We start from the raw sequence: 72,089 nt of genomic DNA, 5'->3' as shown, positions 1-72,089 counted from the left end.
TAGTATAAAGGATTACAAAAAAAATAATTCCCTTATTCTGAATGGTGGTTTTCTCTTCCTCATTTATCAACACATCAAAACCCTACCCTTCCCTTGTCTAGGGTTCTTGAGGATTTGAGCGATTCTAAGGAAGGGGACCATATTAGTATTTCTCATGACAAAGAATAATGGAACACAGATTTGGAAGGTTCAGATTCTAATTCTAGGTCTTCTTCGAAGAGTGGCCACCAAGCAAAATGTGGTAGAACATCCCTTGTGTCCACTTCACATCCTGACTCTCTTCCTTATCACCAGTCACTCCTAGATAAATCTGTCCAAGTACTGAAATGGATGTATAGACCCCCCTTCTTGAAGGTGGCCAATGCTAATTCTCCTTTCCTCAACATGGAAAGGGAGAATCTTGATGATGTTTTGGCTTAAGCCTGTGATGTGGCTATTGACAACTTTAGGATGTTTAAATGAGCCTTTCATGAAAATAAAGATATCAATGTGAAAATGAGGGCTATTAGCAGTAAACAAGAATGCCAAACTAATGAACATTGGACAATGGACCAGAGAAAGGCAATTGTAGATTCAATGCAAAAGATTGTGGGAATGGTTAGTGATATGAAGAAAGATTATGACTACAAGATTTCTCAGTTGGAGGAAAAAATCAAGAAATAATTTGAAGGTAGACTAAGTAAGATGGAGAATAAATTCCAAAAAAATAATTTGAAAACCTTATATCTCTAGTTACCTTGAGTCACAATGTGGTTAAGAACTCGGCTGAGAGTATAAATACCATGGTTGGAAATCTTGAAGCCACCCACTAGGAAGGAGCTAAATTGGATGTGGAGGCACTAGATAAAAATATAGATGATACGGTAGGATTGTGCAAGAGAATCACGGCTAATCTGAAGAAGAAAACTACTAATCAGGACATTCAAGAGTTGAAGAAGATTTATTTAAATATGACAGCTAGAAATTGAGTTAGTTGAGGCACTTAAAACCTTGCACTACTTTTTTTATTTTTTGTTTTCCCTTTCCTTGTTATCGGTTTTTTACTGTCTTTGGGTTGTCATGGAATTGTTTATCTTAATGGAGCTTTTTGGTGTAGTTCTTTGTTAAAGGTTTTCAGGTCCCTTCAATACCTATTTGTTTTGTTATTGAAAACAATGTTCCAAAAAAATAGTAACAGATGTAAGTAAGCAATAAGGTTACAAAAACCAACTAAAAAACTAAATGGTGTTGATACATGAAACTAAATACAATGTCATGGCTATATTAGCTTGAAAATAAAAAACAACTAAACATAGTAATCCTCTTACAACTCAAGATCTTAACAAACTCTTAAATATAGAATTTTAAGAATTTGTTGTAGCTAATTTAAACATAGAATTCCAACTCTATGAATTTGTAGCAACTATAATTTTATCCTATCAAAGTGATTGTTGATCTAGCCATGTTCTTTATGTCTTTCTTGCAGCTGAGAACACCAAAAAGTAATCAAAAAAATAATGTTAGAGTAAAACCTTGTTATTTCAACTTCATGATGAATCTTATATTTTGAAACGACATACATCTACTTTTCCAAATGTTAAACAGAATAATATGTGTCATAAAGTTAGCAACAATGTTCTTTGGAATATATAAGCCCATGGCTGCTTCTTTCCAACAAAGGATATGATCAAAGATGGCAAGGATAAATTTAAAAATAACATTTCACTTTTTTTTAGCCCAAAACAGTTCTAAAAAAATTGTTTGATATTTTATTTTTGATGATAAAATAAGCACTTATCTAGTTGGATCATCATACATCTCAACCTGTCCCCCATGAGGAGTTTGAAATGTAAGATCTTCTAGGTTAAAATTTGAGCATTATCTTTGACTTTAGACCATCGGATTTGTGCACTTAACTTTCACCAAATTTTCTCTTCAAATTTACATTTCCATTTTTTACTCAGTTTGAGTTTTAAATGTAAGACATGCAGAAGCCTTAGATATATTTCTTTTAATGTGCAGAAGGCAATATGATGCTTTTACAACCACCACCAATTCATGAAAATTTTACATTTCAAAGGGTGCAAAGCTTCATGACAAAATCAACAGGGACGAAGGATATTAGAAAGATAATAAATCCTTTTAGACTATTACTTAAACAAAACTTCATCTTAGATTTGTCCAATTATCCCATTCCATAGTAGCAAAGCCCCACATATCTCCAAACTAATAGACTCCTTTCTTAAATAAAAGGTAAGCTTTCTTTTTAAAAGAAATAGAAAGAGGTTGATTTTGATAGTAGACCAATCTATTCCACTAGATAGAAGAGGAGCTAAAACTAAAACCATGTTGAAGTGAATAATTTTTCCAATTCAAGTATTTGCACACTTTTTGCCATGTCTTCTGAATAGACTGTAAAGAAGGTGAAGCTCTAATATGAAAGAAATGAGCCATCAAGATTTTGTCTTCCCACTATTAGCATTTGGCATTATAATAGACAATGGGAGATTGTTGGCATTTCAATAAGGATATTGAGAAGGTTGTTGATGATTATGGATATAACTGATTAAGGATGTTTACTGTCTTGATATTATTATTTTGTCATTGATGTCAAGAAATTGATTTTCTAATTCAGTATGATGTTGCCATATCTTGAGAATTATGATTTAAAGAGTATAAAGATGTCGGTAAAAGACACAGAAAGAATATGATGAGTAAGGGGATGAATAAGGTATTCAATGGGCAACTATTACCGAGTAAGAAAATGATGAGAAGATTGTTTTAACATCATACATATGTTGTAAATTGTAAGGTTAGTACTATACTATGTTACCGAGCAAAGAACCTAGTTGGTAAACCCTAAGGAACCTAGTCAGTAAACCCTAAGGTTATCGCTATTGGTTAATGAAGGCAGAATGTCTACCAATTGAAGCTTAGTATTCACCAAGTTATTACCGAGTTGTAACTGAGCTGTAACAGAATACATTAAATGGTTACATACGTTATTTAATGAAGGAAGCTGATGAGCTGGAACTAATTAGATTATTGGTATGCCATGCATGAAGTTTGTTAATGAATCTATGGTGAAGGAAAATTGGCATGAAGATCTATAGCTCAGATTGAACTGCAATACCCTAGCACAAGTTTCAAGAAATATATGCAAATTCCAAGGTGGGGTAAAACATTTTTAGATCAAAGGATACATTGAACCTAGTCAAAGTTTGAAGATCTGATGGCTATGATTGATCATGGGAAATGTGATCAAGGATATTAAGCGGTTAGCTAATTGTTTATAAATAGGGAACTATTGATAAACAATGCATGCGGGCAAATGTATGCACAGGGATGCTACATAGTGATTACTGAGCACAGAAGCTTGAAGACCTGTTTGAATAATAGAGTATAGAAGCCTAGCAGATGGACAAGATTAGTTCTATGTCTAGATTGAATTGAGCTAATAAGAATTTGCTTAGCATTTTAGATGTGAAGTTGCAGATAGATTTTTATTACTGTTATTTTGTGAAGTGATAGAAAATCTCTTAACCGAGTGGACTTAATAGTCTTATTTGTAAAACCCTCTAGCAAGATGACATTCTGATTGAGTGTTTGAAATCCTTAAACAAGGTCACTTCTAACAAGGTGAAGATCCTAACAGATCTGAGGGAAATCCCTTAACCGGGTCACATCTAGCAATGTGGTTTATAATCTTTAACAGGTTTTTCTTTTAACCGAGCATACTCTAGAAGAGTATATTTCTTAGTGGGTCCGAAATCCCATAGTGGTTTTTCCCTATTTGGGTTTCCACATTAAATCTGGTGTTATGAGGTTTATGATGTTTATATGCTTTTGAGTTTGCATGTTTAGCAGTTTTGGTTATATTACTGAAGTATATGTTACCAAGGTTCAATTTTATGTTTTTATGGAAGATTAAGCTGGTATGATTCACCCCCCCCCCCTCTCTTCTTGTTGGATGTTGGATTTGTACTTACATTAAGTATCGGAACTATCAATTGGTATTAGAGCTTTGGACTCCGGAAGAAAAGTTTAAAGGTACTTGAGGCAAAGATCTGAAGATGTATAAGAGGGATGCACCGAAGTTGAACAAGTCAAGTTTCTCTACATGGCAGAAAAGGATGAAGTTGCACCTATCAGGAGCTGGAGAATATGTTGTATATTATCTGGAGAATGATTTCATCACACCAAGCACCTATCCATTGAAAATGGAAGAGATAAAGGCAAAGCAAGAACATATCCAAGCAATGATTGAAATAACATCTGCATTGACCGACTTAGAGTTTAATGATCTAGAAGGTTGCAATGATGCAAAGGCTATGTGGGATAAGCTCATATCAGTATATGGAGGAGATGAACATGTGCAAAGAGAAAAAGTAGATAGTCTAAGAGGACAACTTGAATCTATGAGGATGAATGAAGGTGAGAACATAACTCAATACAGTACAAGACTAAAGGAGATTGTCAATCAAATCAAAGGAGTAGGTGGAAGTATTGAAGAAAAGGATATAACAAGTAAGTTGTTAAGAACCCTTCTACCGGCTTATGCAATCCGAGTCTCTGCAAACAATGAATTGAGGTTTATACCTAATATGTCAGTTTCTTTAGATGCTACTATTGGTAAGCTACATGCATTTGAGTTAAGTAACTTTGATAACAGTGGATCTTCGGTAAATAAAGTTGAATCTGCATTTAGTTCTTTTCATCTTGATGAATCTAATGATTACAATGAAAGAAAGTGCAAGTACTCTAAAGGAGATCATAGTGGAGCAAGTGAAAGATTTCATCAGAACATGGAAGAAGTACACAAACTGTATGAGGAAATCAGAAAGCAGGAAGAGCTTGAAGCACTATTAGCCAGAAGGTTACCGAGAGGCAAAGGTAAGTATAAAGGAAAATTACCTCTGAAATGTTTCAATTCTGATAAGATAGGACATATGGCTTCTAACTGTCCTGACAAAGATTCTATTGAAAAGAGAGATTACCGAGATGATAGACAGAAAGACAATCATCATAGAGGACACCGAGACTTCAGAAGAAGAGATAGAAAGACATGCTTAATAGCTGATGAGGAATCCAATGATGATAAATCAGATGAAACTGATATAGAGGAAGTAGTTTATGTGGCTATCAAAGATGGTTCAGATGAAGAAATGTATGAAGAAAAAGCCCTAATATCTCACATAAACACTAATGATTCTTGGATCATAGATAGTGGATGCTCACATCATATGACAGGTGATAAACACAAGTTTGTCATGTTAGAAGATTATAATGAAGGCTATGTTAGATTTGGTAATGATGCACCATGTCTGGTGAAAGGTAAAGGATCTATAACACTTCTTGACAATGCAAGATACAATGATGTTTATTGGGTTGAAGGTTTGAAATACAATTTGCTGAGTGTAGCATAGCTAAACAATACAGGTTACCGAATAGAATTTCAGAAAGGAATTGTCAAAGTTCATGACAAGAATGGAAAGTTAGCTGCAACCGGGACACAAACAAAAGGTAACACATTTCACCTTGACTCAACTCGGAACAAGTGTCTGTATGCAAAGATAGATGATACCTGGTTATGGCATAAAAGATTTTGTCATGTAAACTTTGATAATCTAATCAAAATAAGTAAGAAGCACTGAGTAAGAGGTCTACCAAGTCTTGAAAAACCTAAGAATGCTATGTGTCGAGGATGCCAGATGGGTAAGATGACAAGATCAAGCTTTACAAGTAAGTCTTACACTTCTAAGGGAATTTTAGATCTTGTGCACACTGACCTTTGTGGTCCTATTAAAGTTCAAATTTATTATGGTGATAAATATTTCATATTATTTGTGGATGACTATTCAAGGATGATATCAGTTATGTTTTTAAAAGATAAATCAGAAGCTTTTCAAATGTTTAAATGGTACAAGGCAAGAGTTGAAAATGAAATAGGAAGACAACTGAAATGTCTTAGATCAGATAGAGGAGGAGAGTTCACATCAGATGAGTTCAAATTATTTTCCAATGATCACGGTATTAAAAGACAAGTCTTTGCACCAAGAACTCCACAGCATAATGGAATAGCTAAGAGAAGAAACAAATCTATTGTGGATTGTGCTAGAACCCTGATGATTGAAAAGAAAGCGCCACAAACATTTTGGAGATAAGCAATAAGCACAACAGTTTACACCATGAACCAAGTACAACTGAAGAAAGGTACTTTGAAGACACCATATGAAATCTGGTATGATAAGAAACCTAATGTAAATTATTTTAAAATCTTTGGAAGTAGATGCTATGTACACAAAGATGATAGAAATGGCAAGTTTGATCAGAAAAGTGAAGAAGGAACATTTCTAGGTTATTCTTCTAGAAGGAAAGCATTTAAATGTCTGATCGAATCATCTAACAAAATAGTAGAAAGTACAAATGTGAAAATTGATGAATTTGCAGAAAGAAATGATGAAGGAAATTCCAAAGAACCAAAAGATTATGATGAATTTGTCTATGTTCAACCAACAAGTTTTACCGAGAAAACTGTTGAAGAAAATGAAGAGAATATCCAATTACTGAGTGATGAAGAAGATCATACAGAGCCTACCGAGCTTGTATTAACCAAGTATGCCAGAAGACATCATGCACCAAGTCAGATTATAGGAGATAAGGATGATCTAGTGATGACAAGGAACAAACTGAGACAGAACACATGTCTGATATCTGAATTTGAACCGAGAATAGTGAAAGAGGCATTTAATAGTAAAGATTGGATAAATGCTATGACAAAAGAGATTGATCAAATCAAGAAGAATGACACATGGACACTGGTCCCAAGACCGAAGGACAAAAATGTAATTGATACAAAGTGGATTCTCAGAAACAAGCTAAATGAAAAAGGTGAGGTCATTCAAAATAAATTAAGACTAGTTTACAAAGGTTATGCCCAAGAAGAAGGAATTGATTATGGTGAGACTTTTGCACCTGTAGAAAGACTTGAAGGAGTAAGAACATTGTTGGCATATGCTGCTTACAAAAATTTCAAGGTACATCAAATGGATGTCAAAACTGCATTTCTAAATGGAGTATTAGAAGAAGAAGTTTTTATTGAACAACCTAAAGGATTTGTTGAAGACAATAATGAAGATCAGGTATGTAAATTGAATAAAGCATTATATGGTCTGAAACAAGCACCTAGAGCATGGTATGAAAGATTGCACTCTTATTTGATTAAGATTGGTTTTATAAGGACAAGTGAGAATAGCAATATGTACATGAAGAATGATGAAAATGGAATACTGATCTCAACCATATTTGCTGATGATATTATATTTTGTGGAAATGACTCTCTATGTAAGAACTTTGGAAATGAAATGAGAAAAGAATTTGAGATGTCATTAATCGGTGAGATAGAGTATTTTATAGGTTTACAGATACTGCAAATGAAAAATGAGATTTTCATTACTCAATCCAAGTACATAAAGGAAATCTTGAAGAAATTTGGAATGGAGGATTCAAAACCAGTAAGTACTCCTATGACTACCAACTGTAAACTATCAAAGAATGATGAATCTGCATCTGTTGATGAGACACTTTACCGATCCATGATTGGAAAGCTACAATATGTTGTTCACAGCAGACCGGACATAGCACATGCAGTAGGTATAGTTCCAAGATTCTCTGCAGATTCTAAGGAAACACACATGATAGCAATCAAAAGAATTTTTAGATACTTGAAAGGCACAGAGGATTATGGCTTAGTATATCAGAAAGGAAATGATTTTGATTTAAAATTTAATATTGATGCTGATTGGGCAGGCAACATTGATGACAAAAAAAGCACAAGTGGAGGAGCTTTCTTCTTAGGAGAAAGACTAGTGAGTTGGCTTAGCAAGAAACAAGGATGTGTTTCACAATCAATAGCAGAAGCTGAATACGTTGCTGCAGCATTGAATTGTACCAGCATAGCATGGATCAAACAACTATTGGAAGGTATAAATGAGAAAGTTACCGAGCCAGTAACTATATTCTATGACAATACTAGTGCCATTAACATTTCAAAGAATCCTATTATGCACTCTAAGACAAAGCACATCTCTATCATATATCATTATCTTAGAGAAGAAGCTCAAGAGAAGAAAGTGGTGTTGGAGTATGTTAGCACAAAGGAACAAATAGCAGATATCTTCACCAAGCCACTACCAAGGGACACTTTTGAATATCTCAGAAGTAAGTTAGGGGTCCTACCTCTATCCTCTACTCACTGACCGAGTTCAGTGAACGCATCAATTCGATGACTCTACAGAATATCTTATTAGGAGTTGATGGTGATTTACACACTTTAGGATATTTTCTAAAGGTGTGCAGGAAACAATACAAGAAATAATACAAGGAATAGGAATTGAAGACATAAATTCTCTGGCCGAGACTAAGTTGACACATAATAGCAGGAAATCACTTCATACAAGAAGAAATTATGTTTTAGCTCTTTACTTTTTGGCATTGTTGTCAAAGGGGGAGAAGACTAATATAAGGGAGAGAAGATTGATTGAAAAGACTAAAACTGATGATTAAAAAAAAGGAGGGAGAAGACTGAAGAAAATAGGAGAAGTCTAATGTATGGGGGAGAAGTCTATTGACAGCAAGAGAGCATTTCAGCATTTCAGAATCATAGCAATCCGAATCTTTTTAAGGTCAAATCAATTGGTTTTACCATCAATGCCAAAGGGGGAGATTGTTAGCATTCGGCATTATAACAGACAATGGGAAATTGTTGGCATTTCACATTGAGAAGGTTGTTGATAATTATGGATATAACTGATTAAGGATGTTTATTGTCTTGATATTATTATTTTGTCATTGATGTCAAGAAATTAATTTTCTAATTCAGTATGATGTTGCCATATCTTGAGATGTATGATTTAAAGAGTATAAAGATGTCGGTAAAAGGCACATAAAGAATATGATGAATAATGAGATGAATAAGGTATTCAATGGGCAACTATTACCGAGTTAGACAATGATGAGATCATGATGTTTAGATTGTTTTAACATCATACATATGTTGTAAATTGTAAGGTTAATACTATACTATGTTACCGAGCAAAGAACCTAATTGGTAAACCCTAAGGTTATCGCTATCAGTTAATGAAGGCAGAATGTCTATCGAGTGAAGTTTAGTATTCACCGAGTCATTACCGAGTTGTAACTGAGTTGTAACAGAATACATTAAATGGTTACATGCGTTATTTAATTGAGGAAGCTGATGAGCTAGAACTGATTAGATGATTGTTATGTCGTGCATGAAGTTTGTTAATGAATCTATGGAAAAGGAAAATCGGCATTAAGATCTACAACTCAGATTGAACCGCAATACCCTAGCATAGGTTCCAAGAAATGTATGCAAGTTCCAAGGTGGGGTAAAACATTTTTCAGATCGAAGGATACATTGAACCTAGTCAAAGTTTGAAGATCCGATGGCTATGTTTGATCATGGGAAATGTGATCAAGGAGATTAAGCGGTTAGCTAATTGTTTATAAATAGGGAACTATTTATAAACAATGCATGTGGGGAAATGTATGCACAGGGATGCTACATAGTGATTATCGAGCACAGAAGCTTGAAGACTTGTTTGAATAATAGAGTATAGAAGCCTAGCAGATGGACAAGACTAGTTCTATGTCTAGATTGAATTGAGCTAATAAGAATCTGCATTAGCATTTTAGATGTGAAGTTGCAGATAGATTTTTATTACTGTTATTTTGTGGTGACAGAAAATCTCTTAACCGAGTGGACTCAACAGTCTTATTTGTAAAACCCTCTAGCAAGGTGACATTCTAATTGAGTGTTTGAAATCCTTTTACAAGGTCACTTCTAACAAGGTGAAGATCCTAACAGATCTGAGGGAAATCCCTTAACCGGGTCACATCTAGCAATGTGGTTTATAATCTTTAACAGGATTTGCTTTTAACCGAGCATACTCTAGAAGAGTATATTTCTTAGTGGGTCCGAAATCCCATAGTGGTATTTCCCTATTTGGGTTTCCACGTTAAATCTGGTGTTATGAGGTTTATGATGTTTATATGCTTTTGAGTTTGCATGTTTGATAGTTTTGGTTATATTACTGAAGTATATGTTACCGAGGTTGAATCTGATGTTTTTATGGAAGATTAAGTTTGTATGATTTACCCCTCCGCCCCTCTCATCTTGTTGGATATTGGATCTGTACTTACATTAAGTATCAGAACTATCACCCACATGATAGTTTTCCATTTTCTTTTAAGCAAGGCTTGGGTAATATGAAAAAAAAACAATATTTTCTATGGTTCATCCCAAACAATAGCCCAAACTATCCATTTTGCTGCTAGACAAACTTGGGTGTTTTGGGATCCAATACGCCTAACCAACCCTTAGCTTTTGGTTTAATGCAATGTATCCATGAGGTGTATTTGAAACCAACAATACAACTCCATTTTGACTAAAAGAAAGGTGTACAAGTTTTATAAGTACATCATAACCATTTTTAAAGGGAATCCGACAAGATGAATAGTACACATGTGAGGCCAAGAAAATCCGATTGACCCCTTGAATCTTGTCAGGTAAGGACAGAAACTTGTTTTCCCAGGAACACAAATTAATTTTTAGTTTATTAAGGAAGTATTTCCACATCTCAAAAAGAGATACACCCAAACTAAAGGGAATGCCTAGGTAATGAGAGATTTGACCATTTTTAATTGTCTTCCATTCTAAGGGGATCTAAGAAGGAGCTTTATCAATTTGTGTCATAAAAAACTCAGTTTTATGATTTGATAATTTAGACCCTGTAACTGAGCAATAAAGATTAATAACATCGACAACATTCCAAATCTCTTCTTTATAATTTTGAAGAAAAACTATTTTGTCATAAGAAAAATGTGGATTCATGACCACTACATTACAAGGAAGAGAGATACCGTTGATCAAACCCATCTGATTGTATTTTTACAACAAATAACGAAGTGCATTAGTAGCTAAGCCATAAAGAAAAGGGGATAAGGGACAACCTTGTCTAATTGAGCATTGAAGCGGGGAGGTGTTGGATATCTCATTATTAACTAATAGTTGAGAATTTTCCCTACGTTTATATCACCACAGACATAATATAATATAATATTTTTTCAATATAACTATTTTACATTCAATCTTATAATATTTGAATTTTCTAAAATTTGATATCAAGATTTGATGTTCAATTTTATAGTATTTGAATTTTCTAAAATTGAATTTTATTATTAAACTTTGTATGTATTATTATTTTTTTAATTTTTTTTCATTAAAATAATCTTAAGTACATTATTAATATGTAATGAAAATCATATAGAAGAAATAATTTGAGAATAATATTGTTTTTTAATTTTTATTTTGTAGGTATAATTAATTTGTATTTTAATATTGTAAATTAAAATGTTAGAAAATGGTATATATTTAAAGTTAATTTAATTATTATAATTAAATCAAAAAACAATATTTTTTATGTTAAAAATTATTATAAAAATGATTTAACATTTTTTTGTTTAAAATAAATATTAAGTAATGTACAAATATTTTAAGTTGTGAAAATATATAGTAATCTATTTTTTTTAAGTGCAATTATTTTATGCTCATTTTTACATTTTTCAATTGCCTTAAATAAACTGGAAGAAATTTAGTTTTTATTTAAGAAGTAATTTATTCAAAAAAATTGTTTTAAACCTTTTAAACTTATATTTTAGCATTTATTTTAATCATAACATTATATTTATAGATATTTTATTATATATTTAGAAATTTTACAATTATCTTATCTTTGTTTCTCTATCTTTTCCCTTGGATCCATCTTGTACCTATTTAATTACCTCTCCCTACTATTTATCTTTGTCACCTTATTCCTCTCTCAATCTTGCCCCCTCTATCTATAAACTAACCAAATTTTGTTTTGTTTTCTCCTCTAAACTAACCACACTATTGGCGGGAACTTGACACATTGCGTCTATTGTTTTGAAAGGACTTAGGCAAGAAGAATTATGTAAATATTTTTAAGAGGTCATCATAGAGCATACTAATTACATCATTAACCTCTATCATAACCTTGGAGATATCTCGCACTTCTCTAATTTCTTCAATCTTGATTCGCAATCATTTAATTAGTATTCCTGTATCTAATTTTTTAAATGGTGAATCCTCCTCACAAATTTTTACTTGTTTTGTTTCTAAACATTTTCCTCCCATCCTCTTCCTACATATTAAAATTTATTAACGTACCTATCCATCTCTATCCCTGATCACTCCCCTTGATAGCGAATTGTACCTAACCTATACTAGGCTGAACCTATTCTAGCTCCAAAACAGACCTTCCATACAGCGTGTTAGTGACAGGTTAGTCAATTGGAAAATCGATGGTGTAAAATGCAGGACTAACACGCGTGTTAGTCACTCCGTACTGTCTTTTTAGAACCAGAATAAACACATCCCCTATACTACCACCATACCTACTTCGACCTTGAATTTATAGTTATTCTCCCCTCTTAGCTCCACAGAGTCCATTCATAACTTCTTACACCGCTATCTCGTAGGCAAGATGTTTTCCCAGCACAAATATTCCACCTTGTCCAGTTTCGCGACCATGAAAGTGGCAGTCAAATTTGTCATCTCGCGATATTATCGAGACATTTGTAAGGAAGAATCACTTAACGTGTATGGACTATAGACAAAAGTGTCCTTCGCTCTGGAAAAAACACTACTTAGTCAAGGGTGGACAACGAAGGGAAGGGTGGGTACTTTTTCATGTGATTGTGAGGGAGTTTACGTGCACTGGCATGCGCTGAAGAAATACAAGGGAGCAAGAGACGCGTTACAGTAGTTTCGATGCGACTTGAGTGGACAACGAAGGAAGAGTAGGTACAATTCAACTCCATTATTGCTGCCTGGCTCATAGTAAAAATAAGTTTTCGTAGCGAATTCCTTGTTCTTAGTACAAATTGTCTTCCTTCCACATTCACCTCCTATCGTGTTGTGGGCTCTTCAATATATATATATATTCTCTCACTTTTTATTCTTTATTTTATTTAATTATTAAATTATAATATTTTATTAATATATTATTTCAGAAATAAATATAAGGTAAACACTTTTTTTTTTTATAAAAACTATACTAGTTAATATATTTAGTCTAATTTAAACAATAAAGTAATTAATAATAATTGTTCTAATCTAATATTGAATTGATATAGATTAATAGGAGATTAGAAGTGTTGTTTAATTCATTTTGTTTACATGGAAGATGTGGTGTAGATGTGATTAAGAATTATATTTATAATTTTATTATCAAATTCATACTATAAACTATGTCACCAACCAATCCTTACCTTTTTCTTTATATCAAGGCATGATCATGTATTGTCCATTCTAGCGGGGGATAATTATGTCCATGTGACAATAATTCTACTATAGTTGTTAAATACTTTGATAACCTATGAGTATATAAATGATATCTACTTTGGTACTAAGTGGTGTTGAACATCATGTTTTTGGGATAAAAATTAATAGATTTGAATTATGAGGCATCCTTACCTCTAAGTATGTATGTATGTATGTATGTATGTATGAGGTAGGAATTAGGCATAGGAGTCATAACACACATTAACCCAACCACAAAGGCTAAATGCTATGAATTAACCCCTAACACAATCAATAAAGGCATGAAGACAAGATACTAAAATTAAAATGCAAACCAACACAATGTATCACCTTCATTGTTCCTCCATTGTTCTTCTTTCTTCTTCAAATTGTGTCGATCTCACTTACAAATGCAAATCAAAAAATTGATTGACAACAACGAGAAGAAACCATCGGTTTAGTGAGAATGAAAATTGGAGATTGCATGCAAAAGATAGAAGTTGTACAAGATGAAAAACAACATGACTAGTGTAACAAGGAGAGGGTGCACATCCATCTAGACACCTCGAAAGGCTATAAAAGGAGGCACGGGGGGTGAAAATGGCTCACTTTTACCTTCCAATTTCATAAATTTGGAGCTCTGGAGCTAAGGAGACTGAAGTAAGATGGTGAAAATTCTAGTGGAGAAGCACCTCAGGGAATGCATATGCAGTTTCAAACAACCGAAGGGCATAGGACCATGGGTAAGTGACAAAAAAATCCACAAATTTTAATTTCGATTGATTATAAATTATTCTAGGACATTGGGGTACCTTTTTTTGTGAGGAGGGACAATTACCCAAGTGTGTCCAAATTGCATAGGTGTTGGGGTACTTTTGTGCTGGTATAGTGGGGAAACTATGTAGGTGTTTTGATTAGGTGATTTGGAAACTTGGTTAAGGAATATACTCACCGGTGGGGCCGAGAAAGGTCCTAGAGCCTAGGGGGACCAAATAGGATAGGGTAGGCTAGAAATACACCCCATTTGCGACCAAAAAAGTGAAATGCAAACATTAGGAACAAACCATAAAACTGACAAATTAAGGCCCCACTTTAGATGTTGATGTGTCAGCATCCATTGCAGACATGGGAGAGAAAACCGAATTGCTTATAGCTATGACATTGTTTGAGGACCCATGAGAGAGATACCCTTTTGGCTCTAGGATTGCATTACATCACATTGATGCCCTAGATCTGAGGCAACACTGGGCTTATCACTGCATTAGCAGAGCGGTGGCATTTAGAGATGTCATTGTTCCATCTCCTGACCAGCGAGGCGATAGTCACACTAGAGAATGTATGGAGCATCCTTTGGATTCTGATACATGGGGAGAGATATATATAATTCTATATCAAGGAGTGATTCTCTATGCAGACTATTTGAGTGCAATCCTGATGACCTAGAGATTGTAGATTATTAGATTCAGTGGGATACTTTGGCAAATAACTATGAGAGGTTATAAGTCATGATGTTTGTGGTGATAGAAAAACTACTAGCTTTGGAAAGACAAGGACATGGACTTCTTATTAGATAGGGTAGAGTTATCGAGTGCATGGCTACAAAATATATAGTGTTTGCATGGGGACCATGCATGCTCTAGATGTTATACTTCCAATTACACTATAGTGCATACCCAGGTGCATAGACACTCAATTTCAAGCTCACATTACTCTAGGTATGGGCATTTGAGCATATTGTAGTATTCAAACCCATTCCAAATAGGTAGGTCATTTCAGATATGCCATATGTGTATTGCTATAGAGGGGCATAGACACGGGGTCCATATGGGTATACATTGTACTAGCACCATGAGTTAGATAGGCTTAGATATTTTACTTTGAGACCATACATAAATTTTCCTAGATGGCCAGAGGAAAGAGAGCATTTGCCATATTATCAATAAGAGAGGTAGTTGATAGGTCTGATGATGAATTGGTAGAGAGTGATTGAGATATAGTTGTCAAATAGGGAAATATGACAGTTCGAAGAGCAACAGGACATGCCCACAACTACAATATACTTTTCTTAGTTGAGTAGAGAGGTCAAAAAGTGGGGTAGACTAGTGCAACCTCATGTTGCCTATTCAAAGTTTGCTTAGTTACAACCCAAACAGTGGGGATGGGATTCAAATTTCAAAGATGTAGGTATGACAATAGAGTATGACAGATGGTTTTCTCAGCATCGTTTGGTACCATTGATAGATCTAGAGGTTTTGGTTCCTAGATCATAGGAGAAGTTCCTAATGGAGGAGGAGATGAATGATGAGGATGAGGATGAGGATTATGAGGATGAGTATGAGGAGGAGGAGGATGAGGATGAGGAGGATAATGGGGATGAGGACAAGGATGATGGGGATGATAGAGATAATGGGGATTATGAAGATGATGGGGATGAGAAGGTCAAAAGTCCTATACATATGTATATTGATTCTCTAGAGGATGAGTCATTGTAGGATGTACCCATTCGAGATGATATAGACCAAATCAAAGATCTCGAGAGATACAAGGCCATAGTGAGGAGTAAGGAAGAGTGCATTATAGAGGTACAATGATCGATATCTAACCTTCAAATAGAAAGTGATCAATTTGGGACTGAGTGGGATCAGTTGGTAGAAAACATGGATAGATATATATATACAGCTAAGAGGGATAGGAATAAAACAAAGATAGCTAGTCTGATAGCTTCTCAAGACACAATAATATCCCATACTCAAAGGATAGACGAGGCCATGCGAGAGTTCATGAGCTCTATCAGGGACACCAGTGTATGGGAATTGGATTTGCATGCTATGTGAATTAGGAGAGTAGGCACAATACTAGAGGATGTTGTATTAGGGCGTAGTTCCACCAAAGCAAAGAGAACCATCTTATTAGTCATGATCTAGGATAGAGACAAGATCACACTCCCAAAGGACACAAAGCAACATGGGAGTGATTGAGCCAGGCCAACCATAATAGATAGGACCAAGGATACAAGGGGCTTCCTCCTCAAGATAGGATAGAGGTTAGAAGGACACAGAGAGCACCCAGTGATAGGAACATATGTTCTTAGTTGATATAGACACTTTTTGTTATTATTCCTATGACCCATTCTCAAAATAGTTACTTTGATTTTGTACTCTGATACTTTTGATATATATATATATATATATATATATATATATATATATATATATTGTAAGGTAGAAAAATTTTGGGTTTCCCCCATTAATGGGAGAAAACCACTAAATTCTACACTTAGGTACCATTACATTCAAAACAGGAAGGAAATCCTCTAGATTCAATCACAAACCAGATAAGGACTAAATACTAAATGGATTAAATTAATTTTGATTTCCTATTTTGTAAATTGAGTTGCTGAAATTAGGTAAAGTGATGAAAAATGAAGGTAAACCTGAGAAAATGGTGAGCTACAAATGTGCGATTTTTGCATGCACCTAGATCTAAGCAATATATGTAGATTTAGTTTTGATCCTCGAAACATCTCCGAAACTATTAGGACTGTGGTGGTGGGCACCCTGGTCCTCCTACTTTTTTGCATGTTGAAAAGGTTCATTCATCTTTATAAATAATGCTTATTTTGAAGATTATAAATAATGGTCCTCCTACTTATTTCCTGCACACATAAAAGAAAAGGAGACATAGGTTGGGAATAGTGGCTTGGCTTAGGTCAAACCCTTATTTTGGAATTAGCTATGAAATTAAAATAAATGTAATTGAAATTACTGTAATGAAAGATCCTCCTTTTGAGGCAGATGCTTAATTATGATTGAAAATTGAATGATGATACCTCCTTGTGATGTTATGCTTTCCTCCACATGAAAATATGCATATATATGCATATAATTTTCCTCATCCCAAAAATAAAGGAAACCACCATGGAAGAACGGCACATGTGTCTTTTGATTCAACATGGGAGAGACCAAAATGGTGTAGGGACACCAAGTTCATCAAATTTTACAAACATGGTCTAGTAAGGTCTTTCGATAAATTTTGGCATGTTAAGTCTTTTGTTAAGAAAATAAGGTCAATGTAGACCATTTGTATTATTTAATTCATCTAGAGAATCAATTTGAGTTCTTATTATCATATTTTACGAAATTGTCAAAAACGTTGTCATGAAAAGATGTAAAATTGCAAAAGTTAAAAATGGGAAGTCAAAGAGACAAAGTTGTTAAGGGGTAGTTGGAGAAGTTAGAAATGGTCTATAAAGTTAGAAATAGGCTCCTTGTGAATCATTTATATGTGGTTAAATATAGAGCAAGGTGGTGAGGATGATTTTGAAGATGGAATGAATAAAGAACTTCATTTTCTTTATTTTTTCATGCATTTGTTGTTGCTCTTTCATTTTGTACGACCATATATAGAATTTTATAGATATACAACTCACATGGTTGGAAAGATAATTTAATTTCAGACATTATTTATTCTTACTAGGTCAAAATAAAAGGTCGTTTAAGTTGTCTAATGTTCAAGTCTTTCCAGTTACCCAGTAGAGAAACTTTGTTTTTCCAACGTAGCAATCCATTTTGGAGGGTTATGTTCAAATAAAACCTTGTGATATTTTGAGATATATTGTATAGCTTCAAAATTCGTATCGAAAAGTGGTTTTATATTTATATTATGAATCCTATAGTGAAAGTTATACCAAAAAAAACCAATTTGTTGTTGTAATTAGGCCTAAGGAGAAGATTACCAGTCCATTTTTTATTGATGTGTTTCAAAAAAATCATAGAAAACTTTTTGATATTTTTTTTAATCCTCAAAAGCATATCTAAATATGTAATAATTTTGTGGAGATTTTTTCGACATAAAAAATTATGCCCTATTTTGTCATTTGTGAGGGCTAGTAGAAATCAATGTAGTTCAAATGGAAAGCATACAAGTTGGAATAACTAGTGGGTTTGAGGGTTGTTAAGGGTTGGAACATATCATTTTTACTTGTTCTAAACTGTTCCCATGGATAGTGGAGTCCTGTGAACTATTGAGCCCTTGATTGGTGTTTGTAGCCTATGAGGCATAGTGACCTTGTGAAGGGGAGATGGGAAAGTGTTGATTGGGAATCCATTCTATGATGAATCAATATCCATTTTAAAACTTGAAGTGCCAAGGAACTGTCCTTGGGAGAGAAATTTTCTAATATAGGTTCTTGTTTTGAGAATGCGACAAAAAATATTAGCCCATTGTTGTGAAATATGTCTACATGTTGTTGAGTGGAACCCTACCCTATAGCATCCCAAAAGAAACCTCAATGCTTTGTATCATCCTCAAGTAGACAACACTAGGGACAACAAATAGAAGAATTGAGAGATAAATAGATGAAGGTCACAAACAAGTAATAGAGGAGAGAGAGAATCTATGGTGCTAATGAACTAATCATTCTTGTCATCCATCCCCCGATCTTGCTCATCATTATTTTGGGAAGGTGGACAACCTGCAAGAGGAGAAACATTGAGCACAGTAGATGGAGCTATAAAAATTCAAAACAGGGACCATGCTCTAATGATGAGACACTTTGCATGTTACTTGGAGCTAGGATTAATGCTTTTGAAAATTGTTGAGATAAATCAAATTTTTAACATCAACATATTCATATTCATCATCTAAAATATTAGGATCAACATTTTCATCATTCACAATATTCTCACCTATTTCTTCATCAAGATTAAAAAAAATAGGAGCTCTAATAAGAATAGAACTTGAACAATCAATTATCTTAAACATTTTTCATCTTGGAGATTTAGTTTGAACATCTTGGTTAAGAGAAGGTTGAACAAATAAAATTATCTCAACAATTGGTATCTTTGGAGAAGAAAGAGTTTGAGAAGCAAGTTCACGAGCTCTAGCATAATGCCTCTAGCGACATTCTGTCAAACAATGGTTTAATTTAGTTTTAATTGAAGGTTATGAGGGTTTAGTTCATCAAGTATAGGCTTCTTTTCCTATTTAAAGGAATGATGCATAGGGGAAGGTTTTATAGATTGGACAATAGGAGAGGTCTATCGCTTCCCTTATAGGATGTAGGAGGCAGAACCACACCATATAACAGAGGAATGGGAGGTGTAGGAAAGAGACTAGGTCCATCATGAGGAGGATGAATAAGTCCATCCTTAGGAGAAATATGTTTATCCTTAGAAGGAGGAATAGATTCATGCTTAAGGGGAAGAGCTATTTCCACCATTAGAGGGAGAAAACCACTAAATTATTACTTAGGGACCATTACATTCAAAAGAGGAATGGAATCCACTAGATTTAGTCACAAATCATATAAGGACTGAATACTAAATGGATTGAATTAATTTTGATTACCTCTTTTGTAAATTAAATTAGTGAAATTAGGTAAGTACTAAAAAATGAAGGTAAGACTAAGAAAATGGTGAGCTACAAACACAGGAGTTTTGCCATGTACTTGGACCTCATGAGTATTATATGTAGATTCAGATTTGATCCTCCAAAAAGCTACAAAAATTTTGAGACCATGGTGGTGGGTGCCCTAGTCCTCCTACTTTTTTGCAGGCCAAAAAGGGTTGATTCATTTCTACAAATAATGCTTATTCTGAAGATCACAACTTTGTACATGTTTCTTGCACACAGAAAAAAAGGGGAAAGAGGTTGGGAATAGGGGCTTGTCTTAGGTCAAACCCTTGTTTTGGAATTAACGATGAAATTGAAATAAATGTAATTGAAATAATTGTAATGCAAGATTCTCCTTTTGAGGGAGATGTTGAATTATGATTAAAAATTGAATGATGATACCTCTTTGTGAAGTTTTACTTGCCTCCACACAGAAATAGGGTTTATGGAGTCTTCAATAAAGTAGGATGAACAATGTCATCTTCAATGCTTGAATCTTGACTTTTTTCCTGCTCTAAGAATTCAAGGAAAACTGATAAATGCTCAATTTTTGTTGAATACTTGAGTGCTTGAATGTATGTGTGCATTTTATTCTTGTGCATTATTAAATGAGAGGGAAAAACATATTTATATATATGCCAATCGAGAAATTTGACTAATTTTCCAAGATGATCTGACATGGAGAGGGGAATCTCACTCAATTTTGAAATGCCAAAATGGGTTTAAAGGGGGCCCAATTTAGCGAGGGTCATGGCTTCGATTGATTTATTCCCCTTTCTATTGTCTAGGGCCATTTACATGAGCACATCAACTTCATCATTCTTGTCTCATGTTGCTACTACTTGCGGAGGAGATGGTGATTTTGGACTATGGTTCCTAAAATTGGGGAATGGTTTTCCCCTTACCATAATTATTACCCTTTCTTGCGTAAGAAATTATTTTTCTTGCATACTCCTTCCCCTATATCTCTTATAGAGGTGGAGGCAGATCCTTTTTCAAGGGTAGGGTTTTTTGTTGTTAGTATCACCTAGCTCTTCATTAAGGCTTCTACTATTCATTAGGATATTAATGAGCCTAATGTGGTGACTTCGAATGCAGGGTTTGAAGTGAGGCCTTTGGAATTGGTGGTGCTTCACCCTAGCCTTTAACCAAATTGATGTTATGGCCTCCAATGTTCTTACTTTGTATTTTGACTCCTATGCAGGGCTCCCTATTGCCTTTAATTTAACTTGTGTGGTTTTTGATGGTGTTCTCACGGTTCTTTTCCTCTATGAGTGCTACACCTACTTCTAGTAGTTGTTGTTGTTTGTTGCTTTCTATCTTCTATTCTTTAGTTCATTTGGAGTATATTTGGTGGTCTTTCCTTCTATTTTCTTTCCAGCATCTCAATCTAGTACTAATGGTATTTTTTTATATATTAAATCAATCAGTTGAATAAAATACATAAAAAGGAAGGAAACTATTAGTTGCCAGAAATAAACCAGCAAGAATAATAGACAACACTATTCCAAAAATGGTAGATTAGAAATCCAGGGTTGGCTAGGTGTGGTGGAGTGACAAGGGACAAAATGGTAGGTTGTTGGGAATGGTGGTAGTCCCCTTGGGATGTCAAACAAACCAACTTATTGAGGTTGTTGCTACCTATCATGGGTTATTGTTGGTGAAAAAAATTAATGCTAAGTTATTATGGTTGGACGGGGATGCTAATAACATTATGCAATGTGTATTTGATAAGCATAAACCCTCATGGAATATAAAATGTTGGATTGAGAAAGATAGGGATTTATTTAAAACTTTCCCAAACCATAATGTTTTTCATGCCTACTGGGAAGCCAATAGGTTGGCCAATCACTTTTCTAACCTTGGAGTTTGTAGCAATGATGAAAAAGTCTGGAGACTAGGAGATAATGTATCAGCCAAAATAAAGGCTTTAATTGTATATGATTTATCTCAGGGTAGATAGGTTTTAAATGATTACATAATGCCTTATTTTGATGGCTATCATTCCAATCATTAAATGTGTCATTTTGGCATTACTTCTAGTTGGGCCACACACTTTCTGGGTTCTTTGTAGCTTTCTCTAGAATTATCCAAACCTGCTCAATACCACCATTGCAGATCCCATTGGTGGAGAAAAGAAGAGGGTGGAGTCCTTGAACTGTGAAGAGCTCAAGAAAAATAAAACAATTTGGAGTATTCTAGATTAGGGACGGTTCATTGCCTTAATCGAAATATTACATGTTGCCCATGCAAATGTGACTAAGAAATTTTCTACTTGGGTTTGAAGGCTGGAAAAATTAAAATTGAAGGCAAAATAGTGGAAATTGATGAGAAACTTGTTGCTGAACTCACAAGACTATCAATGGAAGGGGTTGAAGTTCTATAGGCACGTGAAAATGGCTAACACTGCAGTTAAGAAATTCCCTAGAAATGAGAAGGTGAGGGAAAAGCTCAAAAAAATTGACAAAAGTAGCTATGATACAAGTAACATTATATATATATGGCTCTCTATTCTTGTGGTTTTGATGAAGCATGTTACCCTTGAGGGCAGATTTACTAGGGTCCATAGGCATCATTTTTTTTTGATCAATCATTTTAGGCATAAAGAGAAAATATATTTCCCCTTCTTTTTGATGGCTTCAATTAATGCTATTATAAAGGACCACAAAAAAAAGAATTCCCCTTTTCTGATTGGTGGTTTTCTATTCTGCACTCATCAACACATCAAAACCCTACCCTATCCCTCATCTAGGGGTCTTGAGGCTTTGAACAATTCTAAGGAAGGGGACCATATTAGTCTTTCTTGAGGGGAAGAAGAATGGAACACAAATTTGGAAGGATTGGATTATGAGTTTGGGTCTTCTTTGAAGAGTGGATATCAAGCAAAATATAGTAGAACATCCCCTGTGTCCACTTCAAATTTTGACTCTCTTCCTTATCACCAGTCACTCCTAGATAAATTTATCTAGGTACTGAACCGGAGTGATAGAACACCCATTTAGAAGGAGCTTAATGCAAATTCTCCTTCTCTCAACATGGAAAGGGAGAATCCTGATGATGTTCTAGCTTTAGCCCATGATGCAACTATTGACAGTTTGAGGATGTTTAAATGGACCTTTCATGAAATTAAAGATATCAATGTGAAAATGAGGGCTATTAGCAGTAAACAAGAATCTCAAACTAATGAACATTGGATGATGGATTAGAGAAAGGCAATTGTGGATTCAATGCAAAAGACTATGGGAACAGTTTGTGATATGAAGAAAGATTATGACTAGAATATTTCTCAGTTGGAGGAAAAAATCAAGAAAGACTTTGCAGGTAGACTGTGTAAGATGGAGAATAAATTCCAACAAAATAATGAAACCCTGATATCTCTAGTCACCTTCAGTCACAATGTGGTTAAGAACTCAGTTGAGAGTATAAGTACCATGATTGGAACACTTGAAGCCACCCACTAAGGAAGGAGCTATAGTGGATGTGGAGGCACTAGATAAAAAGATAGAGGATACTGTACGACCATGCAAGAGAACCGCTGTTAATCTAAAGAAGAAACTACTAATCGAGACATTTGGGAGTTGAAGAAGATTGCTTTAAATATGAGTCAGCTAGAAAATGAGGTCATTTAAGTGCTTAAAAACTTGTACTACTTTTTACATTTTTTGTTGTCTATTTCCTTGTTTTTGGATTTGTGTTGGTTTTTATTGTCTTTGGGTTATAGTGGAATTGTTTATCTCTATGGATCTTTTTGATGTAGTTCTCTATTAAAGGTTTTCGGGTCGCTTCAAAACCTATTTGTTCTGTAATAAAAAACACTCTTCCAATAAAACAGTAAGAACTGTAAGTAAGAAATAAGCTTACAAAAACCAACTACAAAACTAAATGGTGTTGATACATGAAACTAAATACAATATCATGGCTATATTAGCCTGAAAATACAAAACAACTGAACATAGTAAGCCTCTTACAACTCAAGATCTTAACAAAATCTTAAATATAAAATTTTAAGCATTTGTTGTAGCTGATTTAAACATAGAATGTTGACTCTATGAAGTTGTAGCAACTATAATTTTATCTTATCAAAGTGATTGTTGATCTAGCCATGATCTTTATGTCTTTCCTATAGCTGAGAACACAAAAACATAATAAAAAAATAATGTTAGAGTAAAACCTTAGTATTTCACCTTCACGATGAATATCATAGTTTGTAAAGACAGTCATACATCTAAATTTTCAAATGTTAAACAAATTAATATGTGTCATAGAGTTAGCAACAATGCTCTTCTACAGATGTAAGCCCATGGCTACTTCTTTCCAACAAAGAGTATGATCAAAGATAGCAAGGATATATTTAAAAATAGCATTCCATTTTTTTTTGGCCCAAACATTGTTTCATATTTTATTTTTTATGATAAACTATGCACTTATCTAGCTCGATCATCATACATCTCAACCTATCACCAACGAGGAGTTTGAAATTTAAGATCTTTCAGGCTAAAATTTGAGCATTAGTTTTCACTTTAGACCACCGGATTTGTGCAGTTAACTTTCACCAAGTTTTCTCTTGAAATTTACATTTCCATTTATTCTGTTTGAGTTTTAAATGTAAGACATATAGAAGCCTTAGATATATTTCTTTTAATGGGAAGAAGGCAAAATGATGCTTTGACAACCACCACCAATTTGTGAAAAAACACATTTCAAAGGAGTGCAAAGCTTCATGAAAAAATCAATGGGGATGAAGGATATCAGAAAGATAATAAATCCTTTCAGCCTATTACTTAAAAATAACTTCCTCTATAGATTTGGCCAATTATCCCATTCCATAGTAGCGAAGCCCCACGTATCTCCAAACTAATAGACTCCTTTCTGAAATAAAAGGTAAGCTTACCTTTTAAAAGAAACAGAAAGAGGTTGATCCTGATACTAGACCAATCCATTCCACCAGATAGAAGAGGAGATAAAACTAAAACCATGTTGAAGTGAACAATTTTTCCAATTCAAGTATTTGCACACTTGTTGCCATGTCTTCCTAATAGACTATAAAGAAGGTGAAGCTCTAATATGCAAGAAATGAGCCATTAATATTTTGTCCTCTGACATGATGGTTTTCCATTTTCTTTTAACCAAGGCTTGGTTAATATGAGAAAAAACCAAGATTTTCCATGCTTCATCCCAAACAATATCTCAAACTATCCATTTTGCTGCTAGAGAAACTTGGGTGTTTTGGGATCCAATACGCCTAACCAACCCTTAGCTTTTGCTTGAATGCAATGCATCCATGAGGTGTATTTGAAACCAACAATACCACTCCATTTTGACTAAAAGAAATGGTGTACAAGTTTGATAAGTTCATCATAACCGTTTTTAAAGGGAATCAGACAAGATGAATAGTACACATGTGAGGCCAAGAAAATTCGATTGACCACTTGAATCTTGTCAACTAAGGATGGAAACTTGTTTTCCCAAGAACACAACTTAATTTTTAGTTTATTAAGGAACTATTTCCACATCTCAAAAAGAGATACACCCAAACTAAAGGGAATGCCTAGGTAATGAGAGATTTCACCATTTTTAATTCTCTTCCATTCTAAGGGGATCTAAGAAGGAGATTTATCAATTTGTGTCATGAGAAATGCAGTTTTATGATTTGCTAATTTAGACCCTGTAACTGAGCAATAAAGATTAATAACATCGACAACATTCCAAATCTCTTCGTTATAATTTTGAAGAAAAAGTATTTTGTCATAAGAAAAATGTGGATTCATGACCACTACATTACAAGGAAGAGAGATACCCTTGATCAAACCCATCTGATTGTATTTTTACAACAAATAACGAAGTGCATTAGTAGCTAAGCCATAAAGAAAAGGGGATAAGGGACAACCTTGTCTAATTGAGCATTGAAGTGGGGAGGTGTTGGATATCTCATTATTAACTATTAGTTGAGAATTTTCCCTACATTTATATCACCACAGACATAATATAATATAATATAATATTTTATTTTTTCAATATAACTATTTTATATTCAATCTTATAATATTTGAATTTTCTAAAATTCGATATAAAGATTTGATGTTCAATTTTATAGTATTTGAATTTTCTAAAATTGAATTTTATTATTAAATTTTTTATGTATTATTATTTTTTAAAAAAAATTTCATTAAAATAATCTTAAGTACATTATTAATATGTAATGAAAATCATATAGAAGAAATAATTTGAGAATAATATTGTTTTTTAATTTTTATTTTGTAGGTATAATTAATTTGTATTTTAATATTGTAGATTACAATGTTAGAAAATGGTATATATTTAAAGTTAATTTAATTATTATAATTAAATCAAAAAATTATATTTTTTATGTTAAAAATTATTATAAAAATGATTTAACATTTTTTTGTTTAAAATAAATATTAAGTAATGTATAATTATTTTAAGTTGTGAAAATATATAGTAATCTATTTTTGTTCAGTGCAATTATTTTATGCTCATTTTTACATTTTTCAATTGCCTTAAATAACCTAGAAGAAATTTAGTTTTTATTTAAGAAATAATTTACTCAAAAAAATTGTTTTAAACCTTTTAAACTTACATTTTAGCATTTATTTTAATCATAACATTATATTTATAGATATTTTATTATATATTTAGAAATTTTACAATTATCTTATCTTTGTTTCTCTATCTTTTCCCTTGGATCCATCTTGTACCTATTTAATTACCTCTCCCTACTATTTATCTTTGTCACCTTATTCCTCTCTCACTCTTGCCCCCTCTATCTATAAACTAACCAAATTTTGTTTTGTTTTCTCCTCTAAACTAACCACACTATTGGCAGGAACTTGACGCATTGCGTCTATTGTTTTGAAAGGACTTAGGCAAGAAGAATTATGTAAATATTTTTAAGAGGTCATCATAGAGCATACTAATTACATTGTTAACCTCTATCATAACCTTGGAGATATCTCGCACTTCTCTAATTTCTTCAATCTTGATTCGCAATCATTTAATTAGTATTCCTGTATCTAATTTTTTAAATGGTGAATCCTCCTCACAAATTTTTACTTGTTTTGTTTCTAAACATTTTCCTCCCATCCTCTTCCTACATATTAAAATTTATTAACGTACCTATCCATCTCTATCCCTGATCACTCCCCTTGATAGCGAATTGTACCTAACCTATACTAGGCTGAACCTATTTTAGCTCCAAAACAGACCTTCCGTACAGCGTGTTAGTGACAGGTTAGTCAATTGGAAAATCGATGGTGTAAAACGCACGACTAACACGCGTGTTAGTCACTCCGTACTGTCTTTTTAGAACCAGAATAAACGCATCCCCTATACTACCACCATACCTACTTCGACCTTGAATTTATAGTTATTCTCCCCTCTTAGCTCCACAGAGTCCATTCATAACTTCTTACACCGCTATCTCGTAGGCAAGATGTTTTCCCAGCACAAATATTCCGCCTAGTCCAGTTTCGCGACCATGAAAGTGGCAGTCAAATTTGTCATCTCGCGATATTATCGAGACATTTGTAAGGAAGAATCACTTAACGTGTATGGACTATAGACAAAAGTGTCCTTCGCTCTGGAAAAAACACTACTTAGTCAAGGGTGGACAACGAAGGGAAGGGTGGGTACTTTTTCATGTGATTGTGAGGGAGTTTACGTGCACTGGCATGCGCTGAAGAAATACAAGGGAGCAAGAGACGCGTTACAGTAGTTTCGATGCGACTTGAGTGGACAACGAAGGAAGAGTAGGTACAATTCAACTCCATTATTGCTGCCTGGCTCATAGTAAAAATAAGTTTTCGTAGCGAATTCCTTGTTCTTAGTACAAATTGTCTTCCTTCCACATTCACCTCCTATCGTGTTGTGGGCTCTTCAATATATATATATATTCTCTCACTTTTTATTCTTTATTTTATTTAATTATTAAATTATAATATTTTATTAATATATTATTTCAGAAATAAATATAAGGTAAACACTTTTTTTTTTTATAAAAACTATACTAGTTAATATATTTAGTCTAATTTAAACAATAAAGTAATTAATAATAATTGTTCTAATCTAATATTGAATTGATATAGATTAATAGGAGATTAGAAGTGTTGTTTAATTCATTTTGTTTACATGGAAGATGTGGTGTAGATGTGATTAAGAATTATATTTATAATTCTATTATCAAATTCATACTATAAACTATGTCACCATCCAATCCTTACCTTTTTCTTTATATCAAGGCATGATCATCTATTGTCCAATCTAGCAGGGGATAATTATGTCCATGTGACCACAATTCTACTCTAGTTGTTAAATATTTTGATAACCGGTGAGTATATAAATGATATCTAATTTAGTACTAAGTGGTGTTGAACAGCACGTTTTAGGGATAAAAATTAATAGATTTGAATTATGAGGCATCCTTAACTCTAAGTATGTATGTATGTATGTATGTATGTATGTATGTATGTATGTATGTATGTATGAGGTAGGAATTAGGCATAGGATTCATAACACAAATTAAGCCAACCACAAAGCCAAATTGCTATGAATTAACCCCTAACACAATCAATAAAGGCTTGAAGACAAGATACTAAAATTGAAATGCAAACCAACACAATGTATCTCCTTCATTGTTCCTCCATTTTTCTTCTTTCTCCTTCAAATTGTGTCGATCTCACCTACAAATGCAAATGATTTGAAAGCCAATTGGATAGCCAAAGTGATTTGAAAGCGACAGTGTAAGGATACTAGAAGCGTGGTTAGAAATCATTGAAAAATGAGCACACAAATTCTTAGGGTTAATTGACTGATTTTTCATTATAGGTCGACATAAGGAAAATTTTCCCATTTTCCAAGTGCAAAGCCCAATGAACGATACATGCAAAGGAGGCCCAAAATAGGGCAAGGACAGGGGCGTTGTTGCCTTAATTCAGGACAGGAAGCAATAGAGGAGAGTGTGGGGTGCGAGGAGATGCAAGCTTCAAGTAGTGTGAGAATGTCTCCATTCTCAATTCAAGCTTAGGGATTCGATTCGCCAATGTGAAGACCTAGATTTGGTTGAAAATTGCAAGAGTCACAATTTTATGATGCTACAGTATGTATGTATATGTGTGTTTGTGTGTGTGTGTGTGTGTGTGTGTGTGTGTGTGTGTGTGTGTGTGTGTGTGTGTGTGTGTGACACACAAGCACACATATTGTCATAAAAAAATACACTATCAAACTTGGTTGCTACTTTCATCTATATTTTAGGTATTTATAGGTGAAAACATGAGAGAAAAACAAAACCCTATAAAAAAATTCTTGAGCCGTAAACAACCTATACTCCCATAAGGTTTGGTCAGCAAATAAAAATATTGAAAAGATTCAACAATGTATTTTAATCAAACCATAATCCTCCCATGTTTCCAACAAAGGCTTGACTAATAGACATAGTGTAATGATTGTTTGAGTGAAATAACCAAGCAACCAAAATGTAGATAAAAATAGTAACCCCCAAGATAGACAAAAGCCCTAAAATAGTTCCCAATCAACCACAAATTGACATAGCTTAATGGTTTGTTGATAAAGAATTCAAACCAAGCAAACAATAAATTGTGAGAAACCCTAAATAAGAAACCCAAAATTACATGTCCTTCACGATGGTTTCACAAAATCCTCATTTTCAACCATGCAAAGGAATTGGAAATAACCTTTTCTTCCACAAGCGGATGATAAAAACCTTAGAAACGTCTCTCATGAGAAGACAAAGGGATTCAAATCGGGATAAAAATAGAAAACCATATTGAACACAATATTTCCTAGTAAACCACAAATTAATGTAATTGTAATGTGGAAAAATTGAATGATGAGGAGATCAAGAGGAAAGCTTTTCTTCCCTCCAAGGAGAGATGAAAGTTTCACTGTGGATTTCCCTTCAAACACTTTATCCATATTACATTTAAAAGAGGGGGGAGAATTCACTAGATCCAATCTCTAAGGAAAGAGATTAAATACTAAATGAATTGATAATGGTGTGAAGATGATAAGTTAACCCCTCTTTTACAATGGAAGATGGTTGAATTATGTGTATTCTGAGACTAAGTGTGAAAGTGGCAAAGAACTGATTATAACTTGAGATAGAAGAATGGGATGAAGCTGTGCACCTGGATTTGGTTGTAATATGTCGAGACGAAGTCAACTTGCAAATTTGAGGAAAAGTTGTCAGGACTATGTTGAAAGTGGACACGATCCTACAAAAAATTTGTGAAACGAAAAGGGTTTTTCTGCCTTTGTGAATGGAGTTTGAATCTGCAAATATAGTTGCGCACCTGCAACCTACACACAGAAAAGAGAGAAAAAGGGGTTGGGATTGGGGGTTTCCCTTAAGGTCAAACTCCAATTTTGGAATTAACCAAATGATGAAAGAAAGTACTTGCAAGTAAATGTAAATGAAAGACTGAAATGTAAATCACCTCAAGAGAGGTTGCAATAGGAATGCAGATATAATTTCTTATGTGTAATTGAATGTTGAAAGAGATCTCCTCTTTAATGGTTGAATCCTTGACTTGAATGCAACACCTAGCCTTGAAGGAAGACTTGAGATGCTCAATGCTTGAAAAGGATGCTTGAATGCTTGAATGCTCTTGAATGCTTGATTTCTTGAACTTATGATCAATTGAAGTGCTAGCTTATGCAAATGGGAAGGTAAATGCAACTTATATATTTGTCAATTAGGGTTAATGGACTGATTTTTTGTCATAGGCCAACATCGAGGAGGATTTATCTCTCAATATGTAAAGAGCAAGGCAAAGTTTGAATGATGGGGCCTTGGAATAAGGTAGGGACAGGGGTGCCACACCCTTGTCCTACAAGGGACAGGGACACCATGCTCCTGTCCTACTATTTTCTCAGGATAGGAAGTGGGTTTGACGAGTGTAGAGAGAAAAAAACATGTGCAATTTCAGGGATGAGCAGTTGTTGAGTCTTCGATCAGGCTTGGGGATTGAATTTGCCAACGTGGGGACCCTAATGTGGTTGAAAATTGCAAGGGTAGCAATTTTATGACACTACATTTATCCTCAAATTTAATGGGAGTATAAGCGTACACCAATATTGTCGATAAAGTACAAGGAAACGAGATTGAAATACTTCTACCACATCAAGGAGGCAATATACACGAAACCCCCAATCGACTAAGGATCTTACTGGTGCAGGAGCACCTAGGACTTAGACTTTTTTTGTTTTCTCAAATCTGGCTTTTACTTACCCTAGCCAAGTCAATAGTGAGTAAGGACTCCAGGTGGGTCCAAGAGTTAGTGTTTTGTGTCAATGCAGGCCTAGGTTGAGTTCATTTTCCTTAGGTTTGCATTTTTGTGCAAATAGTGGGTTTGAGTAGGTAATTAACCTTCTGGATGGTCAAAGATGGAAAAAATTGGTATAGGAATTAGGGAGGGTTAAATTAGTCTTAGGAATGTTTTAAAAGTCATGTGTTATGACTTAGAATAGGTCTCATAGGTTGGGAATACCAAAAAGTGCAAAAGTGCAAAGTTGCAAAAAGTTGTAATGACAGTTGTCATGACAACTTTTGTCCTCAATTGGTTAGCGATGGAGTTATGGATTGTCCAATGCCCTTGGATGACTCCACATGTTGGAAAATATATAATTACCCTCTCTTGCATGGTTACCAAGGTTGGAAAATGTGTCATGTAAGTTCAACAATCTGAAACTACTCATTTTCAGACTAGTTGGCAACATTTTGGCTTGATTTTACTCATTTTGGAATTGAAAATGGATTAACTTTCTCTATTGTGTTATAGTGTTTTTGGCTCTATTTAAAGCTTTGTAAATAGTTTTCATTAGTGTTTTCTTTCTTTAGTTTGCAATAGCCAATTTTGGCTTGTATATAGCAGTTTTATGTAAATATGGTTGCCCCATGAGTTCCAGACGTGCTGCCATCACGTCTTGTTGGTAAATGGGGTAAAACCATCTATACAATGTACATATGCAGGGGAGGATGCAGGAGAAGAGTTTCAATATGACAATCACCTTATTCTAGGCGAGTCTAGGAGCAACCCGGCTAGAGGAAATAAGGTGAAAAAGTGGTGCAAACTGCAGGGGTGAACACCAAATCACTATCTAAGTTTTTGGAGGGGTCCATGGAGATGGGAAAGAGTTTCCAATGAAATTATAATCCTTGACAAGTTCATTTAATTCTCAAACCCTAACTTGACCATTCACTGTCGGTTAGAGGCCTAGAAAACCCTTCAAAACCCTCATTTTGGGTTTAGCATATTGTACGGTGGAGAAAGAAGTCAAAAGCACAAAAATCTCTTGAGCTTAGGTGAAACATTGAATAAAATCCAAACTTTCGAGGCGGTCTTTTGGATCATTTTCACTCAAGCCCTAAAAAACCTCTTTTAGGAGGCCTGATTAGGGCTAATTCCTTGTAGCCCTTTTCTAGGCAAAATTTTGAAATTGATAAAAAACCTAATGATTGCAAACCTCAAATGGACCCTAAATGCATTAAAAACATAAAATAAGACACCTCTACACATTTGCATCATCTCACAATGGTAGGAGGTCAATTTGACAATTTGAAGCCAAGAAGCCATAATTGAGCAGATGGGAAGCACTATGAATTGGTAGGGTTCCTAGCCAAAACACTCGAAGAAAACACCTTGGGAAGGTAAAGAGTCAAGACCTAGAAGATATTGAGAAGGAATTGGAGGTCTAGAGAGCAAGTAGCCCTAGTGAGTTGGTGGAATTGAGCAACACCAACTAGGTGAAGTGTTAAGCAAACTAGGTGAACCCCATCAAATTGGTATCAGAGCCTATAATATTTGGGCTAAGTGATTAGATGTCCTTAGTGGAATCTATAGGAGGTAACAACATGGTGACCAATATAGAGTTGGAAAAGAAAGTGGATGATCAAGAGGAAGAGAATAGACTCCTGAAGGAGAAGTTGCTAGAATTGGAGAGTAAGCTTGGTGAGGTAGAAACCCAGGTAGATGAAGTGTTCGTAAAGGCAGAAGGAGCAGAAGGGAAGGGCAAGGAAATGTCAGAGATAGACAAAATACCTGAACCTGATCCTATCCTAGAGAAAGAACCTTTCTTGAAGGCATTGAAGGCCTTGAGTGGTAAATCACTAGAAGGATTGCCATTGTTCATTGGTAAGATGGAGGCATAAGTAGTCCTAGAATGGATAGAAGGCATGGAGAACCATTTTGAATGTGAAGGCATAACTGAAGCCCAGAGAGTCAAAGTAGCCAAGTCAAGGATGAGAGGAGCTTCTCTCACATGGTGGAAATTTGTGCAAGATGAAAGGAAGAAAATGGGCAAAGCACCCATCTCTTCTTGGAAAGGGATGTTAGTCAAAATCAAAGAAGTCTATCTCCCTGATGACTATGAAGTGCAAATTCATAGGAAGAGGAAAAACTTAAGACAAAAAGACCTTGATGTCAGTATCTATACAGAGGAGTTTCACAAACTTAGCTTTAGATCTCATGCGGTGGAAGAAGAGAGTCTCAAGGTTGCTAGGTACCTAAATGGTCTACGGTGGAACATATAAGAAGAAAACAGTCTAATGAGCCCAAAACCAATCCATCAAACCTACCAACTTGCCCTTAAGGTGGAGGAAAAAATGAAAAGAAGACATGACTCAAGCATCAATAGGGGTAGGAGTAGAGGAAAAGACAATAGAGGCCATAGGGGAGGCTTTGGCGGAAGAAGTTTTGAACAAAGAACACAAGGAGAGTCTAAACTAATTGAGCATCAAGAGATTGGAACTAATAGAGGAGGATTCAATAGAGGAAGGGGATCCAACGGTGGTTTTAGAGGAAGATCTAGTGGTCAAGGTAGAGGTTCCTCATATTTTTCAACAATCAAGTGTTACCATTGTAACCAACTTGGTCATCCAACATATAGGTGTCCAGAGAAGGGATCATCATCACATGGTAGTGAAAGAAGAGTGAACTATCTTCAAGAAGAGTCTTCAAGCAGCAAGACTTCAGAGGTTGCGTTAGAGTCAGAGGTAGGTGACAACTTGATGATAAGGATAACTTTGATCAAAGAACTGGTTAGACAAGAGCCAAGCCAAAGAAGGTCCTTATTTAGGATCAAATGCAAGATTATGGACAAAGTGTGCAAAGTGATCATTGATTCAAGGTCTACAGACAACATTGTGTCAGAAGAGACAATGAGTAAGCTCAAATTGCAAAGGATACCACACAACAATCCTTATAGAGTCACTTGGCTGAACAAAGGCCAACATGTCCTAGTCAATGAGCAACCATGGGTGGATTTTACCATTGGGAGGTATAAGGACAAGGTGTTATGTGATGTCCTACCCATGGATGCATGTCATCTTCTATTAGGAAGACCATGGCAATTTGATAGACAAGCTATCCATGATGGAGCCAATAATGCATAGTCATTCAAGAAATATGGAGTCACATTCAAGATTCAGTCTATCCTTGAGGAAGGTGAAAAGAGGGTAGCAGGTCCTAATGTTGTTTTGGTGAGTGAAAAATAGTTCTTAAATACACTTGAGGAAGGTGAAGGTACAGGGTTTTCACTAGTAATGAAGCCCAAAGAGGAAGACAAGAAAGAGTAGGCAGATTTGCCATGAGAGGTGCAAGATTTGTTGAAGAAATTCAAAGGCATAGTAAGTGAAGGACATCCAGCCGCCTTACCTCCTAAAAGAACCATAAGCCATCAAATAGACTTCATTCCTAGAGCATCCTTGCCTAATAAGGTAGCTTATAAAATGAGTCCCTAACAAAATGTAGAGATTGCCAAGCAAATCCAAGAGCTTCTAGACCAAGGCCTAATTAGGAAAAGCACTAGCCCTTGTGTTGTCCCTACCATGTTAGCACCAAAGAAAGGTGGTACTTGGAGATTGTGTACTAATTCCACAGCCTTAAATAAGATCACCATCAGATATAGGTTCCCTATTCCTAGAATAGAAGACCTAATGAATTTTTTAGGAGAATCCAAGTACTTTACCAAGATTGACCTAAAAAGTGGATATCACCAAATTAGGATTGAGGAGGGTGATGAATGGAAAACTACATTTAAGACTACTGAGGGTCTTTATGAGTGGCTTGTTATGCCATTTGGCTTATCCAATGCTCCAAGCACCTTCATGAGACTCATGAATGAGGTGATGAAGGACTTCATTGGTAAATTTTTTGTGGTATATCTAGATGATATTCTCATTTTCAGTAAAGATAGGGTAGATCACATTAATCATTTGCAAGATGTATTATAGAGGTTTTATGATGAAAAGATAGCCATGAACTTGGATAAGTGTGAGTTTTTAAAGCAAGAGTTGGTTTACCCTAGGTTTGTGTTGTCTCAAGGAAACCTCAAGATGGATCCCATCAAGGTTTAAGCCATTGTAAATTGGCCCACTCCTAAGTCAACAACAAAGGTGAGAATCTTCCATGGACTAGCTCAGTAGTATAGGAAGTTCATTAGGCAATTCAGTGCTATATGTGCACCAATGCTAGACACCATTAGAGGTGGAATAAAGGCAAAGTTTTAGTGGGGTGAAGAAGCAAACATAGGTTTTGAAACCTTGAAGGAGAAGATAGCTACTCAACCGGTGCTAGTGTTGCCTAGTTTTGAGAAACTTTTCATAGTAGAATATGATGCAAGCAATGTTGTAGTAGGTGTTGTCCTAAGCCAAGTAGAAAGACTAGTAGCTTTCCATAGTGAGAAGCTAAGTGATGCCAAGATGAAATACTCCTCTTATGATCTTGAGTTGTATGCTTTAGTGTAGGCTTTGAGGAAGTGGAGACACTATCTCCTCCCTAAAGAATTTGTAGTCTATACGGACAACCAAGCATTGAGTTTTCTAAACTCACAAGACAAACTCAGTCATAAACACATGAAATGGGTGGACTATTTTTAGGCCTATACATTCACCATTAAGCATAAGAAATGGTATTTAAACCAGGTAGCTGATGCATTAAGTAGGAGGCTTTTGACAGTCCAAGAAATCCAATTGAGAAGCATAGGTGTGGATAGTTTTAGAGGCTTGTACCCAGAGGATGAAGACTTCTCAAATGCCTACAAGGTGTGTAAGGAGTATCAAAATCACTTCCATAGTGAGTATTCTGATTTTACCTTGCAAAATGGGCTATTCTTTAAAGGTGGGCAACTTTGTGTGCCTAGAGGCTCAATGAGAGAAAACCTTATACAAGAGAAGCATAATGGCAGCCTTAGTGGACATTCTGGAGTCAATAATACTCAGGAGTTGGTTCAAAGCTACTACTATTGGCCAAGGATAAATCAATATGTGGAGACTTGCATAGTTTGCCAAAAGGCCAAAGGTACTTCTAGAAATGCCGGTTTATACCAACCTCTTCCCATACCAGATAGACATTGGGAATGCATTAGCATGGACTTTGTGGTAGGTTTACCAAGGACAAAGAAGGGATATGACAACATTTATGTCATTGTGGATATATTTAGAAAAATGGCTCACTTTGTGCCTTGCAAGACTACTCATGATGCATGCCAAATAGCTCAATTGTTCTTCAAAGAGGTAGTGAGGATACATGATTTTACCGATGAGCATTGTTTCAGATAGAGACAAAGTTAATGAGTCATTTTTGGAAGACACTATGGCAAAAGCTTGGCACCAACCTCTCTTTTGGATCAGCCTACCATCCTCAAATAGATGGGCTAACCGAAGTGGTGAATAGAAGTTTGGGAAACTTGTTAAGGTGCCTAACTAAGGAAAATGGTCAGACATGGGATCAAGTACTCTCACAAGCTGAATATGCATATAATGACACTATGAATAGGACTACCGGCAAGAGCCCTTTTGAAGTGGTATATGGTGTGCACCCAAGACGCATTTTGGAGTTGAGAGAATTAGGAAGTGTAGCACGAAGAAGTGGATATGCAGAGGACTTTGCTCAATCAATGAAGGAGGTCCATGAATTAGTTAAGCAAGCATTGATGGAGAATACAATAAAACTCAAACAAAAAGTTGATGAAAAAAGGAAGAACCTACAATTTCAAGTAGGATATCTTGTCATGGTGTGCCTAAATAAAGAAAGGCTACAACAAGGAGTTGCAATGAAGTTGCAAATGAGAAGGATAGGTCCATGTGCCATTCTAGCCAAGTATGGAGAAAATGCATACAAGGTGGATCTACCTGGTGACATAGGATTGTCATCGGTTTTCAACATAGAAGGCTTAGTTGCATACAAGGGACCAATTCAAGGTTTAGATTGCAGTCACTCAGAGGTATCAGATGATGTGAACAACCTTCAATTACCAGCCAAAACAAATCCAAAGGCCGAGAAGGTGTTGAGTTCAAGGATTGCTAAGAAGACAAGGCATCATGCCTATTGGGAGCACCTAATCAAATGGCGAGGCATGGATGATGCTGAAGATACATGGGTGCTTGAGATAGAGTTTAAGAAGCTTGGAATTGATCAGAAGAGGTGACATGATCTTCTTTTGTTTGGGAGAATGGTGCAGGAGCACCTAGGACTTTGACTTTTTAGTTTTCTCAATTTTTGGCTTGTACTGACCCTAGCCAAGTCAGTAGTGAATAAGGACTCCAAGAAGGTCCAAGATTTAGTGTTTTTAGTCAATGTAGGCCAAAGTTGATTTCACTTTTCTTAGGTTTGCATTTTTGTGTAAATAGTGGGTTTGAGTAGGTAATTGACCTTCTTGATGGTCAAAGATGGCAAAAATTGGTATAGGAATTAGGGAGGGTTAAATTTTTCTTAAGAATGTTTTAAAAGTCATGTGTGGTGACTTATAATAGGTCTCATAGGTTGGAAATACCAAAAAGTGCAAAAGTGCAAAGTTGCAAAAAGTTGTCATGACAACTTTCGTCCTCAATTGGTTAGCGATGGATATAGGGATTGTAAAACGCACTAGGATGAATCCACACATGTGAAAAGATATAATTACCCTCTCTTACATGGTTACCAAGGTTGGATAATGTGTCATGTAAGTTCAACAATCTGAAACTACTCATTTTCAAACTAGTTGGCAATATTTTGGCTTGATTTTACTCATTTTGGAATTGAAAATGGATTGAATCAATTGATCCATAAATGGATTGAGTTTCTCTAGTGTGTTATAATGTTTTTGGCTCAATTTAAATCTTTTTAGATATTTTTCATTATTTTTTTCTTTCTTTAGTTTGCAATAGCTAGTTTTGGCTTGTATATAGCAGTTTTATGTAAATATAGTTTCCCCATGAGTTCCACATGTGTTGCCATCACGGATTGTTGGAAAATGAAGGGAAACCACCTGTACAGTGTACATATGCAGGGGCAGATGCTGGAGAAGAGTGTCAATATGACTGTCACCTTATTCTAGGCGAGTCTAGGAGCAACTCGACTAGAGGAAATAAGTTGGAAAAGTTGTGCAAAGTATAGGGGTGAACACCAAATCAATATCTAAGTTTTTGGAGAGATCAATGGAGTTGGGAAAGAGTTTCCAATGAAAGGAGAAGCCTTGACAAGGTCATTTAATGCTCAAACCCCAACTTGACCATTCACTGCTAGCTAGAGGCCTAGAAAACCCTTCAAAACCCTAGTTTTGGGGTTAGCATATTGTATAGTGGAGCAAGAAGCCAAAACCTATTTTAGGAGGCCTAATTGGGGCTAATTTCTTGTAGCCCTTTTCTAGGCAAGATTTTGAAACCGGTAAGAAACCTAATGATTGTAAACCTCAAATGAACCCTAAATGCATTCAAAACATAAAAGAAGACACATCCACACCTCTGCATCATCGCACAAATGGTAGGAGGTCAATTTGACAACTTGAAGCCAAGAAGCCATAATTGAGCACATGGGAAGCACTATGAATTGGTAGGGTTCCTAGCCAAAAAACTTGAAGAAAAAACCTTGGGAAGGTAAAGAGTCAAGCCCTATAAGAGACTGAGAAGGACTTGGAGGTCTAGAGAGAAACTAGGCCTGGTGAGTTGGTGGAATTGAGCAACACCAACTAGGTGAAGTGTTAAGCAAACTAGGTGAATCCCATCACTTACAACTTTGATTGACAAAGTAAAAGCGAAGATAGAGAAGGGAAAACCATGACTACAAGTAGAAAGGTTCCCCTCACTATGAGTCATAAAAAGAAAGGATACGAAAAATTACAAAGGGAATCAAAGTTCACTAAGTAACTTTAAGTATCAAGAATTAAAATATGAGCAGAGTGTATGCCCCAACATTAAAGCGATCACGCACACCTCATCGGGAGTGATATCTTTAAAATAGGATACACCCAAGAGAGAAAAAAAAGAGAGAACACTTTATCACAAGGATTTAGCCCCTAGTCAAGGAATAAAGCCAAGGATAATGAACATAAAACATGAGGTAGTTTCTCTTTCCTCAGGGTCAGTATGCTGTATGATAACTCATGTATATCATATATGTATATGCATATAATAATCGTCATTCCCCAATGAAAAGAAACTTCCTTGGAAGAAAGGGAACACAAGAATCTTTTGAGTCAACATGAAAGAGACCAAAAGAGATCTCAATGCTTTGCATCATCCTCAAATAGATATCAAGGTTAAAATTGTAGAATAGGGATACACATAGAATAATAGTCACAAAAGAGCATGAGAGGAGAGAGGGAGAAGATCTACAATGCTAACGTTTCTAATCTAGCATGACATCCACCTCCTGATCTTGCTGATCACTATTTCAGGAAGGCGGGCAACACACCAGAGGAGTGACATCAAGCATAGAATATGGAGCTATCACAATATCCAAACAAGGATAATGCTCATGTGGTAAGTCACTTTGTTCTTCTCTAGGAGCTAGGATTAGGGGTTTTGAAAATTCAGCTAATAAATTCTTGTCAACATAAACATATTCATAGTCACTATTAGAAGCTTTAGGAGTTGTATTACCATCATGAATAACATTTTCCCTTGTTTCTTCATCAATATTTATAGAAAGAGGATCTCACACATGAATAGAAGTAAAACCATCACATGTTTTTCGCAATTTACGACTTGGAGATTTAGGTTCAACATCTTGCTTAGGAGAAAAGGGAATCATGTCAACCGTTCGAGTTCTAGGAGATTGAATATTCTGAGGAACAACTTGACGAGCTTGAGCACGACGTCTTTGATGACATTCTCTCACACAACAATTTTGTCGAGTGTTAACGAAAGGCCGAGAAGGAAGAGGAACATTTGTTGAAGGAGGAATATTCTCCTCTTTGATATTTTAAGGTTTAGGTTGAGGTCTTTTAGGTTGAACAAGAGGAGAGGCAGACCTCTTCTCTCTATAAGAAGAAGGAGGTGGAACTGCGCCATATAAAGGAGGAATATTGGGTATAGGAAGGAGACCCGGTCCATCATGAGGAGGAGGCACAAGTCTAACCTTAAGAGGAATATTGTTGTTCTTCTTAGGAGAAGGCATAGTCACATCCATAGTAATATGTTGAGTATCTTCCTTAGGAGGAAGATTAGTTCTATCCATTAGGGGGAAGAACTTCATCTTCAAGAAGGATAGGATTGTCAAGTGTTGGGGATCTAGGTCAACTTAGGGATAAGATCATATCATTCTTAAATTTTTTATAAGATTGAAAAAAAGAATCACTCCTTGATGGAAGAGATTGAAATTGTTTAGGCCCAAAGAGATCAATAGGAACACCGGGGCTTCTTTCAGAAGGTCAAAATAAGATATGCTTCACGGTTATGATTTCTCTATTATGGGGATATTTAAAACACTTATGAATTGGAGAAGTAATAGCCTTAATGGAAGATAGCCAAGGATATCCCAACTTCACACGAAATTGCTTAGAAGAAGGAATGATAACAAAATTGACATCCATAGATTTAGTGTGAACTTCAATAAGAAGGGTGATAGAACCAATGGTAGGACAAAAGAATCCATCAAATAACTTCACAACCATATTAGCATCATCATAAACTGGTTTATGCAATCGTAAAGTAAAAAAATACTCTCCAGTGATGATATTAACCATACAAGAGGGATCAACAAGAACACCACGACAAGTGATATCCTTAACCTTCACAACTATGTATAAAGGGCCATCGTGTGGTCTCACTAGGGTCAAATGTAATAGAAGGATCCTTAGGTGTCTTTTGTTTCTCAACCATGTTCACCAAATTCGGAGTTGTAGAGATGAAGTCATCAGTAGAAAAGGAGGTATGTTCAGTCTCAATCACATTAGAGGTATGAGAAGGCAAAGGATCAGTGAAAATCTTAAGATTTTGATTAGGAGGAGCTATTGACTTATTTCCCTTTTCATTCACACTTGCCACAGATATAATATTATTATCAATTAAATCTTGAATCTTACTTTTCAATGCAAAACATTTTTGAGTATCATGATTAGGTTGATGGTCAAATTGACAAAGGGAATTGTTATAAAAATAAGGGGATGCAAGCTTATAAGGATCAACTAATTTATAGGAGGAATTTTGATAAAATTTCTTTGCAACAACTGAGACATAATACTATGTAAAGATTCCTTCAAAGGAGTAAAAAAAATTTCTCTTTTCAAGAATTTAGAAATAGGAGGCACACGTGTTGTAGAATTCACATTGTTGTTGTTGACTGTATCATTGAACTTGATGAATCCTTTTGTTAGTTTGAACTTCACAAATGGGTGTTGAACACTCTCCCCCTTATCACTCAGAGCCATAGGAGTAGATATCTCCATTTGACTCACAACCAGTTGATAATTGCAGAGTGTTGCGCACAACTGCGGAAACGAAGTAAACTCAAACAAAAGAAGTTTTTCCCTAATATCTTTTTGTAAACTAGAAATAAAAATTCTTTGAATGTCATTATCAGGTATAGGAAAAGAAATTTGAGCATACAAATGCTTATATCTGCCAATGAAATCAGCCACTTTTTCTTTAACACCTTTTTTACAATGCATTAAATCAGTAAAAGTGATTTTAGCACCAATGTTGTTTTTAAATTGTTGAATGAAAGCATTTTCTAATTGTTGAAAATATTTAATAGAATAAGAAGACAAAGAGAAATACCATTGTAAAGCCTTATCTCTTAGTGTTCCTGTAAATAGTTTTGCAAGCAATCTTTGATCATAAGCAAAATAAGTACACAAGGTCTGAAATGTTTTGACATGAGTTAGAGGATCACCTTTTCCATTATAAAGTTCCAATTGAGGGACCTCAACATGTTTTGGTGGAATGACTTTTAAAATATCAAGAGAAAGTAGGCTCACAATATCAAATGTGGGCATGCTAAACTTGGATTGACTCATGGAAGCAATTTGTTATTGTAAGGAAGACACGGTTTGGGCAAGATTGTTAATGGTTCCTTCGGTAAATTAATTGATGTTAGACTGCATGTTTGATTGAGAGGGTGGTGTAATATTATTGAAGAAAGGCATGGAATAAGTAGGTGGGACATTATGATAGATAGGAATAAGTGATTATTGAGTAGGAAATGAGACACTTAAAGGAGGAATAAAATTGTTGAATGAATTGTCCCCTTGTGTCACATTGATTGGTTGAGGGATAATAGGAATGCTTATTGACTTGACATAGGCAAGGATGGAAGATTAAATGAAGAAGGGAGATTTCCCCCATGACAAATTGTTGTAAGAATGATATTTTGAGTTGAAGTAGCCACAATGTTTGAGGTAAAAATAGGAACACTAGTCATAGGAGTAGTCAAAGGAATAGAGGGATTGATTTGTGTAGGAGGTTGTTAATAACCTAGGGTTTTGGCACAACTCTTTAAAGGAATGACATTAGAATCAACAATATGAGCAATGGCATGTAATATATCAATCGTATTCTTATCACTTTAAATCATGCACTTAAGGCCTTCAATTAAAGGAATAGCTTCACTATTAGTGTATTCTTGGGATATCCGTTGTTGAAAATTATCATATTGATTGTCCAATTTTGAAAGTTGATCTACGGAAACTCTAGTCAAAGCTTCTTCTTCATCATGGGATTAATAAATTGTATAGATAGGGACGTGATTAGGATGGGAAGAATTAGCATTATCCTCATTAAAGAAGGCACCCAAATTAGGCTCCATCTCCTCGTTAATTAAACCTTACGAAGCCTTACTTCTAATGCTTCGTCTAACGGGGATAGTATAGGTAGGACTAATAGTGGTAAAAATCATGCACTAGAGGGAAAAATTGAATTTTGAATTTTGAATTATAGGAACAAAGTTCACAAAATTGAATAATGCAAAATTTGAGAAAATAATGATTAAACAATTTAAATTTTGTTGAAGGGAGAAAAATAACACAATTCCCAAAAATAATTCTATGATAAATGAAAGGAAATTGGAATTTTAAAATTAGGGCCAAAGGGATACCACTTAATTTTAAAATTAACAAAATCAGAATTTTTAAAATCGGGCCAGACTAAAGTTAACCACTTAGTTTAAAAATTTTCCTTGAAATTTGAAATGTTGAATTTTGGAGGTATTTTGGATTTTAGAGGGATCAAAATAGAAAAAATCAACCAATTTTTTTTATTTAGGTTGTTAAATACAGTCTCCTGAAATTTTGATAAAAAAGCCAAGGACTGTGTTGAAAGTGTACACGGTTTGACCAACTTTTTTCAAAATTTATAGGGATGAAAGTTACGATGATTTTAAAGCTAATCCCTAAAAATTGGTGGATTTTACGATCTCTAGATAAACAAAATTAAGGTTTTAAGGTGAAAATAAGACCCTATTAGGGTTTTGAAAAAAAATAGGAATTGAATTGCAAATTTGAAAAGGGTCAAACCTAATTGATAGGGACACCTTGAAATATGCTTAGAAAACCAAAATTGATTGAAATTGATTGAAATTTGCACAAAATCCAATCAAATTTGAAAATTAGGGTTTTATTACCTAACCACTTAATTTTGAAATTTTGAATTTTGAAAAAGGAGGGAAATTGAAAATTTGAATTTTAGGATAGAAGATAAGTTCGAAAACAATCACAAATCTGAAACTTAAATGGAAATCCAATTTTTGCACAAGTTCAATATGATTTTTCAAAATTAGGGTTTTTCCAATTAACCTCTTAATTTCGCGAATTTGATTTGAAAATTGAACAAGACAATGGAGAAATTGAATTTGACAAATTATGCAACTTTCAGATCTAAGACAATAGCAAGCAATTTTTACAAAACACAAGTTCAATTTCAATTTTACAAACTAGGGTTTTGAATGAATTAACCACTAAGTTTGCATAAAAATTAAACTTGTAAATGAAAAATATGCAGTGATTTTCAAAGCAAAACATGCAAGATGTCGGGTTCACCAAAATGTAATGTGGAAAATCTGAGTGATGAGGAGATCAAGAGGAAATATTTTCTTCCATCTAAGGAGAGATGAAAGTTTCACTGCGGATTTCCCTTCAAACACTTTATCCACATTACATTTAAAAGAGGGGAGATAATTAAGTAGATCTAATCTCTGAGGAAAGAGATTGAAAACTAAATGAATTGATAATGGTGTAAAGATGATAGGTTAACCCCTCTTTTAGAATGCAAGATGGTTGAATTACGTGTATTCTGAGACTAAGAGTGAAAGTGGCAAAGAAATGATTATAACTTGGGATACAAGCATGGGATGAAGTCGTGCACCTGGATCTAGTTATAATATATTGAGACAAAGTCGCCCTGTAAATTTGAGGAAAAGTTGTTAGGACCATGTTGAAAGTGCACACAGCCCTCCAAAAAAACTATGAAACGAAACGGGTTTTTCCATCTCTATGAATGGAACTCTTAATCTACAAATACAGTTGTGCACCTACAACCTACACACAGAAAAAAGAGGAAAAGGGGTTGGGATTAGGGGTTTACCTTTAGGTCAAACCCTAGTTTTGGAATTAACCAAATGATAAAATAAAGTACTTGCAAGTAAATGTAAATGAAATATTGAAATGTAAATCACCTCAAGAGAGGTTGCAATAGGAATGTAGATATAATTTCTTATGTGTAATTGAATGTTGAAAGGGATCTTCTCTTCAATGGTTGAATGCTTGAGTTGAATGCAACACCTAGCCTTGAATGCGCAATGCTGGAAAGGGATGTTTGAATGCTCTTGAATGCTTGGTTGCTTCAACTTATGATCAATTGAACTTCTATATTATGCAAATGGGAAGATAAATGTAACTTATATATTTGTCAGTTAGGGTTAATGGACTAATTTTTCATCACAAACCGACATCGAGGAGGATTTCCCACTCAAAATGCATAGACCAAGGAAAACTTTGAATGATGGGGCCCTGAAATAGCACAGGGATAGGGGCGCCATGCCCCTAACTTGCCTTTTTCTCAGGACAAGAAGGAGGTTTGAGCAGTGCAAAGGGCAAAAACAGGTGCAGTTTCGGGGATGAGTAGTTCTTGAGTCTCCAATTAGGCTTGGGGATTTTATTTGCCGACGTGGGGACCCTAATGTTTTTCGAAAATTGCAAGGGTAGCAATTTTATGACACTACAGTAATTTAATGGTTATTTGACATAAATATTCAAAGCAAGCACAAAATAAATTATGTGAAACCTTGAATTAGAAACTCAAAATTACCTATCCTCTATAGTGGTAAAATAAAAGTAACAAACATATTCAACAATTTATATCCAATCTATCCACAATACTCCCTTGTTTGCAATAAAGGTTTAATTAACACACATAGTGTAATGATTATTTGAGTAGAATAACCAAGCAGCCAAAACGCAACTAAAAATGGTAACCACTAAGATATCCAAAAACCCTAAAACACTTCCTAGTCAACAACAAATTGTAGAAATTTAATGGTTTATTGACAAAATAATCAAATCAAGCACACAAAAGTTGTGAGAAACCCTAAATTAGAAACTTGAAATCACTTGTCCTTTGTAGTGGTTTCACATAATCATTCATTTTGATCATACAAAGGAACTAACTATAACTTGTTCTTCCACATGCAAATGATAAAAACCTTAGAAACGTCCCCCCCTCGAATGGAGAAAGGGATTCAGGTGGAGATGAAAATAGAAACCAAATTTTAAGATCGTATTTCTTGGTGAACAACAAATTGACTTAGTTTAATAATTGTTTGACAAAAAAATTAAATCAAGCACAGAATAAATTCTAAGAAACCCTAAATCAAAAACTCAAAATAACCTGTCCTTCAGAGTGGTGTTTAATGGATTTTTAATGTATTTCCAACTACAAGTCACAATAATGGTATCTCATTTTGACAATAAAATCAACTTCAACATATTTTCCTCAAATGAACCATAATTGTATCAATGCAGACATGTAGTCCAAGAGTTAATTCACAAAACCTTCAAACAAACACCACAACCCATTGAAAATGAAAACAAAACATTACTTGTCAAGTGCCTGGGATTGATTATCAAATACAGATAGAAAAAAATTTGCAGACTTGAACACCACTTTGGAAAACACCACACAACTGGTCCCATGCCATGTAGGTTTACGTGTCTACAGGAAACACTTGCATGGTACAATAAACTAGTTGCTAATAAATATCGTGACACGGATGTGGCTTACAAGCAACAATGGAGCTGGAGACTGAATTTTTTAAAACCCTTGCCAATAAATATAGACACAATAGCAACAAATTTTTGGCCGCCGACAAGAAGGAGGCTTTTGGTGGTCGGATTTTTTCCGGCTTATTGATAATTTTTCGAGCTTAAAAGCCCACATTAAAGCCTATCAGCTAATTATATAATATTAAAATATATTATTTATTTTACCTTTAATATCCTATTGGCGTATCCCTTGAACCTCCGATTTGTGCTAGTGTATACTTAACTGTGAGAAAAGAATGCAACATGAAAGATGTAATTTTGAGTCAAGGCTTGGCATTTAGGTTGCCTTTTCCTAAAATGAACTTAAGAACAAAGAAATTAAATAATGCAAACATAAAATTATTGTTATAACTAGATGGTGTTAATGGTAAATAATCCAACAAAAAAGGAGAAAGAAAAACCAATGTTAATGAAATCCAACAATAGCAGGATTTGATTGTCTTACACAACATTGGATGATGTGAACTATCGATTTTGGAAGTCAGCCCATCCGCTTCATATAAAAATGCCTTTAACCAACATGAAAGATTTAATTTTGAATCAAGGCTTGGCATTTAGGTTGACTTTCAAAAAATGAACTTAAGAACAAAGAAATTAAATAATACAAACACAAAATTATTGGTATAACTAAATGGTTAATGGTAAATAATCTACCAGAAAAGGAGAAAGAAAAACCAACAATACTAAGATTTTGATTGTATTGCACACCTCTGAATGCTATGAACTATCGATTTTGGAAATCAACCTATTCCCTTCATATAAAAATACCTTTAACTTAAAAAATGAAAAATACTATATATTTATTTTATTTTCCTAAGAACCATTAGAAAAACACATATAAACATAAGCATGTCTCTATAAATAAACTTACAATATAAACTTAGAAAAGATCATGATAAGTAAAAATCTAATTTAAAACGAAAACAAAATTTGTTTAAGATTGAAGTATAAGTATGAAATTTTAATAATGTTAAAACTCTCACTTTCACATTTTGAAGTGTTAATATGTAGAGTAATAATTGAGAGGTCGTTAATTATATCTGTGATGGGAGCATTTTATAGGGACAAAAAAGGCCCCTATATTGACGAACATTTAACCCAGCGCAACACTAAAATGGCCCAATTAACTCATTTGTGAGTGTGAGGTGTGAAAACGGATGGTTTTTCGGAGAATATTTTCTTTGGACCACAGTCAATTGACCCAGTCGAACCACTGAGAACCACAACTTTTATATCGATGCCACAGCTCAGTATGCATATTTCTCTTTCATTCCCTTCCCCGCTTGCAATTTGCATTGATCATCATGAAATTCATAAGCTTAACCTTGTTAGCAATCACAGCTTTCATTGGATTACTCAGTCGCTGCACATTGGCAAACCCAGATGGTAAATTCCAATTTATTTCAATAAAGTTTTACTTTGATTGAAAAACGATGTTTCTAATTTTTGCACTCTGATCTGGCTGGTCTTTGCTTTTTATATGAAGGATTTCTAAGTATTAACTGTGGCGCCTCAAATAACGAAACGAATGGAAAGTTGGACTGGATTACAGATTCCTTGTTCATCAAATTCAGAAACACCTCCATTATGTCTCCATTCAGTTCTAACAGTACCGCCTTTCAATATCAGTACGTTGCCTATTTTACAAATGTGGAAGCAAATAAACATTGTTACTTACTGCCCGTAAGGCCTTATATACAATATCTGGCAAGGGTCAGGTTTGTTTTGAGAGGATTTGAAAATCTTCGTTTAGCAAGCGTCTTCGATTTGTATATAGAGGGAATCAAGTGGGCAATAGTCGACCTGACGATTTTCCCAAATTCTTTCTCTGTCTTTTACGAAATCATCTTGACCCCCAAAAGGGATAGCATGAGCGTATGCCTGGCTAGAAATTTAGAGACACCTGAAAGTTATTATGTTTTCATTTCAACCATTGAGTTGAGGCCGCTACAATCTACAACGTATAACTCTTACACTGATTTCAACTACAACGCTTTAAAACGCTTCTCTGGTATAAATTTTGGCAGCTCTAATGAGATAGAGTAAGCATAATCACTATTTCATTTGGCAGTTACTCATTTTTTATTTCGTTTTTTGCTGTTGTGATGAAGAGATGTGTTGATCTTATCAAATGTAATGTTGTCGTCGTGGTACAGGTTTCCCTACGACCAGTATGATCGCCTGTGGCTACCTTTTCAGGTGCCGTTAACAACAACTATCAGCACGAATGACTCTTCTTTTGGGAGCATAAAAAACCAACCACCTGTATCAGTATTAATGACTGCTATCACACCACAAGAAGGGGAAGATTTGCTTGTTTCGAACTGGCTGAATCTTGCCCGGGGCATTTACTATTTTGCTCTTTACTTGTGCAACATCAATAAGACAAGCCTTTCAGGGAACAACACATTCCAGGTCTTCATTGGCAATGTTCCAAAAGTAGAAATAGAAGTTTCTGAGTATAAGTGCTGGGCACTAGAAAGTCGTCTAGAGCTTAGCGCAACTAAGTCTATAGACATAAACATACGTTCACAAGCAGGATCCGAGATGAGGCCATTCATAAATGCAGCTGAAGCATATGAAATACTAAACATCACCAATATGACAGACGCAGGAGATGGTAAGTTTATTTCTGCATCTGCAGCCTGCTTCATTATACTCAGCTTATTCAGCTTAACAGGGATATCGTCTAATATTTTCGTGAACGTGTGATACAGTACTTGCTATTAGAAAAGTAGCAGAGACAGTGAATGTTCCAGATGTTTGGACAACAGGAGATCCATGTTTGCCTGCAGGTTTACCAATAACTGGTGTTATGTGCAATGAAGAAGACCCTCCACGAGTGATTACTGTGTAAAATTCTTTTCTTAAAAATCATAGAAATTCATTAAAACTTAGAGCAAGGAATACATTAGGTTTCTTTTCAGCACTGAAGGCTGTTAACCCACATAACTTCAACTCTTTCTAGGAATTTAACAAACATGGGTCTCACTGGCAATATACCTCCAAGCATAGCCAACTTAACAGCATTAAAACAGTTGGTAAGACAAACACCCACCTCCACTTGCATTAGATATTGGGAAGTACAAATTTTTAAAAATAATTATAAATTTTATTTTGCAATCTATAGGGTGTAGCTCCCGTCAATTTAATAAGTGACTAATAAGTTTATGGTATTTGTTTTAGCTGTTAGGCAACAATAATTTTACAGGCTCTATTCCAGATCTCAGCACATTGATGAAGCTTACAACATTGTAAGAGATCCTTCACTATCTTCTTTCGAAAGCTTTATTCTTATATACATAGATGAATGAGAAAGGTAGTTTGTCAGTGTTAATCTCTAATTTCCTTGGCATATCGAAGGCAAGTGCAAAATAATCAACTGACTGGAGACATTCCGAGTTCATTAGAGAAACTCCCCATGTTAAATGAACTGTATGTTTGTTCAAGACATCTTATTTTTCTTGTAACAATTTTATTTACTTTTTGATAGTTTAGTCAAAGATGGTGTTAACTCAACCAGGTTTGTTTTTAATTACTACCTTTTATGGTGATTAGATTTTTGCAGAACAATAAGTTAGATGGAGATTTGCCACCTGGTTTAATTAAGCCTGGTTTAAACCTTCGGTACGAGGATATCCTTTCTTGCCTTTGTCTCCTTGGAGAGAAACCATTATTGCTCTATATATCAAAAAGAGAATTATTCAAATAATTTTGTTTTAACCTTTGGCATCTTAATTGTTCTCTCTACCTTGCAGAGTTTATCCACAAAGCAAGTCTCCACAGGACAAGAAAAACAAAGGGAAAAGATGGATTATAGGACTCAGTATTGGCTGTTTGGTTCTGCTAATTGTTGTGATATTCGGGATTCATCTATGGAGAAATAAATATGATCGAGGAAATCTCACCACAAACAATTCTATTACGCAACCTCAACAATCATGTACAGGTCTTTTCTGAATTCCTGTGACTTGAAAAGGGTTTATTTAAAAGCAATAATTATTATTTTAGCTCTTGTAATTTGTTTGAGACCTTTGTTCTATTTACTCTTTTGAAACAGATGTAGATGATCCAAACGAATTTATTAAAAACTCAGCGGTAGAATACACTGAAGAAGATATTAAAGCGGCTACAAATAACTATTCTACATTTATCGGTAAGGGAGGCTTTGGATCTGTGTTCTATGGCCAACTTTCAGGAAACGATGTTGCAGTGAAGATACTTTCAACCTATTCATCTCAAGGAAAACAAGAGTTTCGAAATGAGGTTTTTTCTGCCTTAACAAATTAATGGAAGTTTCAATTATAACAAGAATTTTATATCTTTCTCATACATTTCTCTCAGCCCAAAATGCCTGTTAACATATGGTGCTTGTGTTCTTGGCCCAGGTAAATCTCCTTTCAAGAATTTACCATAAGAATCTTGTAAAACTAATTGGGTACTGCAGACAACCTACAGTGGCCTTAGTATACGAATTTATGGAATTTGGAACGCTGATGGACCATTTATACGGTATTGTTTATTCCATATTACTATGAACAAAATTAAAGTAGACACATTTCTTTTTGTAAAAGGACTTCTTATTCTATTTACAGGCTCAGCGAAGCAAGAGAAACCACTTGATTGGGAAACCAGGCTCAACATTGCTCTCCAAGCAGCAGAGGGTAATCTGTTTGTGTAATTACTTTAATTTCTTTTAGTAAAATTGCTCGTTCGCATTACAAATATCTTACATCCCTTGCAGGATTGCTATATCTGCATGAGGGTTGTAGTCCTCCAATCATACACAGAGATATTAAGTGTAGTAATATACTTTTGGATAAAAAAATGTTTGCCAAGATAACTGACTTCGGTCTATCGAAGTTGTTTGACACTTCCAAAAGCTACGTAACTACTAATGTCAAGGGCACCCTCGGCTATCTTGATCCTGAGTATTTTCATACCTCGCCATTATTTGATGTTTTTTTAATCAAACAAGCAAGTAGTTTGACATTCATCAAATGGTTGACATTACACTAAATTTGAAACCTGATCCAGATATTTTGGAACGATGTCCTTAAATGAGAAGAGTGATGTCTACAGTTTTGGTGTTGTTTTGTTGGAGATTATTTCTGGAGTACCGCCCAAGAAGGGAATAGTCGAATCGGTAACTTACTCTATATAAAATCTATTTGTTTTTTCCCATTGATGATAACTTACGGTTCTCATCTTCTTTCTGACACAGGCAAAAAATTTGCTTTCCTGTGGGAGACTAGAAGACCTGATGGATTCTTCATTGGGTGGGCGATATAATTTAGCATCTGCATGGAAAGTTGCAGAGATTGCATACACGTGTGTGGAACCGAGACCAGTAAATAGACCCACAATGAATAGTGTTGTGAAAGAGCTAGCAGAAGCGAAGGCACTTTTAGTGGATGATAACAGTGAATCTGGATACGCTTGGAATGCATCATCAAGTGTACTTGAAATGCCCCAACTTAGGTAGCCATATAATTGCGGATCTCCTTCAGTTGTGCAAAGATTCCCACACAAAAGTGTCTTCTTTTATAGACTTTTAATTGTAATAGGTAATAGGTGTATTAAATAGTTGTGGATCCCTTATGAACCATCGGAAACATGGTCATATTTGAAGACTGATATATAAGGATAGTGTGTATTTAATGATATTAGACAATCTTTAGTGTTTGTAGTTTTGGTTTATAAGCAAGAGAAATAGTAGTTGTTGTTTACGAGTTAATCAGTTTGACTCAAAAACTATACAGTAATAACAATATCATAAGCTGTTATTTATTGTAAAAAAACTTCTAGTTTTTATTCTCTTTCTTTCAACAAAAAAATAGATTAAAATTTTTTTACAATTTTCAATAGTTTTTGTTTTTAATGAAGGATTTTAAAATTTTTTATTTTTAATTGAATTAGTTTCAAAGATAATTACACAAATTTAAATCCACAATAATAGAATATTATAAGTAAATTTTTTTTATATAGAATTTTGACTATTATGAAAATAAATTTTATAATGCATGGTGGTTGTTTTTATTTAATAGCTTCTTATTATGTTAGAATTTATACTCTTACAAACGTTTTATATCTATGAATCTTATAAATTCTCTAATCTACATTATAAGATATTAAAGCCTTTTGATTGTAAAATCAGTTATCACTATACAACAATAGAGACAATTTGTTTTTTAATAGACTTCTATTCAATAAATTCCATTTGTTGTTACTTGAATTTTGATGAGTGAGTAATCTTTTCATTGAATCCTCATCTAAAAGGATATGTCCATGTATTACTATTTATATAATATGTAAGCATATTATTACATAGAAATATTTGAACTTTGTATAGCTAGTATTTGAATTGATGCTTACCATTTAAATTAGGGTGAATTCTTCTAATAGTATCTTAGAGGTAATAATAGAGGCCATTTATAATCTTTATGACCAAGATTAGTACTCAACATCGACTCTAAAAAGATACTCATAGCCTAATTTATCAAGATGTCAGGGATCACAAGGCACATGATACTCAAAGAAAGATTTATTAGAACAACATGCATAACAAAAAATTTGTTTAAATCTCTCTAGTCTCATCAACAAAGAATAAAATGCCTATATAATGCTAACAATAATATTTCTTGGATTTCATAGTATCTAAGTTTACCTCATTATTCCTCTTAGTCCTAAAAAAAAATGGAACCTTAGAAGATAATAGCAATAGGATATAGAACCCCCTCACTATTCATTGTAGCAAATTTATAAGTTTTAGCTTATAGTGATAGGATGGTAAATTTTTTCTTTCTTAGGGATATTTAAATAATATCCTTATCCAAGATAAACTCTCGTCTCATTATGTTTTTTATTTAATATTTAGAAGTATGATTTAATTTTGTTGAACTTGGGTGTAAAAATAAGAAATTTAAAAATGATAATAAAAAAAGAGAAGTTAAGAAGCTAGTACTATAATTATTGAATAAATATGTCCTGAGTATGTAAAAATAAAAAGAGATTTTTCTATCTCTACAATGCAGTATTTGAGATATTAATCCTAAGAAATAAGAAGGGAGTGAAAACCCAAAAATAAGTTAAAAATATAAGATAAGACATATAATAAACATATGATAATGTTTTATTGATATATTGGATACAAGGCAATTGTTTTGGTTATAATTTCAAAGGAAGATGATGTATTAAAATTGTCATACACTATGTATGTTAGTATTAATAAATTTAGTGTGTGAAGTGGCTAAAATTAAAAAAGAAGGATTGAGACAATTCTTCCAAAGTAGCATAGTTAACATAAAAGTAGAATTATTTAAGTAATTGAAACCTAACTTAATTTAGTAAATGTTACAGTTAAAAAATTTGAAGTTAATATTGAAAGGAAGTAAAAGTGTGAAAAATACAAGTCCTAACACTAATCTATTGTTAACATGGCTAAAAGGGAAGGATATAGAAAGGTCTAGCTGGAATCTGACTCACTTAACATTATCAATTGTTTGAATGGGCGTACTGATCCTAGCTGGACTATTGCCAACTTGATTAAAGATTCTTGTGATATGATTAAAGAGTTGGATGAATTCAAAATATCTCACGTATTTTAGGAAGACAATAAAGCGACGGATTTATTAGCCAATATGGTGGTGGGCTATGTTGTGGAAAAATGGTGGATCAATCGGGACTCTTTCCCAAAAAACTTGTGCGACTTGGCATATGATGATACCATCCACTTGTGGTAATTAATGAAGAATAATCATGATTTGATTAAGTTGTTGGCGAAATGGTTTCCTTTCGATTTCCCTATTCAAAGATCTAGAAACTTCCCTTGTGCCTAGATTCTATGTCTTCTTGTGTGGCCCCTATCCTGCTTCCGTTTAGAGACTTGTCTTGTGTGGCCCATTTCCTGCTTTTGTTTGGTGACCCAGACCATTATGGGTGGGGACAAGAATAGGCAAGAACAACCCACTTTTGATAAATGGAAGAAAAATAAGGAGGCGTGGCAGGAAATTGTTAATGGGGGATGGTTCCCTTCTTGGAAAGACCCCATGGCCCTTCTCCTTTCCTCACGGAAATGTTTGTCAACGGATGGAAGAAAGGGGTTTTGAGGGCTTATGGTGCTGAATTTCAGATGGATGAAACCTTGGTGGCTATGGTTACAGGTTTGGCTATGAATGTGAAAAGGTTTTACAAAGACATAAAAATAGGGGAGGAAGACATGGAATTTGTTTTTGATAAAGCTAAGGAGCATTTAAGAGTTAATAAAATGGCAGATTGTGGATACAATAGGAAGGACCTAATGGCTCCCTAGGTGGATATGGCCGAATTCATTATGAGGTAGATTATGCTTGATGGCAGATATGCCAGTATCTTTTCTTATCATTTTACCATCTTAAATCACTTTAGGCATGGCAAAGTTATTTCGACTCCATTCTATTAGGTTTCTTCTTTGGAGAATAGTATAGAAAAACATGTCGAGAATCCAAATAATATAGTCCTCCATGAAGGGCTTATTGTTCTCATTATGGAGTATGTAAAAGACCATGAAGTTATGCCCTCTCTCTCTCTCAAAAAGGCCAAATCCCTAATACTGATGTTTAAGATGTATCTGATACGGATATGGAGATGGAGGATAGTGGGAGCACCAAACCTCTTGTTGACCCTGATCACAAGCCAGTTGAAGTGGATGAGATGTTGGTAACTCTTGGAACCCATAGCAGCAAGAACCCCCCCCAAATGGGCTGCAAGTAAATATAAATCGACCAGTAAGATGGTTTCTCAAACTGAGCCTTATTCCAAAAAGAAGAAGTTGGTTTCTAAAGACTATGGTCCCAAGACCTTGGACCAGGAAATCAACTTGGACATTCCTCTTCATGTCCTGGAGGATAAGAAGGGGAGTCTGCCTAAAGATGTGGATATTTGTTTATAGAAGGAAAGTACTCTGATAAATCTAGTGATGGAAGCAACTAGAAGCTAGGAGAACTTCTGGAAGTGGGTGGGGAAGGAGATTGGTATCCTCAAAGAGGGGATTAAGGAGATAATTGATATCTTCACTAATTTGCCTAAGCATACAAAATGGAGAAGCTCATGATCATGACTTGAAGCTTTCCCATGATGTGGAGGATATGAAATGTAATCATAAGCAAAGAATTGAGAAGGTTGAGATGTCCATGGAGGAGATCAAGAATAACGTTAAGAATTTGGTAGACATAAGTAAGGAGGCCATGAGAAATAGTATGGAGGGGCTAGAAAAGATCAATACCATTATGGTGGAGTATAGCTCCAATCCTATTTACAGTGATTATCTTGGTGACAGTAACAGAAAGAAAGAATTGGGCGGTGAAGACTTTGTTGTGGGTGGGAATAAAACTATGGGCCCTAATTCCAGGACCAGAAGAAGGAGAAGCAATAAGGGTACCTCCAGGTTCATTATGGAGGACTTGGAGGAAATCAACAAGGCTACCATCCAGAAGAAAAATGAGTTGGTGCACTTGCTTAATTGAGTGTTTGTTTGTGCTTTGTTTTGTTGCCTGTTGTTTCTTTTTGCTTTTGAGCTCGGTTTGGGGTGTTCCCTTGTTTTAATGTTGGTTAATATTTGGTTGGCTGATAGCCTGTTTCTGTAAAACTTTTGGTTTCAAGTCCATGTAAAACCCGTTTATCTTTATCAAAAAACATTAATCTATTGTGGAAAAATATGCAATTTTTTATTACAAATATTTTCTATAGAAATAGAAACACATTCAAATAGAGATATTAAACATGCATAAAGATTATACCCATGTACACATGATATACACAGGGAAAACCCTTTTAGGAGAGAAACCTAATACTCCAAAAGAATAATACTTTTTTTAATTGAAATGGTGAGTACAATACAATCCCAATACAATAGTGTCTTCAACAAGACTATTGACATGAACCCACAACCTGGATTGATTTTGGTAGCATAACAGTTCACCTATAGATAACTAGAAACTACAACATGAAAAATATACAACAAAATATATTTTTTATTCATTTTAAAATGCACATACAAATGAGACCAAAATGGACTCCTAAGTCCATGTTGCACTCATTTGAGATGATAAGACATTAGGCACTTGGCATGCACAACACTCTCATGTATGCAACCTACTTTCATTTGAAGCATTATAATAAACCATCATAGAGTCTCCCAACTTAGGAACCTCCATTACATTCAATTAGATTCCTCAACATGAAAGCATCCTGACATATGCAGCAATCAAGCATGCATGGGCACTTACCTCCAAGAATAGTTGGTTGTGATAAGTTATTATAAAATATTATCATAAGTTGTCATAAACTATCATAGGTAGGTGTGTCAGATAATCTTACCATATTTTGTCATTACTTGACACTTTTAACCTACCTCACAAAACTCTAAGATATTCCAAGAGGGATGCCATCCTTCATGGGAGTATAAAATATTCCATGTCATATTTCTAATAGGATGAAAAGTCAATATGCTAACTCCCACTTGATGATAAACAACATGTGCAAATAAAATTGTCTTGTAGGAAAGTAAAAATAAACCAAATATTAAATAGATAAATCCAAATACCAATGATAGGGATTTTAAAGATTGAGACATGTTAATCTCAATATTCTCCAACTTTTTCAAGACCTCTCAAGAACATATCATTCAACTACAAGGGGCAAAGAGGCACATAGAGCTATAACATCATCTAAACTTCTCTACATTTGTATTTTGTCAATGCATTTGTAAAATTTGAAAAAGTTTCAGTCTTCCCCTATTTAACCTTTCCACCCTCTACCATATAATGAATAAAATGAAACTGAGCATCTATATGGTTTTTCCTCGCATTAGAAAGTTGGACTGTTTGCTAAGAAAGTAGCACTCTAACTATCACAACAGATAGTAATCAATGTTGCATAAAACCTAATATGTGAATACAACCATCTAATCCATAAATATTCCTTACAAGCATGAGTAGCTTCCATATATTATGCTTTTTTCATGGACAAAACAACTAGTATAACATATCGCTTACTTATCTAGCTAATAGCACCACCAAACATAACCATTAAATGGATCTTCTACTGTTAATGTCACCTTCTTAATCTTAATCCATATATGAATGTATACTCATAGAATGTTAGGGTAATAAAATCATAAAGAATACTTAAAAGTAACCATCAAATATCTAAACATTCTCTTAACTTCATGCTAATGTACCCATCTAGGATTAGCCATATATCATCTCAGGACTCCCACTACTTGGACAATGTCTGGTCTAGTACAAACTATAGCATATATAAGACTACCAACAATACTCACATATGGTACAATAGCCATGTCCCCCACCTCAATAAGATATTTTGGATGATCCTCAATAGATTAACTTCATTCCTAGTGCAACAAAAACTATCATTGATCTACAAGTTGTCACATTGAATCTCACCAATGCAAAATTCACATACTTATTTTTTCTTAACCAAATATTTATGTTATCTCTATTTAATATTATTTTTATTCTAATAATATACCTAGTTGCACACAAATGTTTCATTTTGAATTGTTTTGATAACTAAGACTTCAAGTTAGAAATCAAACATCCATTCGCAAATAGTAAGATACAATTTTGACAAATAATGAGAATGCAACCACTATCAATTTTGAAGTAAACACAATGATTGAAATTACATCTCTGAAATATCAAACTCAACAAATAGGTATTAAACAATTGGTATGACATCCTAAGATATTTTTTCAAAACATGCAAAGAATTTTTAAACTTTCAAACTAGATTTTATTTACCTTTTACCATGAAATTCTCTGTTATGACTTATTATTTCTTCTTCTAAATCACCGTGAAGGAATTCTATCTTCACATCCATTTGCTCAATTCCCTAGTCATGAGATGTGGAAGTGATAACCAGAATTGAATGTATGTCAACTTTGTGTTGGTAATTGACACTCATTTGATTGGTTTTAATATGTTGTCATTGACGAGAACATATTCTAGCTTCATATTTTGGTCTGATTGTTTACCAGCAGACAATTCATCGGCACCGACACCAGTAGGTATCTTCACCAGTTGGAAGGAATTTTTTGGGTACCAAAATTGTTGGCCAACATGAATTCATCGCGTTATCGGTATAGGAGGCCGACATCATTTGAGAGATCCGAAAATCAGCAATTGATTTTGATATTTATGTATATGTGCAATTGAGCCTACATGTATATTCATTTTTCAATTATCTTTGTAAGCCAACATTAGGCATGAAAGATTGTAAGGGTATATAGGTTAATTGATTAGATCATTTTGTAATGTGTAAGATATAATGATATGTGTAAGGATATGCGAGATATGTGAGAGAGATCATGTATGTGAGGATATTTATGTAAGAGGTTATTCCAGTAAGGGTTTATGGTTTCAAATTGAAACAAATATAGCTTAACCAGAACTATGTTCAGGTATAGAAGATGCTATCATTGCAGTTCATTGATTTCTCTGGATTGTAGTTTAGATTTGTATGTAGTCACTGAGGCTCCTTTTGTGATTGAGTAGTGTGCTCTATGCTATAAGCCTTCTTGCAAGTGCAATCCCCCATATATTGTAATATATATTCATATGGCTAGTGGATTGATATTGTGGGTCACAAATTCCACCGTGGTTTTTCCTCTATGAAGTTTTCCACGTATAATTCTATGTGTTCTGGTATTCATTTGTATGATTGGCTTATTGATTTCTTTACTTCTTTCAATCATATATATACTGGTATACTATTTGGTGAATGCATGTTTTAATAAGGTTAAAATTGATCATTCTGGTAGAACACTGATTCACCCCTCCCTCTTAGTGTTCTTGGATTCCAACAATTGGTATCAAAGCCTTGTGCCTTAGAGGAAGTTTAACATCTCGAGGAAGATCCTGAATCCGAAATCCATGAAAATGAGTTTGGAGAAGCAAATTGAGGTAGCTCTTGAAGATTACGATGCTAAAAGGATGAAGACCTTGAAGTTACAAGATGAATTGAATTCATCTCAGGAATTCATTCTTATCCTAAAAGAGAGGTTGTCATCTATTCAAGCTAGGAGGAAAGAACTTCTACAAAATCAAGATAATAAAGAGAAGGATACTCATAACAAAAGATGTCATAATCTGAGTCAAGAGAACATGGTCATATGGAATGAAATACAAGCCCTAACTATGAGGATGTCAAAGAAGATTGAAGACTAGAAGAATAAGGAAGAAAATCTTTCTATATCTCTAAAAGACAAATTTGAGGAATGTGATAGGTTGGTTCATGAAAATGATATGTTGAGAACTGATTTAGTGCAATCCCAGAGTAATGAACAAGAACTTGAGAGACATGATAATTTTGAGAGATGATTTGACTGCTGCAAGTGAGTACAAAGAAAAATTCAAGGTTAGTTTAGCACAACTTGATGAATTATTGAAAAGTCAAAGACAGAATGGAGATTCTAGTAGACTTGGATTTGAACAAGGACAAAGCTCCGGTAGTGCAAATGAAGATCACATTCAGAAGGCATCGGTAAGGAAGCTTAATGCTTATAAATTTAATGGTAGATGCTTTTTTTGTAATAAATTTGGTCACATGGCTAGGCAATGTAGAAATATAGAAAATCAAAACTATAATTCTGCTCTCGGACAATGTTCTAAATGCAATAAGTATGGTCATAAGTCAGAAAAGTACAGAATGAATGTTAAATGTTATTTATGTGGAAAATTTGGACATATGGCTAATCAATGCAGGTCAAGCAATTATACTAATTTTAGCAAAACAATTCAAAAGAATAATGTTACATGTTATGTATGCAATAAAGTTGGACACATTGCTAAGTTCTATAGAAGCACAAATCCATCGGTTAACAATGATGGATCAAATGATAAAGGAAAAGGGAAGGTCAAGGAAATCCGGCAAGATCATATCAAGAAATGGGCTAGGAAGTCAAACGATCAATCAATAGATGGGAATGCTCCGGTTACTCAACCCACAGAGGAGGTTGCTCTTACATTGGTAGGAAGCTCATCCGGTAACTAAGGCAGATGCCTTGGGGGTAGGCAAAATTCATGATAATACTGCTTATGCCCTGGGAAGAGATTTTAGAAGATGTTGCAGACATTGGAAATGCTTATCCGACATGCAGATGTTAGACCGAGATCCAGTATCTTTCACTAGAAATTTACATCAATGATGGATTAGGGTTTCTTGAAGGATAAAAGGTTGAATCCACTTCATTTCTGATCACTTTGCATTCAGAGATAATAAGAGAGATTAAGAGCGAGGCTAAGGCAATTCAGTGCGATCGATACCTTCTTGAACGATTTCACCAGCGATTGGAAGAGTTCATTAGAGTTTTCATCGACAATTATTTCACAGGTACTTATCCTTCATCATGGAAGTGGGATCATCCTCTACACCAACTTTTATTGAAAATCCTCCTGTTGTCGAGGTCAAGGACCGTCCTAGGCCGATTTTCAAATGATGTCCGCATATAGCCACTTTGGATGATTCAATGGCACTTTTTCTCGTGTACCGGAATGAGTTGTATATGTTAAAGATGTTAGAGTTTACATTCACTGCCACATTGAGAATTTGGGAACCAATGATATTAAGAGAATGTATATGAGTGAGTTAATGGGAGAATTTAGAAAGATTAAGCTCGAGTATCAGCACATTGAGGATCTAGGGTTTATCAGTATTCTAGATATTCCAGAATTTGAGGATGAGATTGTCAGATTTTTTTTTAGCAGAGTGCATGGAGAATTCATCTGGTTGGACAAACTGTATAAGATCTTGAAGGAGGACATCAAGGTAATCACCAATTTGCCACAGATTGGACAACATCTAGAGAAGAAGTTTTCTAATGATCATGTGAACAAAATCACCAACGCAACATCAGACAAGCAATTAATGAGGGTTAGCACTATCACCGACAAAGACATCAGATTCAAAAGCATGATTATTGGATACAAGGTAACTCAATCAAACCATTTGAATTTTGTTACTAGCTCCTGCATTTATGTAGCACATAAGATGATGAGGGAAAATGAGAAGTTAGATCTCTATGGATGGATGTTAGATGAGTTGTTAATTAACCTAGGAAAGATCAAAGAAGAGAAGAAGGGAACATTCCGGTATGGAAATAATATTGTTTGTTTGATGCTATTTTTCATTAATGAAACTCTTAGTTTTGGGAAGAGACAATGGGCATTTGATATCCTAGTAGGAAGGCAACTGAAATAATCTATTGCTACATTGGGTAGTTAGTGTGGTGATAAGGTATGGGGTTACTTCAAGGCATTCCAGAAGGCTATGAAATCTAGGAGAGGGTTCCAAAGAAAATTGTTGAGAAATACTCGACTGAGATATGCTTCATTCTTAAAAAGGATGAAAATTTGATAGAAGTTGTCAAGCCCCAAAAGATATGGATTGAAGAGATGGGTTATGAAGTCGATGCATCGATTCTAGATGCTTATGTAAAGTTGTTAATTAATACACCTATTGATGAAGCTAAGAAATCCTTTGGTACTACTAAATAGAAGAAGCAAGAGGTTGAAACTATGTTTAATTGGAAGAAGAGGGAGAAACTGCAGGGAAAGGCAAGTAAATTTGTTAAACAGGTTTCCCAGGACATCAAGGCATTAATTGATGTTGTTCTAGAAAAAGAAGGAAGAGGAAAGAGCCTGAAATATTTATTGATCCTATTCCATCAGACTTTAGTTCTGATGATGACACACCCTTAGCATTCAAGAGGGTATTAAGGAATAAAAATGAAGAGACTAAGGAGGAAGCTAGGAAGCAACTTGTTAGGAAGGTTACAATCAGGGTACTGACACAGAAGAGAGATCCAAAGGAAACACCTTTTGCCCCAACTGGTACTAGAAGAAGAAAGAAGATGGATGACATTGATCTAACACTTGTCACACATAGTGTAACTATTATTCCACCCAAGACTTGTGCATAATTGGTTGATGAAATTACTAAGGATGATATGTTGAAAAATGTACAATTCTATTATGAGCATTTAGATAATGATAAACAGAGAAGTTGAGGAAGCAGTTTTATTATATTTGGATATATATAAGAAAGCTTTTTTAGAAATTGAAAATCAAATACAGGTACAATTATATGACAATTTAGATGCTAGAAGATTATCAACAATGGAAGAAGATAAGCATATAAAGATTTAAGAGTTGTTAACTACTTGTGCATCCATTACTCCAGAGGAGTTGGATAGGACTCTTGAGGTTGTAGATAGGAAAATCATTCACAACAAGCACAAGATAGTTAGTCTTATGTTAGGAAGGGTTAATGAGATAGTCACTGAGACCCACAAGGCGTGGGTTCAATTCTTTGTTACAAACCCTGGTTTTTATACTTCACCGAAGGGTAAAACTGACACTACAGACATCTCGGTTGAAGGAAAAGGTATAGGTATAATGGGTACAATTTTGAAGGAAATTAAGATATTGGATTTAGAGCCCTCAGTAGAATCTAATGTAATGTTGAGATATCGACAGATTCAGAGAGTGTAAAGGTTACAAGTGTAAATGTTACTAATGTTGAGGACATTAGTCCTCCGAATCAGAATGTACAAGTTGAGGTCACAATTCATAAGGAGGAACCGATAGTAATTGTTACTACACCAAGTGGCGAAGCCACTAGTGCAAGAGAGGAAGCTATTAAAGTTAATAAACCATTAGAGGAGAAGAGAGAGGAATCCAATAGGGAACTGGTAGTGAGTGCATCATTGTTGTCAATTGACACCTCACAGGTTGAACAAAAAAGCTTAACTGAGATGAGTTCTATGGAGCTCATGATAATGGCTGCATAGAAGATGATGAAGGAAGGATCTATGGACAAAAGAGTGATCAATCTATCACTATATTGCATAGAATTTTCCCAGAGTGCAAATTTGACAAAGAAGCAAGCCCATCTGGCAAGCTTAAAAGAATCACAGAGCACATTTCCAAGGAATTTCAATCTTTACATCAGATATCAAACTGACAGGCATTGGAAAGGTTTACATAGGCTAAAAGAGAAACATTTGATCAGATGATTAAGTCAGAGAAGAAGGAGATTAATGATAAGCTGAATTTGATTGATAATGCATTAAGGCAATGTACTAATATTTATAGAGTATGTTGTAACACGGGTTTACTTACAACAAAGATAGATAAAAAGATTAAGGATACTTAGGAGAAGATTTTAGGTATAGTCAATTCTTTTGATGGTTCACATTCTTTGACTACATCTATTGATGGTCAGATTTTTGTATTGGAAGCCCAAGTTTTAGCTCTTGAGAAGGATAAAGATAAAATTATAAGGAGAGCTAGAGGTCTTAGAGGATTGGCGAGTCCCTAGTTGGACTCATTAAGTGTACATAAAGAGTGTATTGATATGGTTGGTAAGTCCACTCCGACAGAACTTAAGGATAGAGAGTCATATGCCCATATGCTTAATGGACTTATATCTATTTTTGGCACACTAAAATTAGGTTGGGATACCTATCTAGAGCTTTTGGAGAAAGCCTATCCAAAAAATTTCAAATATATTCAGCTCCGATAAGGTATATTGGGACATTGTTTGTATAGTCTTTCATTCTTCATCCTGGTTTTTGGTAATTTTTTGGAATTGATGTTAAAGGGGGAGTTATAGGTGAAAAATATATTCTTGGCATCGAGAGATATAGAGGTATGGATTATTTTATACAAATCATGATCTCAGATAGATATTCAGCTCAGGGGGAGCAGTCTTAGGATGAAACTAACAAATGGAAACCATTATCATTTTTCACATGAGTGTTGCCATCAATGCCAAAGGGGGAGATTGTTGTCAATTGAAACTCATTTTATTGGTTTCAATATGTTGTCATTGATAGAAACATGTTCCGCTTCATATTTTGGTTTGGTTGATTACCGACAAACACTTCACCGACACCAGCACCGGTAGGTATCTTCACCGGATGGAAGGAATTCTTTGGGTATTGACATTGCAGGCTTACATGACTTCATCGGGTTATTAATATAGGAGGCCAATATCATTTGAGAGATCTGGAAATCGGCAATTGATTTCAATATTTGTGTATATCTGTAATTGAACCAACATGTATATTCATTTTGTAATTATCTTTGTAAGCCTACATAAGGAATGAAAGATTGTGAGGGTATATAGGTCAATTGATTAAACCATTTTGTAATGTGTAAGATGTAATGAGATGTGTAAGGATATGCGAGATATGTGAGAGAGATCATGTATGTGAGGATATATATGTAAGAGGTTATTTTGGTAAGGGTTTAGGGTTTTAGATTGGAACAGATAGAGCTTAACCGAAAATATGTTTAGGCATAGAAGATGTTATCATTGCAGTTCATTCATTACTCTAGATTGTGTTCTATATTTGTATATAGTTAGTGAGGCTCCTTTTGTGATTGAGCAGTGTGCTCTAGGTTGTAAGCCTTCTTGCAAGTGTAGGCCCCCATATTTTTGTAATATCTCTTCACATGGCTAGTGGACTGATATTGTGGGTCACAAATCCCACCATGGTTTTTCCTCTTTGAGGTTTTCCACGTATAATTCTTTCTGTTATGGTATTCATTTATGTGATTGGCTTATTTATTTCTTTACTTCCTTCAATCTTATATATACCGGTATATCGGTTGGTGAATGCATGTTTTAATAAGGTTAAAATTGATCATTTTGGTAGAACACTGATTCAACGCCCTCCCCCCCTTCTTAGTGTTCTTGGATTCCAAAACTTTGCAACAAGAGAGAATATATCACAATAATCTATTCTCTCAACTTAGGAATACCCCTTCATGACCAAGCATGCTTAATTATTCTCAACACTACCATAAGTACCATACTTTTTCTTGAGCACCCATTTTCATCCCACATTCTTCAATCTTTCAGGAAAAGGTACCAAATCACACATTTTATTCTTATTCAAAGATGGGATCTCTTCATTTGACAAACCATGTTCAGTGCTTCTCAACACTACCATTGGTACCATAATTTTTGTTGAACACCCATTTTCATCCCATGGTCTTATGTCCTTCAAGAAAAGGTACCAACTCACATGTATTATTATTCTTTGTTGATTCCATCTCCTTTTTAATGGATTTCATCTAGGAATCTACATCACTCATACCCATATCCTCTCTAACAATCATAGGTTCATCAATGTTATCAATCAAAGAAAACATGTAACAAGAATATAACAATGAATAACCAATCCTAGGCTGAGGTTGAGGTTCTTAATCTTCTTCTAAATTTTTTGAGATTCTATAGATCTTCTGATTATCAAGTACATTAGGAGCTTTTAGTTCTTCTCTCTTTGTGGTAGAAAAAATATAAACTACCTCATTCTAGTTTTCTTCTCTCTCTAACCACAACTCAATAGTTGAAGGTTTCATCTCTTTGAAGATGATACTTCTATTATAGAGGACCTTCTATGCAATTAGATCCCAACGCTTGTACCTTTTCACACTAACACCTTATTCTATAAAGATATAGTTAATAGAATTGTTCTCCAACTTAAATATTTTATCATTTGGCACATGAGCATATGACTCACAATCAAATACTCTAATTTATGCCTTATTGAGGGATTCTTTCCTGACAAGACCTCCATAGGTGTCTTATCAACAAGTTCTAATGTAAGAGATCTATTTACTAGATAGCAAGAAGCGGCTATATCTTCAACCTAATTTTATTTTTGAGGCCAACAATACTAAGCATACCCCTAGATCCCTCTCCATCAATATTCTATTTGTCATCTTTGAAACTCCATTATACTAAGAGTTGTACGGAGTTTTTGTAGGCTTTCACAATTTTATGGTCCTTATAGATTCTATTAAAATGGGTCAATAAAAAATCACCACCATTGTTAATCCTCAAACACATAACCTTTCTACAAGCCTAATTCTGAAAAATGGCCTTATCTCCTTAAATTGACTAAGGAATTTAGATTTACTTTTGAGAAAATAAAACAATGTCCTTCTACCATAGTCATCAATGAATGATACAAAATATACAAATTTTGAAATCATATAGGAGCAAAAATATCATAATTTATCAATTAAAAAAATCCATAAGATATATGAGAATTAGAGTAAAATTGAACAATTTATTTTTACCATATATGTAATATTCAGAAAAAAAATCAAGATAATAGTGATCAATCCCTCTACAAGTTATTTGTCTTTTAATTTTTTAAGACAAATCTCACCAATGTAACCAATTCTTTTGTGCCATAACATTGTCTTTTCTATTGAAAGTTTCATCCAAAATTTATTGGCACCTTTAGGTACCCAAATTGCACAACCACTAGATGTTGAAGAAATAAACCTTTTCATAGCTTGATCTGATAGTGAGGATGAAGAATCCAAATTCATCTTCTTCACCTCCACAAATATACTATTTTACTATACACTTCCTACATCTAGCTTATACAAAGTATCAATTTGAATACCCTTAGCAAGGATCATAGTGCATTTAGTCATCTTGCATCCACCCTATAAGAAAATAACTTTCACACCCACATCATTTAGTTTTCTAAGAAAGGAATATATTTCCTATGTTCTACCTTATTATTGGTTTATGGACTTTGATCTAATAGTGAGGATGAAGAATATAGAGTCATCTTCTTCACCTCCACAAATATACTATTTCACTATATACTTCCTAGATCTAACTTATACTAAGTGCCAATTTGAATACCCTTATCAAGAATCATAGAGCATCTAGTCATCTTGCATCCACCTTATAAGAAAACAACTTGCACACCTACATCATTTAGTTTACTTATAAAGGAAAATGTTTCCTATTTTCTACCTTATTATTGGTTTATGGACTTAGATATTATGCTAAGATGTAATTTCATTTTTCTAATCTTGTATATTTAGACATTTAAATATGATTTCTATTTGTTTACGTATACTTTTTGAATTATATTATTTTTAAATTAAGGAGATCCTTACATTTGCTATCAAATCTCTATGTTCCACACTATATCCTTGAGTTGATTATGCTGAATTATAACACTTCATCACATAACCCCTCGAGTCAAATAGTGCTTAGTGCAGGTTCACGTAAATGCTAGTTGTAAGAGCTACTAGTTGGAGTAGTATGGATCAACTATGGAGGTGAGGAAGAGAGCCTATTAGTTATTGTTACACCTAACATGAAAGGGAAAGATGTGTTAGATAGTTCAAATAACCGAAAGACAACTGAGAGGGGGGGGGAGGGGTGAATGAGTTGTCACAGATTACCAGAACATTTAGCAATTAAAAGATTAATACCGAAACCCAAAATATTAATACCGCAACGCTTAAACCAAATATCAAAATAGCAATTAAATCAATTAAGCATAAACAATAATTAGAGAATAAATATCATCCACATGACACCAAGATTGATACATGGAAAACCCAGTAAAGGGAAAAACCATGGTGGGGAGCCTACCCACAGTCAGATAATACTTCTGCAGTAAGTATGTGAATTACAATTGAGGGGCCTCTTCTTGCAGGAAGGCCAACACCCTAGAGTGCACTGCTCATCACAAAAGGAGTCTCACTGACTACATAGAAATTCAGACTACAATCTAGAAGAATGAATGAACTGCAAAGATAACATCTCCTATGCCTGAGTATAGTTTTGATTAAGCTCAATACCAGAGGACTAAATCCTCTTACATAAACCCAATTCGATCTCCAATGATCGACCAAATCCTCTGCCTGAATGATATTACATTATTCGCCTATTATATACACATTTCCCATTCCTATATCATGTTCATCTACAATGAGATCTTACATCTCATATATACAAACCCTCGACCATAAACAATCAGGTCAACCACCAGACAATAAACCAATTGCATAATTACAAAACATTTTGGCCTTAGACCAAACAAATAATATGCAACACATGAAACATCCCAGAAACACATCGAGATGTACAATCCACATGTTAAATTAAGCCGGTCCATAACCTAGATCAACCGGGACCCAATATAGGTCCACACACTAAAGCAATAATCTCAATTTGCTAAGTCTCAAACATGATCACCATCAACATCTTGAATCTTCACCAAAAGCTGCACCAACACCACTTATGCATATCATCAAAGATCTTCATCAAAAGCTCTATCGATGAAACCCTCGCTGGAACCACAAGCCAATCTTCCAAGAAAGTAGGATAGCATCCGGTCACCAGACCAAAACTGACTAACTAAATATGAAAATGAGTATCATGAATAAGCCAATTCCATAACCAAACCATATCGGAGCCAACCGGATCATGTCGGATCCAAATCAACTAGAAACCACTCAACCTACCGGGACCTGAAGTTTGCCAATAAAGCATCCAAAATAGCTAGTGTTGACATCAACGACAAAACATCAATGCAACACATAATCAATTCCTCCAAATGGCCAACAATATCCCCCTTTGGCATTGATGGCAACACTAGATGTGAAAAATGTCTAAGTACCAAGGAATGCCAAACAAGTCTCCCCCAATGGAAGACAACCAAAAATCTCCCACATAAAGATATAGCAATGAAGTTCTGAAAGAAAGACCAAACTCCCCCTGTGAATGATATCTATGTAAAGCTATGAATTATACATATATCTCTCCCAATTTGACATCAATGTCAGAAATATGACAAAAATATCAAATAGAAAATATAAAGCACTGAATCACAAAGCTAATTACTCCCTTTGAGCAGTAGCATCCCCACATCAATGCCAAAATGAGAAAATATCTTTGATAATGCATACCAGACTAATACCAAAAAGCATCAATTAGTTCTCTGTCGAGGGGCGGAAACCCCTAACGTGTCCCTCAAGTACTCAAATGATTCTTTAGGAAAAGGTTTAGTGAAAATATCTGCAATCTGCTCTTTAGTGTTAACATAAACTAGTCTGACTTCATTTTCTTCCACCTTCTCCTTCAAAAAGTTATACTTGATAGATATGTGCTTTGTCTTAGAGTGAAAGACCAGATTCTTTGATATGTCAATAGTAGCAGAGTTATCACAGTGAATAGCTATCGGTCCAGTACAATGCACTTTGATCTCCTTCAACATTTGCTTCATCCATAAAACCTATGTACAGTTAATAGCAGCAACAACATACTTAGCTTTAGTAGTAGATAAAGAAGTATATGATTGTTTCTTGCTGATCCATGAAACCAACTTCTTTCCAAGAAAGAAAGCTCCACCGGAAGTACTTTTTTGGTCATCAACATCTCTAGCCCAATCATCATCTGTATATGCACATAAAGTAAAGTTATCATCCTTAGGGTATCACAAATCATATTCTAATGTACCTTACAAGTATCAAAAAATCCTTTTCACCGCACTCTCATGATTTTCTCTAGGATCACTCTAAAATCTAGATGAAATACAAACAACATTCATTAGTTTAGGCCTAGTCTGAGTCAAATAAAGTATACCTCCAATCATAGATTTGTATCTTGTATGATTTACTGGTGCAGAAACATCTTTCCTTGTCAATTTCTCACTTGTAATCATAGGAGTACTTACCGGTTTAGAATCTCTCATACCAAATTTCTTCGACAATTCCCTAGCATACTTAGTTTGACAGATGAAAATAGCTTTGTCAGTATGAGTAATCTACAAACCTAAGAAAAAATTCATTTCCCCAATCATAGACATTTCAAATTCCTTCTCCATGTTTTTAGAAAATTCCATGCACAACTTATCTTCACCTCCAAAAATAATGTCATCAAAAAATGCTTCAATAATCAATATATCATCATCACTGATTTGATAATATAAATTATTGTTAGCATTACCCTTAGTAAAACCAAGCTTCAAAAGATATTTATCCAACCTTGTATACCAAGCTCTAGGTGCCTATTTCAATCCATATAAATATTTCCTTAACTTGCAAACCATGTTTGTATCATCTGATAGTGAAAAACCATCAGGTTGCTCAATATAAACTTCCTCATAAGGACCCCCATTAAAAAATGCACACTTAACATCCTTCTGATAAACCTTGTAGTTTTTATGGGTAGCAAAGGTAAGAAATAATCTTACGGCTTCAATCCTAGGTGCAGGTACAAAAGTGTCACCATAATCAATTCCTTCCTTCTGAGAATATCCTTTAAAAACCAATCTAGCCTTATTCCTTACAACTTGACCATCCTCATTCTATTTATTCCTATAAACCCATTTTGTTTGAATAAAATTTTTATTTTTAGGTCAGGGAACCAAAGTCCATGTGTTATTCTTCTCAATCTGATCTAATTCTTCTTCCATATCTTTCAACCAATATTCATCTTTACATGCCTCAATTACTGATACCGGTTGAACTTGAGAAATTAAAAATACCTCATTAGTTTCCAGTCTTCTTCTTCTCATCACTCCATTGTTCTTATCCCCAATGATCTGATCTTCTGAATGATTCAATCTCACATACCTAGGAGTCTTTAGACTCTTTGTTCCTCTTCCCATTTCTTCAGTTACTATAGAATCTTTTGATACTACCAGAGTAACTAGTTCAACACTTTATTCTGGTAAAGGTAGTACCGGTTCAGATATAGTCATTTCCACCGTTGGTTCCTTCTCATAAACTCTGATTTGACCTCTATTCATCTCATCCATCTTAACATTAGCACTCTGCACAATTCTCTACAATCTCTTGTTATAACATCTATATGCCTTGCTTGCATTAGAATAACCAAGAAATATGCCTTCATCACATCTAGGATCAAATTTGCCAATGATATCATCTTTCCTGATATAAAATTTACTACCAAATTTTCTAAAATACTTGACTGTAGGTGTATTGCCAAACCATAATTCATAAGTTGTCTTATCGGTTTCTCCTTTGATATGTACTTTGTTGAATGTATAAACCATTGTGCTTACTGCTTCTCTCCAATAGATATGAGGTATACTATCTTCCATCATCATTGTTCTAGCAACATCCAAGATATTTATGTTCTTCCTTTCCACAACTCCATTCTGCTGAGGTGTCTGGGGAGCAGAAAATTATCTTCTTATACCATGCTTCTCACCGAAATTCAAATAAAATATAATACCTTTTGTCAATGTACCGGTTGCAATCTCCAAACTATATTTATTAATGATTTTGCATTTTCCATCCTTGAATTGTAATTGAAATCCCTTATCCACCAGTTGTCCTACACTCAAATTATGCTTTAAACCTTCAAGATAATAAACATTGTTAGTATTGTTCTTACCATCCAATTATATAGTTCATTTTCCTTTGATCATACATGATTTATCATCTCCAAATTTAACCAGACCATCATCATATTCTTGCAAAGATATATACTTCCCTTTATCTCCATTCATATGTTGTGAACAACCACTGTCAATTACCCATTCATCCTTGTCTTCAATTTTAGCAGCAAGTGCCTTCTCTTTAGGTACATTATCTTCCAATGCCAGAACATCTTCCTTGATAGCCAGGAACACCCATTCCTTCCCATTGCTGGAACCACTAGTAGAATCTTCTATCAGTTCATCATCAGAATCAGTAATGCCTTCCCCATCCGCTATGTAGCATGATTTGTCTTTGTTTTTTCTGTACTTATACTTGTTATGATATCTAGGGTTAGGATTAAATGATCTTCTAACTCTTTCTTCAAATCTTGAATTCCTTTTAGGACATCTAGATGCAAAATGACCAATCTTATTATATGCAAAACATTTAAAAGGTGTTTTTCCTTCATACTTACTTCCTACTGGTCC

The 72,089-nt window shown here is 34.6% G+C and overlaps 1 protein-coding gene across 3 annotated transcripts; it reads left to right on the top strand.

The window, feature by feature from the left end:
• Positions 1 to 47,465: 47,465 nt before the first annotated feature.
• LOC131070304 (leucine-rich repeat receptor-like serine/threonine-protein kinase At2g14510) lies at positions 47,466 to 52,122 on the top strand. 3 transcript variants are annotated; one of them, XM_058005810.2, is made up of 15 exons: positions 47,466 to 47,707; positions 47,808 to 48,363; positions 48,478 to 48,941; positions 49,039 to 49,174; positions 49,290 to 49,362; positions 49,508 to 49,575; positions 49,685 to 49,756; positions 49,880 to 49,948; positions 50,080 to 50,264; positions 50,382 to 50,587; positions 50,710 to 50,833; positions 50,917 to 50,985; positions 51,066 to 51,252; positions 51,359 to 51,467; positions 51,546 to 52,122. In XM_058005810.2, the coding sequence occupies exons 1-15, from the start codon at positions 47,626 to 47,628 to the stop codon at positions 51,804 to 51,806; spliced, it is 2,661 nt and encodes an 886-aa protein (XP_057861793.2). In that variant the 5' UTR covers positions 47,466 to 47,625; the 3' UTR covers positions 51,807 to 52,122. The 3 variants fall into 3 exon arrangements, with proteins under 3 accessions (XP_057861793.2, XP_057861792.2, XP_057861794.2); XM_058005809.2 differs by having other exon boundaries at positions 50,080 to 50,270; XM_058005811.2 differs by lacking the exon at positions 49,685 to 49,756 and having other exon boundaries at positions 50,080 to 50,270.
• The last annotated feature ends 19,967 nt before the right edge of the window (positions 52,123 to 72,089 follow it).

Source organism: Cryptomeria japonica, chromosome 1, assembly GCF_030272615.1.
Source record: "Cryptomeria japonica chromosome 1, Sugi_1.0, whole genome shotgun sequence".
In the NCBI taxonomy this organism is placed as follows: Eukaryota; Viridiplantae; Streptophyta; class Pinopsida; order Cupressales; family Cupressaceae; genus Cryptomeria; species Cryptomeria japonica.
Note: the sequence above shows the minus strand (reverse complement) of the source record. Positions and strands in the feature narration are given on the sequence as shown.

Coding starts and splice junctions, on each gene's coding strand:
- LOC131070304 (XM_058005809.2), top strand. CDS start 47,626: ATGAAATTCATAAGCTTAACCTTGTTAGCAATCACAGCTTTCATTGGA. Junction 47,708..47,807: donor CACATTGGCAAACCCAGATG/GTAAATTCCAAT, acceptor TTTTATATGAAG/GATTTCTAAGTATTAACTGT. Junction 50,986..51,065: donor TGCTCTCCAAGCAGCAGAGG/GTAATCTGTTTG, acceptor CATCCCTTGCAG/GATTGCTATATCTGCATGAG.